The sequence below is a fragment of the Cibotium barometz genome, chromosome 5, assembly GCF_041138505.1.
Source record: "Cibotium barometz isolate CiBa-2024 chromosome 5, ASM4113850v1, whole genome shotgun sequence".
In the NCBI taxonomy this organism is placed as follows: domain Eukaryota; kingdom Viridiplantae; phylum Streptophyta; class Polypodiopsida; order Cyatheales; family Cibotiaceae; genus Cibotium; species Cibotium barometz.
The window spans coordinates 47,891,970-47,964,058 of NC_141050.1; the positions used below are offsets into that span (position 1 = coordinate 47,891,970).

At 39.6% G+C, this 72,089-nt stretch overlaps 1 protein-coding gene across 1 annotated transcript; it reads left to right on the top strand.

Moving 5' to 3' along the window:
* The first annotated feature begins 8,285 nt into the window (after positions 1-8,285).
* Positions 8,286-12,502, top strand: LOC147638570 (uncharacterized). Its single transcript, XM_086798487.1, has 7 exons — positions 8,286-9,001; positions 9,705-10,255; positions 10,349-10,461; positions 10,743-10,830; positions 11,068-11,141; positions 11,238-11,449; positions 11,757-12,502. Exons 2-7 carry the CDS (start codon positions 9,899-9,901, stop codon positions 11,861-11,863), a joined length of 951 nt encoding a protein of 316 aa, XP_086654613.1. The 5' UTR covers positions 8,286-9,001; positions 9,705-9,898; the 3' UTR covers positions 11,864-12,502.
* Positions 12,503-72,089: the final 59,587 nt, after the last annotated feature.

The window sequence follows — 72,089 nt, forward strand, 5'->3', positions numbered from 1 at the left end:
TACGGTCAATCATGCCACCATCCACATGCCAAAAAAATCTCCTAACAATCGGAACATCACGCTTGGGATATGATGATGCTGCACTCCCACACAAATGTTGGCAGCACCACTCGACTACGTGGCCCGCATCTCTGAACCGCTGAGCATCCTGCCACAGCTGATGACGCCTCAGGGCACGTTTCACACACGCGCCCGCACCATCATGCTCTCCCTTCCCATGACCAGTCTCAAAGAATGACCAAATCACTGGGATGCTAGACTGCACATGCCACCTATAAATCCATAAAAGATAGTCTTAGTTATTGTTTTCTTTAAGATGTTCTAGTGAATTTAGTTTAATTGCAAATATAAGAGAACCATAAGTACTACCTGTAGAGCGAATAGAATTGTCGTGACGACTTGAACTGTGCGCCACAACCATCCGACCAAACCTATCGCTGGCCACGTATGATCCCATAATCTCCTAAAAAATCATCATGGAGACGAAAACAGTGTTGCACAAAATTTGCATCATGTGAACGATCATCACTGATATAGAAATGATACTCTCGAATAATGACACGGGTCTCGGGGGTACTCGTCGCTATCCCATCTACATGAGCCTCTGCATGTCGATAGCTAATGTGGACCATAATAGCAACCTAGTGAGGTAAGCAATACAGACGTTTAGGACACAAAAAATCAAATAAGTAATATAGCTCAAACACGAAACAAATATTATGAAATATAACCATTACCTGCTCTGAGAAGTAATACTCAGATTGTATCTCCTGAAAAGGTGTGAAGGTGTAGTTCTCTGCAAAATCAATCACAGAGACGACCACACCAATAGGAAACTCTGCCATGCATGCTCGGAACTGACGATCCTGCCATACGGCACAATGACTGTTCCGTATATAGGGGTAGATCTGCTCCCTAAATGTGGCTATGAAGTGACAACGTGGTGTATGTTTGTCCACAAGCTGCAACTTCCTGGACTGTCCACCACTTTGGAGCTGGTGTGTCACACATACTCATAACGTTGCCATGGCACTATCTCTTGGTCACTTGCATCAAGATCTACCATCTGTAGATGTGTAAGTGAACCACATGATGTGCAATTGCTCTCCACACAAGGCATCCTATGGAACTGGGCATCCTCCGTGCGTGCACACAAAAGAGAGTGGATGAAATCACGAGGACTACGAAGCAACTCTCTATGCCCACTAAGAGAACGGAACACATCATAAAAAAGTTTGAACTCAACATGGTAGCGACAACAACATGTGTCACGCTGATGTGATTACCTCACAAACCAAGGCTTACATCCCTCAAATGACCTTTGCCCAATTTTAAGCTCTGGATACGAAGCCACAAACTGAGAATACAACTCAGTTTGGGTCATTTCAAGAAAGCAAGCACTGTGCTCAATGAACACTCCTCTTGTCACTCTCTTATGCAAAGCTTGAAAACTGGCGAGGCACGACAATTCTCCTCCCAAAAACTTTCTATCAAGGTTCTAGTGGTTTCATCTAGTAGGAAATCATGCCTAGCTACACAACTACTGCACTGACCTCATTGGCATCTAAACTTTGTCGTCTAATAGACCCAACTCTAAGTGCGTGTGGTGCTATGGAAAGGATGCGAGATGTGGCACTAACCTTACCCTTCATTTGGGAGCTACTTATGGCTGCCACAATAGCCCGTCAAGCAGCCAAAGCGTCCAGAGTTCCTCTTCTTGTTAACTATATAGGAATGATGAACACTTTGTAGCACCACCATGCCAGCTCTCCTCTCTTTTCGACCTCCAATGTTGGAAAGCGCCCTGCAGTTGGCCATGTTGGGCAGATCAATCAAAGCATCAAGCACACATGCCTGTGATGAAGGCATGAGATCTTTGAAATAGGAATGGAAGATTGCATGGGCACGACGATGTGCCCTTGACTTTGATAGTTCTTTCCTATCCACACGATGGGCACCCAAAGGAGGGGGGTGGGTTCTTGTCGAATAGAAGGGGACTCAGGAAGGGCAGGCTCATGTGGATTATCTAAACTAAGGGGGGGTAGTGGGGGGGAAGAGAGTGGAGGGAGATGAAGTGGAAGAGGAGGAGCAAGGCTTGGATCATCTCGCCAACGGAAGGTGTTGCTCGTTGACGTGCTCTCCACTCTCTCTTTCTCTCACGAGCTACCCTTCTCCTCTCCTCCTCTTGAACTTGGTGGACGGTGGGAAGTCTAGTCCTATCACGTTTCCGACTCCTACGACTTTGAGAACCCATTCTCAAGGAAGCTAAGAGAGAAAAATTTATAAAGGCTCAATGATGGGATAGTACTAGAGATAAGTGTGGGATAGTACTAGAGATGTGTGATTATATAAGAAAAATAGGTTATCCACTTTAAATCTCATTGGATTTCCTATCTAAGATTGATTGGATAATTAAGATAAACATAAAGATAATTAAAGATAAACTATTATCCACTTAAAAATCAATATTATTAATAATATTTATTAACAAGTCTAAATATTTATCATTACTAGATATATAAATATATCTTTTATTTTATAATTACATAACTGCTTTTTTTTAATAATGTATTTTTTTAAAATTTTATTCAAAGGTTTATTCTATATAAAATATTTTTAAGAAATATTAAACTTAAAATTTTATTTTTTTAAATTGAATAATATGAACTTTAATAATAATATTATTGATCTAATTCTAAAATATAATCCTTTAAAATTAGTGATTTTAAATTCTTTTATTTAATAAGTTATATATATTTTATTATTTAAAATTCTATATTTTATTTCTCTAAATTACTAAATTAACTTTTTCAAAAATATGTTTTTGAAAAAAAAGGGGAGGTGGGAAGGAGGTGCCACGTGTCACATGCGTACATGACACGTGGCATTCTCTTGACATGTGGCACTATTATGGTTGATGTGCGAGGTGGCATGCAAGGGTGGCAAGAAGATGTGGCATTAATGATGACTAGGATGATGAGGTGGGGAGTCAACTAGGTTGACCATGTTGACATGGAGGGTGGAGGTGGCAAGGTGACCATGTTGACATGGAGGGTGGAGGTGGCAAGGTGAGGTGGCAAGCTGCTTATGTGGATCCTCTCGAAGCTCATGTGGACATAAAGTGGCATGCATATATAAGATTTGTGCCTACCCAAGCCTCACACATGGAATGATACCTGAGCTTTGAAGTTTACCAAGCCTAGATTTCCAAACTTAACTAGGATTGGTTTTCGACTTGAAAAGGGGAGAGTGGACACAATATGAGAATTTTCACTTGGGAGGATTGAAAATGGACCTTCCCATACTCAAATTAAGCCAAATTTTTTTTAATAAATTCATTGGAACAAGCGTATTGATCCCTAGAGTTTTTAGATTGAAAGATTCAATATTTAATTTTCTAGAATTAAATTACAATTGATTTAATGGCCTCTGACAGTCATAACAAATTTTCCTAACAAATTTTCCAAAGTAAATCTACAAAAATCCAACCATTAGATTTGTAATTTTACCTTATACCCACATTATACTAATCTTTCCCAATCTAATCATCACTAGATCCATACAATTTGAGCATTTTAAATGGTAGATGTGGTGGGAGGATAAAATAGTACATGTTTTTTAATAATTCTAATATCTTTTAAATAAAAAGAAAATAGTAGAACACATAAAAAATTACTCGATAAATCAAGTTAAGCTCTATGTTATTTGTATTTGTGATATGCAAAGTGGGAACATCATATGAGTAATAATGTAAAAGTTATAGGCAATTTACTCACATTCACTGTACCTGTCTAAACCTTCGACAACAGGGCCTGTATACAAACTTGGTTCCCAAAGAAAAGGGGATTTGCAATTATTGGATATTCGATCAGATTATAGTTTTAGGTGCCCAACTTTGCATATGATGTTTCATTAGAAGACCTTGAAGTGAAACTCCTTGGCTAACTAGGAGAGATTGGCTATTCTTCTTGAAAAAATGCATGTTTTCCGGCTAAAGCCAAGGGCGCCTACTACATGAAACTAGATAACCTCATCTTGCAACCACCCATCATCATTTCCACAAATTTTTTATAATCAATAATTTCCACGATGGATAAAATCCTCACTCATTTTTTCAAATTATAGAAATCATTTTGATTCTAGCCATAAAAATCACTTTTACTATCGTAAAAGTGAAATTATAGAAGTTGGGAATCTATATAAACCCAAGTCCCTCATTCTTCAATTGTGGACATTAATAATGTTCCTAAAATCTTACAAAATTGTAGAATTACAAAATTACACTTTTTCGTATTTTTCTTAAATCACTTTAGTAACATCCTTCTAATCACCTTCCTTGATCACAACCAAAAAAATGGGTAAATCCTCATTTTTCAGCTAGTTTTTCATTTTCTTTGATAGTTCCCATTTTAGGAAGCCTGCACAACATTGCTAGGTTTGATTATTATTTATCTATCTAAATAAAATAATCATTGCATTTATACGTATTTTAATTATCATTATAATATTATAAAAATTAAAAAGAACAATAGATACTAACACATGGCCTCTTCCTCGAGGATGCACATTCAGTTCCCATAAGAATTGTATGGAATGACTTACTGTAAGACTTCCATACTAGGACAACTATTGGATGAAATTATTGTGGTGTTCTTTTGCCATTTCATTATGAAGGAAATACTTAAGACTTACTGCTCCTAAGATGAAATTCTTGGGGTGTTCTTTTGCCATTCCATCATGAAGGATGGAAAAAATAGCATGAAAACTCCAAAAGTCTTGTCAGACACATATAGCATGTGGGCCTTGGTGGTCTAGAAGTTAAGCCTTAGGAGCCATATATTTTTCCACTGCATTTAGGGCCTTGGTTTTCTAGTAGAAGCTAAGCCTTAGGAGGCAGACTTTTTCCACTACATTCAGTACATCAACACAAACAACAAAGCATCCTCAGAGGCAAGTTATGGAGTGGAGAAAAAGAAGAGTGCTCTCACACTTGACATTGAAAAATTGAGGAATGCACAACAACTGCACAACAACTGCCGACAATGTCAAATAAGTGAAGCCATTTAAATAATGCAAAGTCTATACTTTAAGGCTTTAGGGGCATTAAGTGGGATAATAGATTTAATTATGCTAATGATAGCTCTGATGATGATTACACACAGATGATGTGGGTGGAAAAATATTCACCACCAATGCTAAGCAATGCCTTGCCTCAATAGTAACCAAATATATAATCGGGCATATTACTTCCAGTGCAAGCTAGAACATTTGTGTGGGATCCATAAGGGAAGCTCTATAACCCTTGGATCCTCACAAATATTTCATACTACACGGCCAATTGGGAGTACCATCCTTCATGTCAAGAATAGTATTACGAATTTGCTAGGGCTAGGGTATGTACTAGGAGGGAGTTCCTCTATTGAGAAGTTCCCTCACCATAACAAGGAAAAGCTTGTGGGAAGGGAAGAAAGGGTAGTGATGGAGATTCAAACACCACCTAGTCCCCCCATAGGCCCAATACTTAACACAACGCAATTGCAAAGCACAAAAAATCGGGGCCCACCACCAAAGGAGACTACTCAGCAACAATAAGAGGTTTAATATACAAGTCCACAAGAGGAGATAAAGGAAGTCGAGGACGAAGTGCAAAAAGAGTAATATTTGGAAGGCTAGGCATGTATAGAAGAAGGGGATGTGGCTAGCACCTTATCTTCATTTGATCAGCTTAATCTTGGTTAGCTAAGAATGTAATTTAATAATATCTCTATGGATTAGAGCTCAAGAACTGGCAAGATCTGTCATGATGGATGCAACCACACTAATAAGCCCAAAATTTTATGACATTTTGACTTTGTTGCTAAGGATGGTCAGAGGAATGAAGAGATAATGATATCAATGTAAGTTTTTGTACCTAAAATGACCACAAAGGTAACAACCATTCTAGCTATGGATTTGATGATGACACTTTTCAATGCATGGTGAATAATAATCTAAAGATACGTATATGCCAATAAGTTTCTCTATACCTTTTGAAAAGAGAGGTTATGTGAATTTCAATACTAAGTGCTCCCTTGTGCTATATATATAGTGGGCCTTTAAGTGCACTATTAATGTACATATCTATTACTGTACCATATGTGCAACACTACTTTAAGTTTGAAAGTGGGCCACTTGAAGTGCACATCCACTATCAACTCGTGTTGTTTGCAAGCTATAAGTTCTTTTGCAAAGGACCTTGAATTTACAAAACCTAATAGAAAAGGATAAATAAAACTAAGATGCCGATGTTTTCAAACTACAGAAGAAAATGATTTGAAAAGGATTTAATAAAAAAAGGAAGATATCATGGTTGCGTTACATTAAAGCATTCATGCTTTTTTTACTACTTTGATAAATTTTCCCACACAAGACATTCAATTGGTTGAACAATTAAAAGACACTCATCCACCCCATTTTATTCTCCAAATCCTATTCATCTCGAAGTTTGTATCTAATATCAGGAACCTAAACTAATATAAAAAGGATATGGACATTAGTAACAAGCATGTGGGAGAGAGTGAACTCGCATGCCATAGCAATGCATCCACTTTATCTTTTGTGCATCATAAATTATGCCAACTATATACCAAATTTGCATTGTATTAAAGAAAGGATTATTCCAATACATTACAATACAATTTTCAATGATGGTAAGTAGGAGGATGCCTCAAATTTCACGCTTAAGGTCAAAATTATTGTTCATATAGTCCCAATTCTTTAAAAATCTCATTGCTTGGTCTGGTCATGTTGAATCCCTATAGCATCTATTACATTGTTTATGTGGTTAAATAAAGTTAGTATAATAGGGTAACGATTTGAGTCAATGCTTGAGAACTTTATAGCATCTACTTGGTGCAAACACAACATGCTTCCACATGTGGTGTATCCAAAGTGAATGGGATCTTGGCCCATGCATCCTGCATTTGGTGGGGTCCATTTAAGAATACTTTTTTGTCTAGGCATGTTATGTAAATAGGAGGGGAATTCTCAAACCTATCAACAAAGTAACTTTAGATAGCCATGGATAGGAGTGGACAATTCAAAGAAAGATAAGCGCTTGCATGGTTTAAATAACTGAGGGTAAGTTCTTGTTTTGCATTAGTAATTTGTTCTTTCATAAGCTATGGGGCCTCACTTCTAATGGAATCCAATATGACATGTGTAAGGTTTATTTCACATGAGTATATTAATCTCTGCCCCCCCCAAGTATACATACTTTACGTTGAAAAAGGCCCCATGGGCAACACAGTGTGAAAGAAACGTTACATTGTTTGTTTACACACGTGGAGGAGCTGTCAAGTTAGCATCCCAAATCTTGACTTCCGTGTTGCCCTTCATGCCTGAAATTCACAATCTTGCCTTAGACTTCAAAATTTTTCAAAATTGAAGGCCAATAAGGTAACTTGGCCAATCTACTTTGGGTGGCTTCTTTAGAAACCAAATTTTCAAGGTGGGCTTCTATGAAGTTTTGGAGGGCAATGAGGCTTGTTGAAGGGTACCCTTCGTCTTGGTCTCGCACGCCTGCATACCTTTTCTCTTCATAAGCCTATATTTAGCCAGTTTATATTTATTTGTGGTTTCTATTGACACTTTTATTCGTGGTGTATTAATTAATACTCGATATGTGTAGACATTAATTAATATTACCTTAACGATTAAGGTTAAGGGCTCATCCCTTCCACAGTGAACCGCACCCCACCTCCGCCCTTCCTACGCGCCTCAACAGAGGATACAAGCATAATCACTGTAGAAAAACAAGAGACAGAGAATGCTGCATGCTAGATATATAGGCGAGAGAGAGAATTTAGAGAGATGTGTGCAAAAGACACTCTGTAAGAAACGTGGAGGGCACCAGGGGAACGCACAAGATCATGAGGGGAGCGGATGGCGGCTCACCCTCTCGCACGTAGGGTTGGGAGGGAGACACGAAAAAAGGAGAGAGAGAGAGACGCAAGCAAAGAAAACGTCAAATCCTAAAAATAGAAATAAATTCCAAAAAAAGAATTAAACGGCATTGCTACCATGTGTGCCTTCACGAAATCTCTCCACCTACAAAATCAGATCTATCTTAAGGTCAAAAAAACCTTAGCCTTTCCATTTTATTTATATTTCCTTCCATCTTCTTTGTAGATTTTTAAGCTTCCCACCAAACTAATTAATTATTGAAAAACGTTTCGGGTGCATAGATATATATTTAGCCAGAGTGGGTTATAGTTGTTAAGCGCAGGGCAACCTCGGGTGCATATATATATATTTAGCCAGTAGTTGTGAAGTGTGTGAGAGCGCCTTTATAGAGGGCAACCTATGGCGAGGGAAGAGTAGTAGCTCATGCAGGAGCAGAGCGAGTAGTATTGGGCGGCCATTTGGTGACTTGGGTTCTTTTCATTTTCCGGCCAAAAGCCTTCTTTTGCACTTGGGTCCTGAGAAACTGCCCTTGCGCAAAAGAAGGCAACCTGTTAAGCGCCTTTATAGAGGGCAACCTCGGGTGCATAGAGGGCAACCTATGGCGAGGGAAGAGTAGTAGCTCAAGCAGGGGCAGAGCGAGTAGTATTGGGCGGCCATCTGGTGACTTGGGTTCTTTTCATTTTCCGGCCAAAAGCCTTCTTTTGCACTTGGGTCCGTCCATTGTGGTTGCTGAGAAACTGCCCTTGCGCAAAAGAAGGCCGCCCGGGTCCCTTACCTGTGCACGGTCGTCTGTCCCTGTTGTCTCTGTTGCAACAAGAGGGTGTTTTCTGCTCGTATTAGAGTACTTGGGGCTTCCTTGGTTTCTCGGAACCTAGTGGCTTCATGTTTGATGCAAAGGGCAGAGTACGAGAATGTGGATTGCCATCAGCATGCCCTGCACCAAACAAGGCGGCCGTACAATGTTACTCCGACAAAGGCTGCCGTTCAAAGTTTTGTTGGAAGAAGACAAGGGTTTCTGCTTGCAGCTTGCAGCTCTTCATATTCCTAGACTGCCCAGGTAACCCTACACACGCAGCGCGCGCGCGCACACACACACACACACACACACACACAGAGGCTACGCAGAAGCTTTGATATTAAGCTTCATGCCTGCTTCTCCTCTGCATTGCCTTGTATTTCTGCATCAAATTGTGCATGGCTATGTATTCCTACGTAATCGTGCCTATCAAGCTTCATGCCCGTTTCCTTTGAATTAATTTAAATTCACAATTAATCATGCATGCCTGGTAAGTTTTATGTCCACATACATTACCTTGCCTTTCTGCATTAGTCATACTCAAAAGCCTCCTCAGCTTTATTCATCTTTTTCGCTCAAATTATACACAGAATTATGGCTTTTTTTGACCAACTTATACCTTTTAAACGCCATGACTGCTTCTCACTTTTCTGCCTAAGTGACTAACTTTTCTCAGCATTTCTCTTTCTTCTCTCCCAAGTCAACACAGACCTTCTTCAAGGTTCATGTGTGCCTTTCTGCATAGCTTTTTCTTAAATATGGTTCAAAGCTATGCGTTTTAAGCTTCTTGTTTGCTTGTTTCCTTTGTATTTCTCTGCTCAGAAATTAAAGGTCGTCATTTTCCCTAGTCTACATGAAGTTTACAATTTCAATCGTGTGCTCAGATTGCTGAACTTCTTTCTCAATGGGTCATATCTTTTGGACGTGTTCTTGTCCCTAAAATGATGCAGTTTTTACAATGTAGGGACTGCACTTCAACACAAAAGCATATGACGTGTCGAGCCAGTCTCTCACGCTTGTGGTCCTTGTAGACAAAATTGTAGCCTGGGGTGTGGTATCTGGGTGGACAAAGTCATATCATTTGCTCTCCTAAGGACACGGCAGTTAGCCCTATCAGAGCTCAGATAGACCTTGCAGCTTCCCCTTTCTCTTGCAATAATGGCAGCAAAGTGGAGTTTTATACAACAGAGTCAAGATGCAAGCCTTTCACATAAGGATTATGAAGAATTGTATGAACGAGCTAGAGAGGCAACAAGGGAAGCTCAAAGGCAAGGTGATGCTCAGCTGAAGGCTGCCATGGAAGCTGCTACAGCAGTTCCAAATAGTGCCGTTCGTATCTGCCCTCTATCCTTGGCATTCAATAATACAGGGCTAGAGAGGGCATACAGGCAGATTTTGAGCACGAACTCTGACAAGAAAGATGTCATCCCTTTTGTGTTCCAGTTTTTTGTTCATGTTACACTTATATGCCTACTTTTTCAGACACACGAAGGTCAAAGAATTGCAGAAGTCAAGGTTTGCTGCCCATTTAAATCCTGCTTTGTGGAGTGTAATTTTGTCAAAGGGGTTAGCTATGCCATCCCTGTAATGTGTGATTTCTATTTTCAGGAGGATGTTGTATTCCTTCATCTGCCAAATTTCTTGACAAGGCTCCTTTCATACCTGTGGATTGCTTCCATATGTGCTACAATGCTGGTTGTCCACTTCCGATATTCAAGCTGGTAAACTGGCCGTCTTGAATGTTAGATTTTACGTATTCTATAGAGGCCACCTATGATCGAGTGTGGCTTAATTTATGAGGGGGTTCTACATAAAGGTGCATGCCTGTAGGGGGGTACCCATCACCACTGCACCGACCTGCTGATAAGTCTTGGTCGGACAATCTTGCCCAGCCAAGAAGGGTGGGGATCTGTGTGTATCCAGCCTGAAGTTTTGCACGAGACCACTGTATGCCATTTTTTGAGATCACCTGACTAACTAGCTTTGACCCAATGTTGTTTAGGTATCGAGGCAATCGCGGCACAATCCTGTTGGTTGCCTTCTCTTCTATATGGCTTGGAGAAGGGGTTACAGTTCTTGCATCTTTTCCGGTAATTCATCTTTGTCATGTCTCAGGTCGATTACAGAACAGTCCCCCTCACTCTTTAGCAGGTCACATCTTGGCCGCCCCTGCTGGTAAGGATGGCCAGGCAATCTTGCCCGTCCAACTTTTTGGGTGGGGACTGTCCTGTAACTGCCCTGAATGTATTGCAATTATGGATGTGGGAAGTTCCTTAATGCAGTTTTGAATGAATGTGATGGTGGGACCTGCTTGTTCGCTTTGGCAGGAATCAACACTTAACCTGGCTCTCATACTGGCACAGTGCATTTTTACGAGTGTCCATCGTCGGGTTCCTTTTTGGTATATTTTTTGATCACAGCATAATTGTAGCAATCTTCTTCTGGAACCTTCAAGACCTGGTTGTGATACCTTCACCCAACAACTGATGTTTTACAGTTTGCATTTGAAGACAAGGCTGTTGGGGTTTGGACTCCAAATAATTGGGACCCTTGCGAGGGGGGTTGGAGTTGATGAGGCTGTACCAGTTATACTGTATTTCAGCATGTGCCACTCAGTGGGGGTTGCTTTAGCTTACATTCTAGATCTGCAGTCTCGAGTTGGTTTTCTCAGATCATTTCCGCAATTTGTTTTGGACGAGATGTCTCGAGGTTTGTATTAATGTGGTGAAAGTTCTATAAATACTTCAAAGTAATCAAATAAATTTATATGGTACATGCATGTACACATGCACATGCAGGTGTACATGTATGCGTGCACGCACACACGTGTGCACACATGCAAATATGAATATGTCTATGTATTTGGAGGAGTCAATAGCATACTTAGCTGCCGCAGGGAAGCTCGACACTTCTTAAACATGAGTGGAATGATTATATGCTACACCTTTTGAGTGCGAAAAAGACTTACTCTTGACTTCAAGATTTTTAATAAAGGCACGTTTGCTCTGTGCTACAGATTCTCATCTTTGTCACCAACGAATCCCGAGGCGAGCACTCGGTGGTTTTGCTGGAGGGTTTGCAGGGGTTTCAAGCTTGAAATGCACTTACTGTCCCTCTCTTTAGACAGTTTTTTCTTCCAGTGCCAAGGGCTCCTGTGGGGAAGAGTTTCATGCAGAAGTTTGTCTACAGTCGAAAATAGCATAAACGATGTCTCTTCAAAGCACCGATATTTCTCCTGTTGGTGTCCTCCAAACAAAGATAAAGGTCTCAATCCAGCAACAGGGTCTATTCGTGATTTGCTCTAGAGTGCAAGGGACACAGCTTTTATGGTTGATGGGCGGGCAGGCTGCTGTTAACCATATAGCTCTTCATCTTTGTATATTGATCCCTTAAAGAGCTGGGTTGAAAAGTCTGCTTTTTTTACATATGCAGATGTGGGTTACCCGTGAGAAGAAGTGGGGTTTTATACACGGTTGGCGCTGATCTTTCTATAGGTCACATTGTAAGTCGTCACATCCCTTTTTTTTCTGAGTAGGTGGAAGGAACAAGTAAAAGTGTTTCTCCACTTCAATTAGACTGGAATCTACACTACTCACTTTACTCAGGGTTCTCCCTTGGCATTCCATAATGTGTGAACAAAAAGGCGTCCCTTGGCTTTCATTTTTAAATCAGATCGTTTAAAATCTAACCATTGGATACACGAGATAAACTCGTAAAATGTAGATTGAAGTATGGTTTAATTTTTGCACTGTTGAGGTTGTCTTTGAACTCTACAATCTCCACTTCTATTTCTCAAATTAAAATTTAATTTTCACTAGAGTTACCTATTGATGCTCATGTCTGGGACCTGGGTGTTGCAGATACATAATGGTAATATTAGGATGCTCTCTTCCACCTAATCTTCTGAAACATACTTAAAGCAAAGGTACTTTTAAGCGATTCTTTAAGGTGTGCAGGGTCTGAGTTAAATTTTTAACCTTTTTATTGTTTTAGTTACACATCCTGATATCAAACTTATTATAGAGCAAATTGAACCTGATCTTCCTCGGATTCAAAAATAGTAAACAAGAGCTTAGACAACCATCTTCTGCACCATTAGGATCTGTTACAAACTCTTTAGATCTGAAGGCTTCATTGCTTCTTTTCTCTTGGAATCAAAGGATTCTTTCTTGACATTTCATAATGCCTTATAAACATAAGGAATCGCTTTCATTCTATAGCAGGTTGATAAAAATTTAACCTTTGGCTTTCACAAGATGAACTGATAAAATACAGGCTCAGTAAAACTTTTACTCTCAACGTGAAGATTGTGTTAATAAACTCTAGGTAGGCACAAGATAGGAAAGCATACAAGTGCTACAATCTAGTGATAAAACAAGTCTTTATTAGTCGTGATGTGATATTTGATGAGCTAGCTAGTTGGTACAAGGAAAGTAAGAGTGTCATGGTTGATAACCAATGTGGATGTATACTTACCATAGGAGGAATCTACTAGTATGTCCAGGCCACATGAGACATCTAGTAGTGATAATATGAGTCCATGTTCAGGGAGATTGAGACATGATGTGAGCACCGAGAATAGTGCATTAGACAAAGGCAAGAAGGTTGAAAGCATTGGCATTGGAAATGCAGGTTATGAATCAACTAGTTTGGAGAGTTTTGATGATGAGTTGGGAATTGCAAAGATTAGAACTCCAAGAGTGAAACATGACATGTATGTACTGCCACATGCTAGAGCTCATGAAGCTCATATTGGAACCACATCCATTGAGGAGGTTACAAAGGGTGAGATATTTAGTGCAGAGGTTACATATAGAGAATATGCTATGCATTATGCATATATGACATCTATGGTGAAGCATGTGGAGTCTACTTGTTTTGATGTACTTGTTTTGATGCGGCTATTAGCAAAGAAGCATGTGACAAAACTATGGATGAAGAGATGTATGCATTGGTACATAATGACACATAGGATTTTGTTGAGTTACTAAATGATAAAAATGTGATTAGTTGTAAATGGATTTATAAGGTCAAATGTAAGTCGGATGTATTCTCTATTCACATCTATTCTCTTTTACATAAGATCCGTTAAAAATGAGTGCCTAAACGTCTACTTTGCTTTATCTATTCTCTTTTCACATAAGATTTGTAAAAAATCATTGTTTAAGGATATTATGATGGTAAAATTCCCACCATCTGGGTGCCGAAGGTCATGAAAGAAAGAAAAGCCTCACCGTCAACATCTGTGCCAAGAAGAAGTATGCTCGCGTCTCAAATCATGTGGTAGGCCAAAACAACAATAAGCATACCATAAGAACCCTCTCCCAAAAAGAGAGAAGCCATAGAACTTACTTCTACTCTAAGAAACAAAAATATACACTTAGTAATCTCAGCAGAAGTATTAATATGTGAAGAGCTACCATCAGCTTCAATAATTACTCCAGCCATACCAGAATCAATTGGACGCTTAATGGCACAATTCAAACTATTTGCCAACTCCGGCTCGTTTCAAAATTGTCCACGGCCCACAATATCTACGCAATGACTTAGTAGATATATGCACACAAAGCTTCTTAGTTCTCTGAGGAAGAAGCAGAAACACTTTCTCCCCTTTTTTAAAAGAACGCGCTGTCCTCTTAGGATTAGCATACTTAATTGCTCAATCCATAGCCCGACGAATATAATCTCGAGCTCTAGCTAAATTTAACTACATCTGAGATAGAAATTCAACTGCACTGGGTGTCTACTAAGGTAATCCAATTGTATTTGGAATCAATGGATTATACCCAAAATTTAATTCAAATGGAGAAAAGTTTGCGTGCGTCGTGAATTATACGCAAACTCCAATAAAGGCAAATACTTTTCCCAATTGCTCTGTCATTCTCCGACATAAGCTCTCAACGTATCCTCCGAGACTTGGTTGACTCTCTTGCTCCTAACCATTAGTCTATGGATAATCACTGCTACTCATGTAAGTTGCGTACCAAGTTTACTAAAAACATGCTACCAAAAATTACGTGTAAACCATGGATCTCTATTCGAGACAATGGATTCTGGCAAGCCATGTAATCTAAACACATTAGCAATAAATAATTCTGTTACTTTGCGGAGCTTCAACCCTATTCGTAGTAGGAACAAAATGTGCCATCTTAGATAATCTATCCACAATAACAAAGACAGCATTATAACCTTTCATGGTTCTAGGCAAACCCATAATGAGATCCATGGAAATACTCTGTCATTTCCTCTTTGGAATAGACAACAGATGTAACAATCTGGGTGACTTCACACACTCGAATTTAGTAACCTGACACTGTAAACAATGTGTCACATAATGATTAATGTGTTTCTTTAACTGTGGCCGCTACTAGAAAGTATAATGAGCTTAATTCTTTTCTTTATCCCTGGGTGTTTAGCACATGGACTATCATGACATTATCGAGTCACTAATACCCTCAAATTATCTGAGTCCGGAATGCATACCGTGTCGAGAATCATAGATCAATATCTCCTAATGATAAGAAATTTACCTAATGATAAACTAATTTTACACTCATCACATCACTAATCTAAGGTGGATAGAAATGAAGAAAACTCATAATAATGAGTGTGTGCCAATTAAGATGCACTCAAGTATAATTAGACACCAAGATGAATTAGCTTGGATACATAAAGAGACTTGAGATAAGTGCAAATGATATGTTCATTGCTTGAAATGGCCCCCTTTTATATGAGGAGGTACACCCTTGGGCTTGTACATCAATGTGGGATAATTCCCTTTGTTCATGTGGCCTGATGCTAGACTTTGCTCTTGCTTGGCTACTCATTCTCACTCCCTACCTCTGCCTTATACTCAATGGTACCACATTTCTCAATACCCCCCCTGGTGCCATTTTCTTAGGCCAGTGCAAGGTGGTCAGATGCAAGTTTTACAACTTATTTTTACCCCCCCTCATTTCTAACTTAGCTAGGCAACTCAGAGGCTCTTTGGCTTGGTTACTCTTTCGCTGAGAGGTTATTTTTTAGAGATGGTCAGGTTGATTGTCACTCCCCTAGGGTGCTAGATTGGGTATAATTTTTAGGCTTTCACTCTTCCTCTATTTACTCACTCCCTTTTGTGCACTTTGGCAGCACTTTCTCAACACACACCTTGGTACCAAATCTTTGGGCTACTCAAGGTGGTTGGATGTCGGTTACAAAATGCTTTTGAGTTTTTACTTTCTACATTCCCTTGGTGTGCTATGAGAAAACTTGGCCCATGTGCTACGTTAGTACTTCCCCCCCTTAAAGCTACTTTGGCTCTAGGTGAGGGATGAATTTTCAAACGTCATCGGTCCCAGAGGCTGGTTACGAGCACTTTTTGTAGGAAGTAGGATTTTTTACAAAAAAAATTTGTTTAAGAAATGGGTAATGAGATGAGTTTTTGTTGTGAGGATTTTTTTACTTCTTTTTCTTCTTCGTTCTATCTTTTCTTGTAGCCTTCATGTTTGTTGCCACTTATGCTTTGCTTGTGCACACCTACGCTTGCATACTCATTTGGTTGTTGCAGGGTTTTTACATAAATTGTATACTTATTTTTCACACACAAACACTAGCGTGCTCATTTTGGCCACTTTTACAACGGTTATAAATTTATGATGAATACTTTTTATCAATGAAGATTTTATTGGTGTTGCTTGTGCCAACACATATAAATGATGGTGGTGCTTGTGCCAACACATATAATGATGGTGATAGTGTCCATGTTGGTGTTGAAGACCATGATCCATAGGATGTCGGTGATGCCTATGTTTTTGCAGATTTTGATGATGATCCATAAGATAAAGAACATGCTGATGCTTTCCTTGTTGCCAAAGACATGTAAATGGACCCCATCACACTCATGTACATTAGGATTTTATTTCCCATGTGAACCTCCTCTTATGGAAGAGCCTTCACACCACAATTTGCTCTTATGGAAGAGCCTTCACACCGGAAATGTTTTTAGAACAAAAGTTTTTTTTAAAAATAAAAAATAAAATGGCAAACTATTATCCTTTTAGCATGGCATTCGTGTGGAGCTCAGTTTACGCTCGAGACAAGATAAGGTCTGAAAAGAGAAAGAAATGGATGAACACTCTCAGGTACTGACTATTGCGGGGCAACTTCACAGACCAAAAGTATATGGCGGCAACTTCACAGACTAGAAGTAAAGAAGTCCGGCAAGAGGGAGGTAGCCTCTGGTGTGCAGGCACTAGAGGCTGCATGGAGATTTGGCTTCTTTTTGACATTGCAGGCAATCGTTCTCCTTTTTGACGTTGCCAAGCAGCCATGTCTCCTTTTTGACGTTGCAGGCAGCTCACACGGTTTCTTGTGATGGCTAGCAGAATCTTGTAGTTGCTTTGCTCACGCTTGTCTCTACGTCTTGCATTCTCTAGCTGTGATTTGGAGCTGAGCAATAATAGAAAATAAAAATTGCTTCCTTCTTTTGTTTATGTGCCCAACACAAGCAACAAGTTGCTTGTATAGTAGCAAGGCTTATCTTACCTAAAGCTCTATTTCTCTCTATTCCCTTATGAACCTCTCTTTTTCTCTCTCTTACTAATGATAAACCTTAATGAAGCAAGAGGAAGAAAGAAGGAATGTCCTAATTCTATTCTAATCACACACTAATTACTTGCTAATATTGAATCATTCTGAAACTCATCTGATATATTATACGAGACAATGCATCGGTAACAACATTCTCTTTTCCTCGTCTGTACAAACTTTTCATGTGAAACTCTTCCATCGATTTGGCCCATCTTGCTTGATGGTCTCTTAAATCCGAGTAGTTACAAAAATACTTCAGTGTATCATGATCCGTGTATACCTTAAACTCAGCTCCATACAAGTAATTTCTGCACACCTTGAGTGCATGTATAATTACATACAATTTAAGCTCATGTGTGGGCCACTTATGTTGCAAACTATTAAGTTTCTTACTTTCAAAAGCCACTAGTCGGCCTTCTTGGCACAGCCATCTTGCTTGATGGTCTCTTAAATCCGAGTAGTTACAAAAATACTTCAGTGTATCATGATCCGTGTATACCTTAAACTCAGCTCCATACAAGTAATTCCTGCACACCTTGAGTGCATGTATAATTACATACAATTTAAGCTCATGTGTGGGCCACTTATGTTGCAAACTATTAAGTTTCTTACTTTCAAAAGCCACTAGTCGGCCTTCTTGGCTCAGCACAGCTTCTATGGAAATGCTTCTAGCACAAGTCTCAACGATAAAAGGTAATGACAAATCAACGATCTTCAACATAGGTATAGTTGTAACCTTTTGCTTTAACTTATTAACACATGTGCAGTTGTAACCGCCCACTTGCTTTAAATTATCAACATAGGTGAAATCTAGACATAAATAACATTAACTTACAACAAGTCAGTCAATGGCATTGCTATTTTAGAATAAAAAATAATAAACTTTTTATAAAAACTAGATAGTCCTAAGAAAGGTCTGAGCACTAGTAATGTCTTGTTGTGAAACAGGCTAAGCCAAGATTACTGCTACTTTCTTTGGATCCATCATTATGCCTAGCGCCGATATAGTGTATCCCAAATACTCAACTTTCTCTTGACATAGGAAAGTCTTTTGTTTATTGGCATACAACACATTTTCCCAAAGCACGCCAAATACTGTAAACAAATGTGGTTCATACTCCAATAAAGATTCACTATAAACAAAATGTTTTCAATAAAATCCACCATAAATTTACTCACCATGAATGGTCTAAAGACATGATTCATTAACATCATAAATGTGGTTGGTGTATTAGTAAGTACAAATAGCATAACAAGGTACTCGTAATAATGACTAAAACGAGTAAGAAAAGAAGTCTTAGAGACATCTTCACCTTTAATACGAATCTGACGATATCCACTTTTTGAATCTATCTTACTGAAGACCTTAGCTCCACCTAGAGCGTCTATCAAATCATCGCTTCTTGGCATTAGATATCGCTGTGTTACAGTAAGTTTATTAAAGGCTCTGTAATCGATACACATTCGATAAGAGCCATATTTCTTCTTAACTAGCAAAACTGGAGAAGCGAACGGTGAGAAACTGAGGCGAATGAGTTCTTTCGCTAGGTACTCCTCAATCACCTTCAACATGTCGTTCTCCTTGACCAAACTCATCCGGTACGGAGGTCTATTGACCACAGTTGCACTGCGCACAAGCTCTATTCGATGCTCCACATCATTAGGAATTTTTTGGACCCAAAAAGGGCCTCCTAAGGATTCCTAATTTTAAGGGATTAGAGCTTAAAAAGCTGGGCTTAAGGGAGACAAAGGCTATGATGACCCCTATTTTTTGCCTTGCCACATCAGCCATACCCCCTAGTTTCACTTTTTAAAGGGAATATTCTCATACTCTCTCTCTTACTTTTTGACTTTTCTCATACTTTCTCTCTTACTTTTTGAATTTTTTATCTTCACTCTGTAGTACAAATTGATTTTTTCTTGTCAGTTTGAAATCTCCTTTCTCATTAACTCCCACCATATCTCCCTTCCACACATCAGCAAAACATTCTTGTATTTAGGTGGGCCCCAAAAAGTGAAAATTTTTTATTTTTTATTTTTTTACATTTTTAGGTGAAAAAAACACCACCCAACCAATATGTATGATGAAAATAAATTTTTCCCTCCAAAAAGCTTGTAATTCAAGGGTCACGTCAAAAGCCTGTCACATAGGAGCCAGTACATCCATAACTAACTGTCAGTACCCACAACCCCATAAACATAATCAGGAACCACTACATCCATGAGATCCCGAAATTGTGCGGATCCCAAAAATTATTATTTTTTAATTTTTCTCATAAATGTAATTTATTGATGAAAAACTCCATGTTAGTATATTTGTATATCAAAAATATCATTTTTTACTTAGAAAAATGGATTTGTGTTAAACCTGCAACAACAGCAAAGTTTTAATAGTCTCTCTCAGTCACTCCCTCTCTCTCTCTCTCTCTCTCTCTCTCTATGAGGATCTCTCTGCTTTAGCTTCTTCCTCTGCTTAGCTATGGAGCGTTTGCAAGCTGTGTGTGTATCTCCTTTATGAAGCTAGAAAACGGAAGGTTGATTTACACATTCGTATTCCTTACGTAAGAGGCACGCAAGGCTGCAAAAGTCATGCTCGGCTTGAATGGTTGCAGACCAATGCTTCCATAGGCATGGTGCTTGGCGTGCACGAATGAGGAGACAAGGGAGGCGTTGGGTTGTGCATGCACCAGCATAAATCTAGATGTAATAAGACTAAGAAAATAAGTTTAGTTAGGTTTTTTTTTTCCCTTAAAAAAACTATTAATAGTTTCTTCTCTCACTTCATTTTCATTTCACCTTTTTAGAGAGCTTGAGCTCAAGATCTACGTGGACTCAAGATCTACGTGGACACCCACGTAAGGACACCAGCACATCACCACGTTAGCATAGTCGTATATGGATATGGCACGCACTAAGAACACCGCACGTGTTACCATGCCTTCACAAAACACAGTGCAAGGCACCCAACGACCACATACTGACACCACGGAAGAGAGTGACCCCTTGGATTCTAGGACACGCTCAATGGGATCACCAGAGTCCAACCCTCCTCCCACAGCAACACTAGCACACACACATGCATGCCCTTCTAGTGGGAGCAAGCGTGTGAAGAAGACCTCATAATGTAGCCACCCCAGAGATCAAGAGAGAGAGAGGCCGATGATGAGCAGTTCGTCTGGGTTGGTGAAAACATTCCTACATTGCGCAGCACCATAGGTGGCAAGACCCTACTACCAAGATAGGGTCCCCTACCTACCCGGGAGGAACTTGATACTACACAGGTACCACAACAACAGGAGGAGGAGGATTCAGACTATGAGAGAGACCAAGAGGAGGTTCCTGCAAAGCGTAGAAAGGTCAAGCTCTTCAAGCCAAGGAAGTCCCAACCTCACCAATGCACTAACACAACACAGAGAGCTCTAAGAGGAGAAGGATGATGCACCAAGGGAATAGGGCTCTACAAGAAATCAAGTTTTATCAGAGGAACACTGAGTTGCTGATAAGAAGAGCCCTTTCGCTCGCACAGTGAAGGAGATTCTCCAACGATATAGAACAGAGTTCCGTGTGTAGGGGATTGCCCTTGAAGCATTGCAAGAAGCCTTTGAGGCTTAAGTGTGAATGGGTAACGTTCGTGGGTGACAGTTAATAGGCCAAAGACCCAATGATGTGTAGCAAGGGGGGTACCAGGATGCAGCTACCATTTGCATAGAGATGAAATTGTCAGTTGCACAGTCATCAAACATGAAGAGTGTGGGCTAATAAATTTCATACAAGAAATTGAATAATTGTATCCAACCATGTTTCAAATTCTTGTCTTCTAGCTTTCCCAAGTGTTGTGCCATTATGACCTTGTTTGAATAGGTTAGCACGGGAGAGCCATTTTGGGAGAGTTTGTAAAGCTCATCCTCCAAATTGGTCAAATACTCTTCCAATATTGGGGTGGAAGAAATATAGTTTTGAGTTCAGACACAAAAGTATCCCATATGTGGTAAATTGTGCATGTAGATGGATGTGTATGAAGACCCATTCAAAAATAGCCTTCTTTGTCATATTTCAACCAAATAAAGAGCAATCTTATGGCATTGAAGAGCCCTTCTCAAGAGACAAGAATAAGGAGTTGGGTTTAAGGTCTTTAAGGTCTAAACTTAATAGCTGTTGGGTATTGCTTTTGGCCGGATTTGATTCAGAAGAGAAGAGATTGATAAACTGTTGGGGATTTGTTTAAAAGATTCAAGATGCAAGAGAACTAATGATTAGAAACTTGATCCTTTAAAAAGATTGAGAGAGGCGGAGTGATTGAAAAAAAAAACAGGGTCATTGTAATCACCATTGGAACACCACTAGTCGTAAGCAAAAGAGGCAGAAAAAAGAGGTGGTAGAGCCACTTGGAAAATACAGAGACACATACAATGTACACGTGTATCATATGTTGGATAAATACAGCTGGACTACACCTTCCTAGTCCAATTGAGTTGTGGCATACATCTCACACCTACTTAGTGTGTTCACATTATTATAAACCAGTTGTACATAGTACACTACTAGTACACTAGTCCAATTGAGTTGTGGCATACATCTCACACCTACTTAGTGTGTTCACATTATAAACCAGTTGTACATAGTACACCAGTACTTATGTTGGATTTCACTTATTGTTTGTAGACCTCTTTTAAGAGCAACAAGTAGAAGAAGATTTGAGCCTTCCATCTCTATGTGTTTCTTGTCCATTGTTGTGAGTGTGTGTGTGCTTGGAGCTTGGTTCAGGCTAAGGAGTTGAAATGTAAAAACAAAGGAAGCTATAAAGGAAAAGGAAGTGATACACACGAAGACTCGCATCATCATATCTTCCCCTTCTTATTTTTTTATGATACCCCTTGGGTAGGTCTAGGAGCTCCATTGAGGAGATATCTTCTAGGTGCAGAACTTTGTATTGAAGTTTGTGGCCAAATTTATGTTTCAGGCCCATTTCTACTGGCTACATGTAGCTTGGAGATCATCTACACGCAGTAGTAGAGGTGCATGCATATACATTTTGTAGAATTATTTCCTTTAGCAAGTAGTTAAGAGATGTTGTAGACCTTGCATGTATGGGAAGGAGAAATTAGGGTGCCATAGTTTCATCTTTGGAGAGGGCTGGCAATGAAAATGTTCCAATAGGGTTGTCAAGTGCTATTCTTGGGCAATAATATGAGAATGGGATGGTACCTTACCATCACCAAGGTTGACAGCTTTGAGGATCTACAACTTTAGCCAATGAAAAAGTTACAACAAATTGATGTATAAATTATGTGACTGTAGAAAATAGGGAGGCTGCTCTTTAGGTTGCTCTTTAGGGTGTTCTTTTTTTTAAAAGAAAACTTCTTTTTCCTATTATATTTGTAACTTGAGTAGCCTTTTCTGTCTCATCAGCTCTTAGTGCTTTGCAGAAGTGTGTAAGCACGCTAATGTGCTACACTTTTTATGGTTGTTAGCATGTACCAAATAGCATATCTTGCTAGCATATGAAAAAGAATATATGAGGTCTGTACATTTGCTTTGATATTACAAATGGTAATCATGAATTTGACACAAGTTAAGGGTGATGTACATCACACATGATATTACAAATGGTAATCATGCTCCTTAGATGGAATAGTTGGCATCTTTTTGGCAGGTGTTTCAGAACAGTTATGGAGTCATGAAGACACTGGGGGCCACAAGCAAGAAGAGGGAAGTGGGGGAAACAATGGTGGGTGGCCAAGCCCAAGCAAGATTACTGTGCACATTCTGAGGTGGAGGATACTGCCTCAGAGTACTCAACACTAGAGAGATAAACAGGTGCAAGGGCTTGACCAAAGAGGTTCTCACTCCAAGCCTCAAAGAACTAACTCTGGCTCTCCACCATGGCAAAAAAGGGTGAAGTTTATTGACAGCAAGAGATCTTCATTGGAGTCAGGCCAACATCCACAGTCATTCACGAGGTCTCCTTCAGAGAGGGAAGGAGCTGTTTGGGAGGCTTTCATAAGATCTCTCTCTCTCTCTCTCTCACTCACTCTCTCCATCCCCATATCTATCTATGTATGGTCCCCTCTTCATTCTCTCCCTCTCTCTTTGTCTATTTTGTTAATTTATCATGTTGCATTTATGCAAGCTATTGGAAAGCTCCCAAGGTGGGTTATCCAAGCCAGAGAAAATTTTGTCATACCATGGCATAGTTCAATAGAGAATATAGCCTTGCCATGGAAGGTTATGGTCTTAAACTGTTGAGGTGGGATAAATTGACCGACTCCCAGTGGTTTAGGGTTTTGAGACATACCAAGGATCCCAATCAATATCACATCAAATGTAGCAATGTCTATAGTGATGCCTATGTGAAGCTAGTGTTGTTCATCTCACAAAGTCTACTAGAAGTCCCCCCCACAAACATGGAGATCAATGTAGCATTTGCAAAGGGATATGTGAAGGATTTTAGCCTTGTAGCTATTGAGAGTGGCTCAACCATGTCTTTCACAACTAGGCACAATTTGCTATGTAGTATTTGCAAGACCTACAAGATAAGGGGTACTATGACAACCATGTTAAGAAATTGAGGACTTGCCCCAGCACCAAAAGAGGAGTTTTTTGAGGACTTGGGTGATGAGGAGCCTGTACCATCTGATGGCATGGCTACTATGACACGAAGTTGGGGTTTGGACTTCGGTCACTTCTTAGAATCAAAACACACTTGTATGAAACCTCACAGCCTCCTTACCTCCCTTTCTCTCCCTAGGTTAAGATAAAGATATACACATCAAAGGTGAGATCATAATTCATGGAAGGAAAGCTGAAAGGCTCCGGAGAAGCAAGAATTTCTGCCAGTCTTGCAGCTCCAAACAAGAGGGCAATTCTTTGTTGGAAGAAAGTTTTTTGAGGACTGGGTGATGAGGAGCCTGTACCATCTGATGGCATGGCTACTGTGACACGAAGTTGGGGTTTGGACTTCGGTCACTTCTTAGAATCAAAACACACTTGTATGAAACCTCACAGCCTCCTCACCTCCCTTTCTCTCCCTAGGTTAAGATAAAGATATACACATCAAAGGTGAGATCATAATTCATGGAAGGAAAGATGAAAGGCTCCGGAGAAGCAAGAATTTCTACCAGTCTTGCAGCTCCGAACAAGAGGACAATTCTTTGTTGGAAGAAAATCTTCCGACTCAGGATTATGTGAACGGAAACATACGGGGAATATTGGTAAGGTTCATCCGTTCGAATTGGGCGATTTGGTCGGAACATATTAAAGCAAATGAATACAGCAATCACTTACAATAGGATAAGACACATGGGATTGGCCTTTTGATAAGAGATTAAGAGGAATTAATCATTATTAAGAAGAAAGAATGGCCAAAAGTCTATAAAAACAGAGATACACAGAGAATTACAGTTTTAAATCCATATAGACTGTATAAAAGAGGATTACATACCTGCGTAGAGCTTGAAGAGAGCTTCGCGCCCATATAAAAACTTTCAAAAACGGGCAACCGAGCGAAAAGTTATGAGCATTTTACTACAAGACTATAAAACTGCCAAAATTCGCCTAAAAGTTAGCAACTTTGGGAGAAATTTCGATCATCAATGAAGTAAGGGATTAAGAAATTAGTTACATGAGTGGAAAGAGCATATAAAGAGCTTCCTAGCCATATGATCAATTTGAGAAGCCAATACCCAAGTGATGAGTAATTACCAGTTGAAATTTGGGTATTGGACCACAAAAACTGCACTTCTCTCTCTTTGCATGAAACCTCAATTTTCACATAGCCTCTTGCCTCTCATCTCCTTCATGATTCAAGCTAGAGGGTAAGGGTTAACATTGCTCAGCAGACAATTGTAAAGATTTATCTATGGTCTCCAAAGTCTTTCCACATGCTCATTATACTGCTAAAACCATTGGAACCTCCAAAGGAGGGCGGCAATAAGGCAAGGGCTACCTTGAGAAGTCACAGGCCCGCCAAGATAATAACTCCTTATCCCACTTATCATGAATCATCAAAGAGGTCCAAAATTGGGCTGAGCATGAGGAGCTAATGCTAAATGAGACATTCACATGTAAAGAGAGTGTTTGAATAAGGGTTTGAAGATAAGAGAATGGCAATGACACAAAATGCTCAATTGAGGAGGCTCATTCATTGATTTGAAAGGGAGAGCAGGGCTCCTTTTATAGGTGGAGAATCACCCTCTCTTCCATTGTTACAAATTACAACATAAAAATCTTCAACCCTTCAATGACATAAGGGTAGATGTCACCATCAATTGTCCTCTTAGGCTAAGTCTTCTATTGATTATTAAATTGAAGACTTTTTGACTTTGAAAGTGTGATGAGATAATAGCCAAGTCTAAGTGGCATGTAGGTGGAGATCCCACTTACACATGGCGGAATTCTCCTCTTCCATGTAGGCATTCTAGAAGAATCTTTCCCAATTATGCACCTATACACACTCCTCCACATGCCTTCCACACTCCCCAACTTGTAGCCTTATGGTGAATACCATATTAATAATACAATTAAAATCCATGCGAGCATGAAGGCCCACTTTTATTTTCCACATCACTAGCCTATCTACCATACCAAAGTATTTATCAAGCATACTTGTGGCATTTACAATGTGTGCATCCTAAATCAAGTGAAACCATTTTATTTGAAGATAGAATATTGTTATCAGGGTAGCCGCCAAGCTGCCGCATCACCACGCCGTTATTCCATTGTGGGCGCCGCAATCTTCTTGGACAAGCTTCCACCTTATTACCATTGAGAAACCATCAAAATATGCACAAAATTGAAAATGAAAGATATCAATTTTTCATGTCACATCTTTCCCCCCCCAGATCCTCCATGCTTGTCTTGGTGGCCATGGTGCTCGAGGGTAAAATATCTTTAGCCGGTACTCATTGGCACATCCGGGAACCTCCTGGCCACTTGCATCCTCTAGAAGATAGGTGTTATTTTTGAACTTTTGCTTTATCCTGAAGGGGCCTTCCCAGCGTCGAGAAGAAACTTCTTATCTAGCCGTTTCTCCACACGGCCATCATACCTCATGACTAAGCTTCCTTGCTTGCGTTCTGGCTTCTTCTTCTTCCTCGTGAGAGTGTCATGCCTTGCCTTGCGTCGTTGTTGTGCAGCCTCCAAATTTTGAAGTGCCTGAAGTGACCTCTCATCCAAGATCTCCAGTTGTGCTAGGCGTTGGGCATGTGTTTCTTCTTCATTATTCAAGCGTGCAAAAGATGTGCGAAGGCTTGTGATTTCCAATTCTATTGGCAAAACAACCTCCATTCCATAAACTAACTGAAAAGGTGTGAAACCAAGAGAGAGTTTGTGAGTTGTCCTATAGGCCCATAGGACCTATAGGCCTCCATTCCATAAACTAACTGAAAAGGTGTGAAACCAAGAGAGAGTTTGTGAGTTGTCCTATAGGCCCATAGGACCTCTGGCAAATGCACATCCCACTTTCTCTTCATAGTATCCCACTTTCTCTTCATAGTATCCACTAGCTTAGACAAAGATCCACAAAGCAGTCCATTAGTTTTTTCTACTAAACCATTACATTGGGGATAATAGGGAGTTGACATAGCATGCTTTATTTTTAATTTCTGCACCAAAGCTTCAATCAAAGTCATTCTTGAAAGACCTCCCCCCATCCGTAAGGATTTCTAATGGACACCCAAATCGAGCACATATGTATTCCCTGAGAAAGGATGCCACAACTACTGCCTTATTATTGACCATGGCCTTTGCTTCTGCCCACCTTGTTGCATAATCTGTGGCCACCAATATGTAATACTTCCCATGTGAGGAACGAGGAAGTGGGCCCACAAAATCTGATCCCCACCTTTCAAATGGACCATATGCTGGGATAGGGTTTAAGGGTCCGGGAACCAATTGTTTATGCCCATATGCCTGGCATACTTCACAGCTTCTGCACCACTCATAGACATCTTTGCTGAGTCGAGGCCAATAATACCGTGTGTTAAGGATCCTTCGAGTTGTGCTGGCTGAGGCAAAGTGACCTGAACATTCATGACATAATCCCATAATCCTTTTAGATTCTTACAGGCTCACTACCCTCCTAAGAATCTTATCCTTACCTTGCTTGTAAAGAACATCCCCTAGAATTGTGTAAGGTTGAGCTTTCCTGGTAAGCCTTTGCTTCTGTTGAGGATTCAATCCAGGAGGGAAGTATCCCGTATCTAAATAGTGTTGAACATCTTGGAGCTCAGGCCAACCTGTATCCATTAATGCAAGAATAGCTACTTTGAAAGAAGCCAAAGTTTTAGTAGCCAATTCATCAGCCTTTTGATTATCCTTCCTGTTAACATGCACAAATTTACAAAACTCAAAAGCTTCTTTTAACTCCATTGCCCTTTTATACAATTCTTGGAGATTAGGACTCCTTGCCTTATATTCTCCTTTCATTTGTCGGATGACCAATTGTGAATCCCCTTTAACCTGTACCTCTTTAATTTCATCTTTTATGCAATCTTTTAATCCCCAAATTAATGCATTGTACTCAGCCACATTATTTAATATAGCCTTTGGAAATTCCCTACCCTTGGCCCATACCTCTTTTCCTTCTGGATCAAATAAAACTATCCCCCCAGCCCCACATTGCCTAGAAGGGCTAAAGGCTCCATCAAAATGGATAGTGAAAGCAGTTGGTGGTGTCTCCAAATCTTCATATACTTCTTCCTTTGCTCCTGTTCCTTCTTCCTCTTCCTTCCTAGTAAGCAAATTTGCAAGAGAGGTCCTAGTGGTGTTTTCTGTAAATAAAAGTGAAACAGAATTCTTGAAGCTCACAAATCCACTTTGCAAACTTCCCTCCTGCAGGATTGGGTTTGCGGACCAAGAATTGTAAAGAAGGTTGAGATGTGAGGAAGAAAAAAGGGCGAGGTAACAAGTATGACCTGAACTTCTTTACTACAAAAACAAGAGACAAACCATCTTTCTCCATTTCACCATTCCTCTCCTCGGCATCAGTGAGTTGTCGGCTTGCATAATACACTAGTTGCATACGCCCTTGCTCTCCCTTTTGCAAGAGTATAGCACCCACTGAATGTGATGAGACACTTGGGTTCGCATAAAAGTCCTCCCCCCACCTAGGAGGCTGCACAATTGGACTTTTACTCATGCATTCCTTGAGCAAACAAAAAGATTGAATTTGATCGAGCCCCCATTGGAAAGAAACATTCTTCTTTGTCAACAGATTTATAGGATACATCTTCTCAGAGAACATGTCAACAAAGTGTTGGTAATACTTTGTTTTATCCAAAATCCTCCTTACCTCCCGTACATTGGTAGGTGGTGGGAGGGCCACAATTGCTTGCACCTTCTCAGGATCCATCTCTATGCCTTCTGAGATAACATGTCCCAAGAGAACCACCTTCCTTCGTGCCAAGCGGCATTTTCTAGGATTAAGACACCCTTTTGCATCATCAATACTTTGCAAGGCCAACCTCAACTTTTCCAAGTGATCCATGTGGCTTGAATAAATGCAAAAATCATCCAGAAAGACCCTTATAAACTTTCCCAAGTAAGGTGCAAATACCTGACTCATGAAGCGTTGAGTTATTGGTGCATTAGTCAAGCCAAATGGCATCACCCTATAGGCATATACTCCCCAAGGGGTGATAAATGAGGTTTTCCTTTGATCTTCTTCACAAATCCGGATTTGAAAGTATCCAGAGTATCCATCACACACTGAATACAACTCATGACCTGCAACTTGATCCAAAATCTCATCCTAAAAGGGTAGAGGATAATAATCCCTCTTTGTGCATGCATTCAGAGGGTGAAAGTCCACACACACACGCCATTTTCCACCCTTTTTGGGAGTGACTACAACAAGGAAAATCCACTCTGAATTCTCTACTGTTGGAAAAATAAATCCAGCTTCAAGCAAATTAGTTACCTCCTTCTTAAGCACCTCTGCTCTTGCACTACTCCCAAACGCCTTGGCCGCTATACCACTGGCTTACTTTGGGGCTTGAGATCAATCTTGTGCTCTACTAGGGTAACTTGGCATATTTGTGAGTAGCTGTTTGCAAAAAGGTTAGGAAATCCATCCAACATTTTTAAGTAATTCTCCCTTTCAGTACCTGCTATGGACTCATAAAGAAGAAGTTCATTTTGTTGGTGAAGACTAGTGAGGTCCACATCTCCTTTCTTGCACATGGTTGAAGAAGCTTCCCCTTCCAAGGCTCCATTATCTTTCAGCATCCCCTCAATCCCTTCCCCAGGGAAAGACCAAATGCAACTCCCTCCACCTCCCCTTCTGAGATGGAATCCTCGGAGCTACCACTTGTCTCCTCTTCATCGGATGACTCTGACTCTGAACTTTCGGAAGTTGAAGGTTCACCTCTTACCACTTTCTTTGCGAGATGACTCTTGATGTTGTAGTGGACCTTCTTATCCTCACCTCTTGTAGAATAAGATCACCTGTCTCCCACTTTTGAATTGCCTTCACTTGGCGAAGCCATGGCCTACCAATATCAATGGTGGGTAAGCCCTAGCATCAGGCTTTGTAGGAATGACCTGGAAAGTTGTAGGCACATAAATACCACATACATCCACTCCCAAATTCCTGACAATTCCTAAGGTTTTCACCCTAGTATTATCAGCAAGTTTGATGCGATAGGGAGAGTTAGAAGAAGACAACTTTAAATCGACATCTTTCATTGTTTTTTCACTCATGACATTGATTGACGCACCTCCATCAATGTATGCATTAGAAATTGTTGGCCCCTAAATGATGACATCAATCACAGGCACATCATCTCCTACATCAATATCCACCTTTTGAACCATAGGAGTCCCATTATCCCTCTTCTTCTTTTTCTCCTCTTCTTCAGATTTATCTTCTTATTCTTCTTCTTCCTGATTCCTAGTTTTACTACCCCTTTTTGCCATTAATGGCATCAATGTTTCCTCTTCTTCTTCTGAGCATGTTTCCTCTAAAAGTGCTTAACTTTTATCCTCTCTTTTTCTCAATTTTGGACACTCAGTGCGATAGTGCCCCTTCTCTTGACATTCATAGCATGTGACACTACTTCTATCCCTAGGTTTATCCTCAGCTCGTGGAACCCTAGGTGGCCTTGCATTGACTAAGTGTAACTTCAAATCAGCAAATTCTACCATAAGTTGTGCAATGTTATGATCCAAGGATGGAGCTTGTACCTGAGATGTTGAGGCTATCTCTACTCGTGGTGGTGGGGTTGGCACACTCGGAGAAGATTGGAATGTGGACTCAATATGAAGAGTGGCCTCCTTCTTCAAAGCAATACGAAGAGCCTCTTTAAAATTAGTGGGATCTTTGCTAAGAACTTTTCCATGCAAGCGGGGATCCAAAGCCTTGATAAACTTGCTCATCTTAAGGTGCTCCATTGCTAAAGAACTCTTTGAATCTTCCATAGAAGGTGAAGAAGAAGAAGCAACAACATGTAAAGCAGCTTGTTGATATTTGATGAATAAGGCTTCATACCTCACTGAAAGGCAGAAACTGACTCTCCTTCCTTTTGGAAAATTTGATCCAATTGCAATAGTAAAGCATTTGGTGACTCCACTATCCCAAATCTCTCCTTCATTGCTTTGGTCAACCTTTCCCAATCATTCTTGGACTCCTCTGGCAAAGCCTCATGCCAAGTTAAGGCCACACTCTCCAAGAAATATGGAAGTATTTCTACCCTCTCCTTCATAGACTAACCTGTCAAGCGACATGCTCGGTTAAAATCTCAGAGATAACTCCCCGGGTCTTCTCCTTCCGATCCTTGGAACACCGGAATGTTAAACATCTTGCACCAAAAGATGAGTAGCAACAAGGGAAATTTACTTTTTTCAAAATAACTTTTCTTTAATCATGCGGGACCTTGAGGTTAAAATAGAATAATTCTAAGTAAAACCTGCCCGCTGTCTCCACCAAAAGATGTGACACGAAGTTGGGGTTTGGACTTCGGTCACTTCTTAGAATCAAAACACACTTGTATGAAACCTCACAGCCTCCTCACCTCCCTTTCTCTCCCTAGGTTAAGATAAAGATATACACATCAAAGGTGAGATCATAATTCATGGAAGGAAAGATGAAAGGCTCCGGAGAAGTAAGAATTTCTGCCAGTCTTGCAGCTCCAAACAAGAGGGCAATTCTTTGTTGGAAGAAAATCTTCTGACTCAGGATTATGTGAACGGAAACATACGGGGAATATTGGTAAGGTTCATCCGTTCGAATTGGGCGATTTGGTCGGAACATATTAAAGAAAATGAATATAGCAATCACTTACAAGAGGATAAGATATATGGGATTGGCCTTTTGATAAGAGATTAAGAGGAATTAATTATATAAGAAGAAAGAATGGCCAAAAGTCTATAAAAACAGAGATACACAGAGAATTGCAGTTTATAATCCATATAGACTATGCAAAAGAGGATTACATACGTGCATAGAGCTTCAAGAGAGCTTCACGCCTATATAAAAACTTTAGAAAACGGGCAATCGAGCGAAAAGTTATGAGCATTTTACTATAAGACTATAAAACTACCAAAATTCGCCTAAAAGTTAGCAACTTTGGGAGAAATTCTGATCATCAATGAAGTAAGGGATTAAGAAATTAGTTACATGAGTGGAAAGAGCATATTAAAAGCTTCCTAGCCATATGATCAATTTTAGAAACCAATACCCGAGTGATGAGTAATTACCGCAGTTGTTGAAATTTGGGTATTGGACCACAAAAACTGCACTTCTCTCTCTTTGCATGGAACCTCAATTTTCACATAGCCTCTTGCCTCTCATCTCCTTCATGATTCAAGCTAGAGGGTAAGGGTTAACATTGCTCAGCAGACAATCGTAAAGATTTACCTATGGTCTCCAAAGTCTTTCCACATGCTCATTACCACTAAAACCATTGGTACCTCCAAAGGAGGGCGGCAATAAGGCAAGGGCTACCTTGAGAAGTCACATGACTGCCAAGATAATAACTCCTTATATCCCACTTATCATAAATCATCAAAGAGGTCCAAAATTGGGCTAAGCATGAGGAGCTAATGATAAATGAGACATTCACATGTAAAGAGAGTGTTTGAATAAGGGTTTGAAGATAAGAGAATGGCAATGACACAAAATGCTCAATTGAGGAGGCTCATTCATTGATTTGAAAGGGAGATCAGGGCTCCTTTTATAGGTGGAGAATCACCCTCTCTTCCATTGTTACAAATTACAACATAAAAATCTTCAACCCTTCAGTGACATAAGGGTAGATGTCACCATCAATTGTCCTCTTAGGCTAAGTCTTCTATTGATTATTAAATTGAAGACTTTTTGACTTTGAAAGTGTGATGAGATAATAGCCAAGTCTAAGTGGCATGTAGGTGGAGATCCCACTTACACATGTCGGAATTCTCCTCTTCCATCATGTAGGCATTCTAGAAGAATCTTTCCCAATTATGCACCTACACACACTCCTCCACATGCCTTCCACACTCCCCAACTTGTAGCCTTATGGTGAATACCATATTAATAATACAATTAAAATCCATGTGAGCATGAAGGCCCACTTTTATTTTCCACATCACTAGCCTATCTACCATACCAAAGTATTTATCAAGCATACTTGTGGCATTTACAATGTGTGCACCCTAAATCAAGTGAAACCATTAAATTTGAAGATAGAATGTTGTTATCAGGGTAGCCGCCAAGCCGCCATATCACCACACCGTTATTCCATTGTGGGCGCCGCAATCTTCTTGGACAAGCTTCCACCTTATTACCATTGGAAAAACCATCAAAATATGCACAAAATTGAAAATGAAAGATATCAATTTTTCATGTCACACTACCACCATAGCAAAGACTACGAAAGCCACACCCCTCTTTCATCAAACCTCGTGAGCTATTCAAGAAGAAGGGAGTAGGCCTTGGTTACTTTACAATGTCCCATCATTTTTAGACCCTGATGACTTGGAGAGAATGAAAGAAATTGTCCTTTATGTGAGGGGGATCTTGAGCAAGGCCCACCAAGAGGACCTAAGAAGTGCACAATAGGAGTTAGAGGCTGCAAAGATAGTAAAGACAGTGGTGGTGAGAGGGTAAGCCCAGCTATATCACCAATGTTACCATGCTTCAAGGTACTGCTAGTTAGCATAATAGAAGCACCTTATGTTTGGTATATGCACAAATAATGTTGTTGTCTCCTTTTGTTTTGGAGATTGAAGTGTGGAGGTGAAGGAAAGTGAAGTTTAAGCACGTGACCATAAGTTGCAACTAGTGTCACAGATGCAGAGTAAGATCCAATCATCAGAACTAGGCATTGTCACCTCCTTGTATCATTTAGCTATGGGCATAGTTACATCATTTGTAGGAGAAGGCATAGTGTAGAAAGAATCCATGGTGGCAGCCTGCCACAACAACAGAAGGGTTATGATGCAACGAATGCATTGGTTGTGGCTTGTCACTTAAGGTTGCTCAGGTTTTGTTGCCATGGTCATGTTGCCTTGTAGATGCATGCAACACTTTCTATGCTTTGCAACTACGCACTCGCTAGGGGGAACTGGATGCAGGGCTACAAGATGTGTGCAAAAGATATCGTCTAACTGGTTGTTTAAGGTTGCCGGAACCAATCTCACCAAACTATGGTTAGATGTTTGCTAATTGTATGTTTCCTAACTAGCACTTTGATATGCTAACTAGTGCTCCCATATGTTATCTAGCACTCTCTGTGTTTTGAATATTAACACTCTCTAGTATGCTAACTAGCTAACGAGTATGAAGAGACTAGCACCCCTGTAAGCATATAGCTGCATTATGTAGACTAGCATTGTAGTTTCTTTCTTTTATTCTAATAAAAGAAAGAAACTAGTATGTTAACTAGTACTATAGTATGCTAGACCTCCTACCACTATAGTATGTTAACTAGAGTTTTTTTTTTCTATGCTTACTAGCTCTCTATTATGTTAACTAGTATGTTAACTAGTACTATAGTATGCTAGACCTCCTACCACTATAGTATGTTAACTAGTACTATAGTATGCTAGACCTCCTACCACTATAGTATAATAAAACATCTAGTATGTTAACTAGTACTGTAGTATGCTAGACCTCCTACCACTATAGTATGTTAACTAGAGTTTTTTTTTTCTATGCTTACTAGCTCTCTATTATGTTAACTAGCTATCGAGTTTGGTAATTAGCACCCCAATATCCATAGCTACATTATGCAGACTAAATTTGTGGTTCTCTGCTAGCTAGAAGTTTGGTATATGCGAACTAGTCTTGTAGTATCCTAGCTAGAACTCTTACCAATATAGTATGCTAACTAGCTTTATTGTTTTATTTCTTCTATGCTAACGACCTACTGAGAATGCTAACTAGCACCCCATTATGCATAGCTGAATTATGCTAACTAGCATTATAGTTTATTATTTTAATGCTAACAAGACGTCTAGTATGCTAACTATCACTATAGTATGCTAGCTAGAACTTTTACCAATAAAGTATGCTAGCTAGCTTTATTGTTTTATTTCTTCTATGCTAACTAGCTCTAGATTATGCTAACTACCTATGGAGTATGCTAATAAGCACCCGTTATGCATAGCTAAATTATGCTAACTAGCACCGTAGTTTCTTTTTTTTATTGCTAACTAGACGTCTGGTATGCTAGCTAGAACTTTTACCAATATAGTATGCTAACTAGCTTTATTGTTTTATGCTAACTAGCATTAGACTATGCTAACTACCTACTGAGTATGCTAACTAGTACCCCATATGTTAAATAACATTCTAGTATGCCAACGATTCTAACTACTACTCTTGTATGCTAGCTTGTGTAGTTGTTATTGTAGTTTGCTAGCTAACGCTCTATTATGCTAACTAATGTTACATAATACTTGAGTATGCTAACAATGCTAACTACTAATCTTGTATACTAGCTTTGCTAATTGTTATTATAGTATGCTAGCTAGCACTTTGTAATGCTACCTAATTTACATAATACTCTAGTATGCTAACAATGCTTACTACCTCATCTATGCTAACTTTGTTAATTGTTACTGTAGTATGCTAACTAGCACTATATTTACAATTTTTTTTTTTGCAAGTGCTTGAGGCTATATCTCCATGGATCACTATGTCAAAATAGAGTAATGTTGCATACTCATTGTTGTTGCAAGCTGAGAAGCATGGCAAGGGAGGGAGTGCTAAAGGAAAATTTCCCAATGAAGGACAAACTGGGGAGGAAAAGGATACAAAGGGCATGGTGGAGAGAGAGAAAGCAAAGGGAATGCTAGATGCTGAAGGGGGGGATGTTTTGAATGAAGATGGGGCTTATGATGATGAAGCGAGAGGTAGAGATGACGATACTAAAGTGGGAGGTGCTAACTCTGTCTTGGTAAACTACTACAAAACAAGGATACCTCTGGTGCAGCTAAACAAGGTCAACCTGCCCTTGACAAGTCTCTGGATGCTGAAGAAAAAATAACGGGGATGGGTGAGGATGAATTTGAAGATCAAATTGATGTGTTTGACCTTAACGCCCTAGTTTTACTACTACGGTAAAAGAAATGGGTGTGAAGGGAGTGAAGGGACTCCTCCCTGGGAGTGGGGATGAACTTCAACTGAGAATTTCAATGATAATATCCCTCTGGCAGGGCTTATGAAAAGGATCATATTGAAGAGAAAATCTTGTGAAGTTGGATCTCCTATTTTTGAAGCTAACAAGCAATCTCGTGAAGAAGATATGGAGGTGCCAAAGGGCATTGCTAAGTAGGGCCAAGCACGTGTAGAGAAAGTCATTCGCTCTCATGCATGCAAAAAGTTATGCTGAACCCTGATTTTAGCAGTGACTTATTGTGCCCTCTTTTGTTGAACCTTGTCTCCTAGAGCCTGCCTCTAATTATGTAAGATTCCTCCCCAGCCTCTCAAGATGTCCAGCATCTTTCCGTGTAATCAAAACTCTCTTCAGAAATATAAAAGATCTTATTTCTAACTGTTTTAGCCTAGAGAGAGAAAATTATTTTGGAGAGAGAATATTCAGATTATGAATATTTTTGGATAGAAAAATAACTCATCTTATTAAAATAAGTTCCCCTGAAACAGAAATTCAAAAAGAATTTTCCAATGTGCAATTGGAATTAATTGGAAATAGGTATAAAGGACCTTAGCCTAAGGGTCTAGATTTTCAGAAATTTATGGACTATGGTCCAATTAAGGTTCCTATGGGCTAATAGGATCAATCCATGTGTGGGGAGGAGATAAATCCAATTTTGTAAAAGATGATACCCAAAAATGAGTAAATGCTCACATAAGATGAAGAGTTGACTATGTACAAGGTTTATTAGTAAGAAACGATGAGTAATATCAAAAATATGAGATATTTTGGGTATCCAAAAATGAGTAACTGCTCACATAAGATGAAGAGTTGAAAATGTACAAGGTTTATTAGTAAAAAACTATGAGTATTACTAAAAAAATGAGATATTTTGGGTATAATGATTCCATTTTGACACATATGTAAGGAGGTGCATATTTCACATGCTTGAATGAGTTTTAAACTCATAAATAATGTGATATTTTATCTCTCCTCTCTCCTAATTCAAGTCTAGTTCCAAAAAGTAAGCTTAAATGACCTAAAAATGGTCAAAAAATTGACCAAACTGAATTGGAAAATTCTAGAATCAGTTTGTTTGGTCAGGAGCTCACTTTTTCCTATAAATAGAAGCCTTCCCCTTTGTTGAAACTCAATAGTGTTTTATGCACTGTTACTCTACTCCACCCAAGCCAAGAACTGTGAATTCATTAATAATTCACTAGTTTTTGACATTTTCCTCTTCCAAAGATTGGTGGCCACTCTTGTCCAAACAAGAGTTGAACCCTCAAACCATCAAGCCAAAGGAAAGCTATCAAGTCATTAGTAAGTTGGTGATTCTTCTTTCTTTCAATTATTTTATGGATTTTTATGGTTTTAAAATGGTTTTTATGCTTTATGTCTTCTCTATAATGTTAGGCCTCATTACAAAAGGCATTCCCCTCTCTTCTCTAGCAAAACCAACCTTTCTCTATCCTAGGTGAATGGTTAATTGATTAATGTCAAATTTTTATAATGTTGTTTCAAGTAAATAGATAAATATTTACTTTAGGATAAATTCAATACTTTGGTGTACTTTTAATTAGTTCTAAAGACTTAGGAACTTGCAAAATGGTCAGCCATACAAAGGAGGTTATGGCGAATTTTTTTTGAAATTAGTGAAATATAATTCATCCTTTATTTATTCTAAAAGAGTACTCCTTATGGTTTTTATATTCTAAAAATCATTTTGATTTTAATGCATAGAAGTATGCATAGAGGATAAATTTTTTTATATGAAAAGTGTTGCTTTTATCATTTTTCGTGCATAGAATTATGCATAAAGGATAATTTTTTTTATCAAAAGTGTTACTTTTATCATTTTTAATTTTCATGCATAGAAATATGCATAAAGGATATTTTTTTTATCAAAAGTGTTACTTTTATCATTTTTAATTTTCATGCATAGAAATATGCATAAAGGATATTTTTTTTATATCAAAAGTGTTACTTTTATCATTTTTAATTTTCATGCATAGAAATATGCATAAAGGATAAATTTTTTTATCAAAAGTGTTACTTTTATCATTTTTAATTTTCATGCATAGAAATATGCATAAAGGATAATTTTTTTATATCAAAAGTGTTACTTTTATCATTTTTAATTTTCATGCATAGAAATATGCATAAAGGATAATTTTTTATTATCAAAAGTGTTACTTTTATCATTTTTAATTTTCATGCATAGAAATATGCATAAAGGATAATTTTTTTAATATCAAAAGTGTTACTTTTATCATTTTTAATTTTCATGCATAGAAGTATGCATAAAAGATAAATTTTTATTATAAAAGTGTTACTTTTATCATATTTGATTTTAATGCATAGAAGTATGCATAAAAGATAAATTTTTATTAAAAAAGTGTTATTTTTATCATAATTGATCTTAATGCATAGAAGCATGTAAAAAAGATAAATTTTTATTATAAAAGTGTTACTTTTATCATAATTGATTTTAATGCATAGAAATATGCATAAAAGATAATTTTTTTATAAAAGTGTTACTTTTATCATATTTGATTTTAATGCATAGAAGTATGCATAAAAGATAAATTTTTATTATAAAAGTGTTACTTTTATCATAATTGATTTTAATGCATAGAAGTATGCATAAAGATAAATTTTAATCGGAGATCGACGTAAATGAATATTTCTCAAGAAATCCATGTTTTTAAAATCTGTAAACAAATATTCGTTGAAAGAAATTTTAGAAAAAAAAAGAGAAATTGAGATAGTACCTTCGAGAAAGATAATTTTAGGAAGAACCTTTCCAGGCCTAAACTCTGACTCAGACTATTGACCAAGACCTAATTCCTTCGTCAGTTTCAATCAATGACGATGTACCAGTTCAGGAAAAATGTACTCAAATCACCCACCGAATCTGAAACTAAGTTAAGACTTGTGATTTTGATCTAAGGATCAAGTTAACAGAATTCGAGGAATTCTGTTTAGAATTGAGAACTGGATCTAGAAGTAATGAGATACGGATTTAAGATATACTCATGGTATTCAAACAAAATCAAAACTATAAACTTGCATAGAAACCCTGCCTTCTTAAAAGACTGTCTTACGCCAGAATGCTGGAGGGAGCATTTGGCATATATGTTTATCTAAGGGAAGTTCGGTTGCAACAGCTGGTGGGGAGTGTTCGAGGGACAACTCACGCGGCAAAGCTTGCCGAGGTCTTGACCAGCCTCGGTATGGTTAAAATGGTGCGCTTCTGGTACGATGGACGAGGGCCGACGAAGCGGTCCTTGAGTGAAGTGCCAGGACACCTAAGGAGGATCCTGGAGGGTTCTGACTAGGCGATGCACGGGCTCGCGGTGCCGAGGACATCCATGCGTATGTCGAGGAAGATATTATATGATGGACCTATGTTTTTTGTAATCTATCACTGGATCTCGTTGTTGACTCGCTGGTCTCAACAGAGAGTCCAGAGTGATACTGTTTTGTTGAGAAACAAAGACTCAATGGAAATTTTGAAGTATGACATGTATAACCCGTAAATTGTTTATCAAGGATTGTTTTTATTAAAGTTTTAATAAAGAGGAGTGTGTGCATTTTCTAAAGCTAAAGTTAAGAAAGGCATTTCAATTATGGGTGGGTGAGTACTTGTTTGGTTCCACTGATTCCAGTGGTAGGGTGGTGGCTAACCAATGGGCCGGATGGGGTTAGGCTGGAATCAATGGAGTTTTAATAATCAAACTGAAAAATCTTAGAATTACGCTAAGATTCGAATAGTTAGACAATTCCCTGATAAATTTTTCAAATAAGTGGATCAACGGCTGTGCCTGACCTTGATCAGGAAAAAAACGTTGAATTTACTAAAATGATCAAATTATATCAGTGATAGTTTCCTTCTATCTGATTTACGCAGTTGAAGGATAGCGTAGAATTGTTCATGTTAGAAAAATTCGTTTAAAAAAATAAATCATAAAGGTGGAATCGTCCCCGCTTTCCGAGCATGGGAATTTTTTCCGGTTTCGGTTTTTGGAGTGACCACCAGCCTAGTCTCGTGCCCGGACATCCGAGGGCGAGGCCCCGAGTGAGAAACCTTGCGCGCATGAGGGGGCTGCTTCCGCTGTTCAGCTACCGAGAGTCTGGCGCCGCGCGGAGGGGGTAGAGGGATCTCACAGTTGGTATAAGAGCCAAGTTGAAAGCTAATAAGGATAAATAAATTCTTTTCTGAAATTGATAATAAGAACTCAGAAAGAGCATTTTCATAATGTAATTTCGTTCTATAAGCTTCTTTAATGAAGAAATTGTAATCAAAGAAATCGTTTTTATAGATGGAAGTTCCCTAATTATTTGGTAAGATATGATTGTGTTTGCCTTCGAGCATCTCGTCTCTTCCGCTTCAACTCGAATAAGCCAAACAAGACTCGCACGCCATTTCGAGGATTTATATTTTCCTAACCCAGCGCGGAGAGATTTTAGCATAAGTGGTTTGCAAGGCAATATGTCCACGCCTCTTGCGACCGCCGTGCAATGCTGTGGGAGAACCTCTCATTGGCTATGATCTTGTTAAAGCTGAAAATGGTGCGTGGCGTCATTTTATATCATTCGACGCCTCGGAATTTCAGGCTTGCATGCCAAGTCTACAGACTCCTTAGTTGTTTTATTCCTAAATGGAAGATAATAGCTCCCTTGTCAATAAGTGGACGTTTGTATCAGGGCATGGCTATGGCCCAATACCGTCGTCATACGCGTCTCCCGAGGAGATTTTGGATTTTGGAGCCAAGCTGCTCTATGTACTTATTGCAACTTTTATATAAATAAAGAAATGTTTTTCGGAGAAAAATTTCTTGTTGTATAAATGATTGTTTACGGCGGCGGACGAGCTACTGATAAAGAAAAATCTGTTATCAGACATATGTCATAGATCTCCAATAAGATCTTGTCTTGTTTAAGAAATTGTTTTCCGAACTCTTAAGTCTTAGGATCTCGTGAATAATATCAAAATAAAAATTTAATAATATATAAGTTTTGGCAGAATCATGAGACGAGGAAACCGTGGTCGTCAGCCAGACCCTGTCTCTGAAGATGACGAGCTTGACCTTGATGTTTGCAAGGCTCTTCATAGGACTCAGCCAGGACCCTTCAAAGGAGAAGGGGAGAACCTGGGCGAGGCTGTGGAGAAATGGGTGGAAGCCATGGAAGAGTATTTTGACGTCACAGGATACAATCAACGGAGCAAAATGGCTCTTACCCGGCTGAAAATAGTGGAAACAGCCAGGGTAGCATGGAGGAACCACTGTGACACCAACCGTCTGGACAGAAATACTCAATCCTGGAATGATCTAAAAACCTATCCACGAAAAAGATTTTGCTCTCCTGGATTTTTGGAAACCAAAATGAACGAATTCTTAGAACTAAAGCAGGAGAGCAAAACCATCGAGGAATATCACCAGGCCTTTGCCCTTCTACTCAAATATTCACCACCTCTTGATGAAGAGCAACTCATGGCCAGGTTCATTCGAGGAATGAACGAACCCCTAGATACACTGGTCAAAAATGCCAAACCAATGTCCATGGCTGAAGCAGTAAGAATGGCAAAAGATTTTGCTAAAGCCTTTGTAGTAAAGGTCCCACCAAAACCTGCACTGTCTAACTTTAAAAGATTCCAAGCCCAGGGAAGTACTTCAAACTTTTTACCCCCAAAGAGGCAGCAAGGCCCGAATCAGAATTAGGATGCAGGGAGATTCAGAAGTGAAGGAAGACCCTTCCCCCAGAGTACTTTCTCAGGAACCCCACCGCTTTTAAAAAATCAGAAGGATGAGCTCAGAACTGAAAACCGATGTTTTGGATGCCAGGGTTTTGGTCACCAGTTAAAAGACTGCCGACTCCTGCCATGTCAAGGAGACAGGGAAGTCAAGGACCCCGAATTCAGAGACCAACCCCTTCATTCCAGTCTAATCAGGGTCCGTCTCGCTCAAGCCATGGAAACCCTAGAAGAACTCCAGCTCAGCCATCTGCCTCTATCCAGAGTAATCTCAGAACTCCTTCCCAGAATTGGAACAACAAAAGAGAAATAATTCTACCTCAGACTGCAGCAGCTAGAGCAGTCACAATCTCAGATGTAGTAGAACAAGAAAAAGGGCAGATCTATGCTGCAATTGAAAATCAAGGGCCTAACCAGCAGTTCTCCGTCATCCTTACTCCAGCAGAGTATCAGGGTAAGCCTTTTAAGCTTTTGATTGATTCAGGCAGTTCTCATTCATTCATTTTCCCTGGATGCTTGCGTAAGCTAGTCTTAGAACAGAAATCAGGGAAACCTATGTAAGTTGAATTGGCCAGTGGGAAGACTCTTTTCACTCACCATGAGACAGATCTTATCCAGTTCAATCTAGATGGTAATGTAACCGACTGTCAGTTCAAAGTCTTACCTCTAGGAGTTTTTTATGGAATCCTTGGAATGGATTGGCTCCACAAAAATCAAGCTGACATACACTGTCACAATGGAACCATTTCCTTCCATGACCTTCACAGGAACAAAGTCCATGGAACTGGAGTTTTTGGATCCCCAGACCTTTAGTTAGTAAAAGCTTACAGGTTACTAAAAGGACTTAGAAAGAAGCAGCAAATTTATGTTGTCAAAATGAACCCAGTAGACTCAAAGCTTAAAGCTAAAGAACCAGAATGGTTAAGTGAATTTGATGATCTATTCCCAGCAGAACTAACTGAAATGCCTCCAATTCGAGAAATAGATCATGTGATTGAATTGACCCCCGGAGCTCAACCAGTAGCCCTATGCTCTTACAAAATGCCAGTTCCTGAAGCCATCGAACTCAAGGAACAACTTAGGCAGCTGTTAGAACAAGGGTTTGTAAGACCCAGTGTTTCACCTTGGGGTGCGCCAGTTCTCTTTCAGAAAAAGAAAGATGGAACGCTTAGACCCTGTGTGGACTACAGAGGTCTAAATCAGCTGAACAGTTAAGAATAAGTATCCTATCCCAAGGATTGATGAGCTTTTGGACAGGCTAAATGGAGCCCAGATCTTCACAAAAATAGATCTCAAATCTAGGTATTACCAGATCAGGATCAATGATCCAGATATACCAAAAACAGCCATCAATACTCGCTATGGGCATTATGAATTTACTGTCATGCCGTTTGGATTAACTAATGCCCCAGCTACATTCAATCGCCTAATGCAGGACATCCTCAGAGAATACTTGGATGACTTTGTTCTAGTTTTCTTTGATGACATTCTGATTTACTCAAGGAATGCAGCCGACCATGAGACTCATGTCCGAAAAGTTCTTGAGATTCTAAGGAAGCATCAACTCTTTGCCAAAAAGAGCAAATGCACTTTCTCTACGTCGACCACGTTGAATACTTGGGCTTTCTGGTATCCAAAGATGGAATTTCTCTAGATTCTACAAAAATCTAAGCTGTCATAGATTGGCCCGAACCAAAGACAGTGAAAGAAGTCAGAGGATTCTTGGGATTGACTGGTTGGTATAGAATTTTTATACCAAAGTATGTTCTCACAGCTTCCCCCCTAACTAACCTTCTAAAAAAGAATATCCCATTTCAATGTGGTTTGCCAAGTGCCAAAGTGCTTTTGATAAGCTGAAGACCGCCTTGGTAACCAGTCCCATTCTGAAGCTGCCAGATTTCTCTCTACCCTTTGAGGTAGTAACTGATGCAAGTGGTTTTGCCCTGGGAGGTGCACTCATGCAGGAAGGTCATGCAGTGGCCTATGAATCCCGAAAGCTCAAAACGCATGAGAGGAATTATGTTGTCCACGACCTAGAATTGCTTTCAGTAGTCTATGCCTTAAAGTTGTGGAGACATTACCTACTACTGGGAAAAAGATTCACTTTGATAACAGATCATCAGAGCTTAAAGTGGATCTTTACTCAGAAGGACCTCAACACACGCCAAAGAAGGTGGATGTAGACCTTGCAGGAATTTGATTTTGAAATCAAGTACCGCCCAGGTAAAGAAAATGTAGTAGCAGATGCCCTCAGCAAAAAAGCCTCCTTGCTTGCAATTACTGTAATATCAAATCCCTTGTTTATTGAAGCAAGAGAGAAGATCATGCAGGATAGATTCTTTGGCCCTATTGCTACCCTACTTATGCAGGAAAGCAAAACTCCGCAGGAGTTGAACAGAGTTCAAGGGTACAGCCTGGATGATGGCATTATGTATTATAATCATAGGTTATGCATTCCCAATGATGAGGGAACCAAGGACCAAATTCTGACTGAAGCCCATGACAGCCTTATTGCAGGACATCCAGGTTTCATTAAGACCTACATGTCCATAAAGAAAAGCTTCTTTTGGCCTGGTTTGAAAAAGGATGTGCTGAATCATGTACGTCAATGTCTGACATGCTAGAAAGTCAAAGCTGAGAGAGTAAAAATGCCTGGTAAGTTACATCCATTGGACATCCCCCAGATGAAGTGGGAATGTATCAGATAAGAAGAGGACAGATAGAGAATTTGAAGAAGCAGATATGGTCTTCATTCGAGTACGGCCCAAAAGAAGTTCCTTATCTCTTGGGAAGTACAAGAAGTTATCACCCAGATATTGTGGGCCATTTTGATTACAAAGAAAGTAGGTGACTTAGCCTACAAGCTTCTTCTGCCTCCTCATCTCAAAGTTCATAATGTATTTCATGTAAACCTTCTAAAGAAATATGTGCCAAGCCCAAATCATATGCTTGATGATGAAATCCTAACCTCTTCAACCCAAGGACAGATGGAACTCCAACCTGAAGAAATTCTCGATGTTCGAGAAAAGATTCACAGGAACAGAATTCTCAGAGAATTATTAGTAAAATGGAAGTTCTATCCTTTTGAAGTTGCCACCTGGGAGATTGAAGCCAATCTGTTTTGCGGGATTACCCCAGTTTGCGAGATGAGGACATCTCGCGTTTTTCAAGTGGGAGAGAATGTAAGATTCCTCCCCAGACTCTCAAGATGTCCAGCATCTTTCCGTGTAATCAAATCCCTCTTCAGAAATATAAAAGATCTTATTTCTAACTGTTTTAGCCTAGAGAGAGAAAATTATTCTGGAGAGAGAATATTCAGATTATGAATATTTTTGGATAGAAAAATAACTCATCTTATTAAAATAAGTTCCCCTGAAACATAAATTCAAAAAGAATTTTCCAATGTGCAATTGGAATTAATTGGAAATAGGTATAAAGGACCTTAGCCTAAGGGTCTAGATTTTCAGAAATTTATGGACTATGGTCCAATTAAGGTTCCTATGGGCCAATAGGATCAATCCATGTGTGGGGAGGAGATAAATCCAATTTTGTAAAAGATGATACCCAAAAATGAGTAAATGCTCACATAAGATGAAGAGTTGACTATGTACAAGGTTTATTAGTAAGAAACGATGAGTAATATAAAAAATATGAGATATTTTGGGTATCCAAAAATGAGTAAATGCTTACATAAGATGAAGAGTTGAAAATGTACAAGGTTTATTAGTAAAAAACTATGAGTATTACTAAAAAAATGAGATATTTTGGGTATAATGATTCCATTTTGATACATATGTAAGGAAGGGGAGTCCATTAAAGGAGGTGCATATTTCACATGCTTGAATGAGTTTTAAACTCATAAATAATGTGATATTTTATCTCTCCTCTCTCCTAATTCAAGTCTAGTTCCAAAAAGGTTAGCTTAAATGACCTAAAAATGGTCAAAAAATTGACCAAACTGAATTGGAAAATTCTAGAATCAGTTTGTTTGGTTAGGAGCTCACTTTTTCCTATAAATAGAAGCCTTCCCCTTTGTTGAAACTCAATAGTGTTTTATGCACTGTTACTCTACTCCACCCAAGCCAAGAACTGTGAATTCATTAATAATTCACTAGTTTTTGACATTTTCCTCTTCCAAAGATTGGTGGCCACTCTTGTCCAAACAAGAGTTGAACCCTCAAACCATCAAGCCAAAGGAAAGCTATCAAGTCATTAGTAAGTTGGTGATTCTTCTTTCTTTCAATTATTTTATGGATTTTTATGGTTTTAAAATGGTTTTTATGCTTTATGTCTTCTCTATAATGTTAGGCCTCATTACAAAAGGCATTCCCCTCTCTTCTCTAGCAAAACCAACCTTTCTCTATCCTAGGTGAATGGTTAATTGATTAATGTCAAATTTTTTTAATGTTGTTTCAAGTAAATAGATAAATATTTACTTTAGGATAAATTCAATACTTTGGTGTACTTTTAATTAGTTCTAAAGACTTAGGAACTTGAAAAATGGTCAGCCATACAAAGGAGGTTATGGCGAATTTTTTTTGAAATTAGTGAAATATAATTCATCCTTTATTTATTCTAAAAGAGTAATCCTTATGGTTTTTATATTCTAAAAATCATTTTGATTTTAATGCATAGAAGTATGCATAGAGGATAAATTTTTTTATATCAAAAGTGTTGCTTTTATCATTTTTCGTGCATAGAATTATGCATAAAGGATAATTTTTTTAATCAAAAGTGTTACTTTTATCATTTTTAATTTTCATGCATAGAAATATGCATAAAGGATAATTTTTTTATATCAAAAGTGTTACTTTTATCATTTTTAATTTTCATGCATAGAAATATGCATAAAGGATAATTTTTTATTATTAAAAGTGTTACTTTTATCATTTTTAATTTTCATGCATAGAAATATGCATAAAGGATAATTTTTTAAATATCAAAAGTGTTACTTTTATCATTTTTAATTTTCATGCATAGAAGTATGCATAAAAGATAAATTTTTATTATAAAAGTGTTACTTTTATCATATTTGATTTTAATGCATAGAAGTATGCATAAAAGATAAATTTTTATTAAAAAAGTGTTATTTTTATCATAATTGATCTTAATGCATAGAAGCATGCAAAAAAGATAAATTTTTATTATAAAAGTGTTACTTTTATCATAATTGATTTTAATGCATAGAAATATGCATAAAAGATAATTTTTTATAAAAGTGTTACTTTTATCATATTTGATTTTAATGCATAGAAGTATGCATGAAAGATAAATTTTTATTATAAAAGTGTTACTTTTATCATAATTGATTTTAATGCATAGAAGTATGCATAAAGATAAATTTTAATCGGAGATCGACGTAAATGAATATTCCTCGAGAAATCCATGTTTTTGAAATCTGTAAACAAATATTCGTTGAAAGAAATTTTAGAAAAGAAAAGAGAAATTGAGATAGTACCTTCGAGAAAGATAATTTTAGGAAGAACCTTTCCGAACCAGACCTAAACTCTGACTCAGAATATTGACCAAGACCTAATTCCTTCATCAGTTTCAATCAATGACGATGTACCAGTTCAGGAAAAATGTACCCAAATCACCCACCGAATCTGAAACTAAGTTAAGACGTGATTTTGATCTAAGGATCAAGTTAACAGAATTCGAGGAATTCTGTTTAGAATTGAGAATTGGATCTAGAAGTAATGAGATATGGATTTAGGATATACTCATGGTATTCAAACAAAATCAAAACTATAAACTTGCATAGAAACCTTGCCTTCTTAAAAGACTGTCTTACGCCAGAATGCTGGAGGGAGCATTTGGCATATATGTTTATCTAAGGGAAGTTCGGTTGCAACAGCTGGCGGGGAGTGTTCGAGGGACAGCTCACGCGGCAAGGCTTGCCGAGGTCTTGACCAGCCTCGGTATGGTTAAAATGGTGTGCTTCCGGTACGATGGACGAGGGCCGACGAAGCGGTCCCTGAGTGAAGTGCCAGGACACCTAAGGAGGATCCTGGAGGGTTCGGACCCGGCGATGCACGGGCTCGCGGTGCCGAGGACATCCATGCGTATGTCGAGGAAGATATTATATGATGGACCTATGTTTTTTGTAATCTATCACTGGATCTCGTTGTTGACTCGCTGGTCTCAACGGAGAGTCCAGAGTGATACTGTTTTGTTGAGAAACAAAGACTCAATGGAAATTTTGAAGTATGACATGTATAACCCGTAAATTGTTTATCAAGGATTGTTTTTATTAAAGTTTGAATAAAGAGGAGTGTGTGCGTATCTGTTTTCTAAAGCTAAAGTTAAGAAAGGCATTTCAATTATGGGTGGGTGAGTACTTGTTTGGTTCCACTGATTCCAGTGGTAGGGTGGTGGCTAACCCACGGGCCGGATGGGGTTAGGCTGGAATCAATGGAGTTTTAATAATCAAACTAAAAAATCTTAGAATTACACTAAGATTCGAATAGTTAGACAATTCCCTGATAAATTTTTCAAATAAGTGGATCAACGGCTGTGCCTGACCTTGATCAGGAAAAAAGCGTTGAATTTACTAAAATGATCAAATTATATCAGTGATAGTTTCCTTCTATCTGATTTATTCAGTTGAAGGATAGCGTAGAATTGTTCACGTTAGAAAAATTCGTTTAAAAAAAAAATCATAAAGGTGGAATCGTCCCCGCTTTCCGGGCATGGGAATTTTTCCCAGTTTCGGTTTTTGGAGTAACCACCAGCCTAGTCTCGTGCCCGGACATTCGAGGGCGAGGCCCCGAGTGAGAATCCTTGTGCCGCGCATGAGGGGGCTACTTCCGCTGTTCAGCTACCGGGAGTCTGGCGCCGCGCGGAGGGGACAGAGGAATCTCACAAATTATGTCTTGTTTTGTTGAACCTTTCTATTATGCCTTGATTCAATGAACTCGTCTCTTGTGGCCTTTTTGGCTAAATGTGCCTTGTACTACACAGTGGTGTTATGTATTCAATACTTATATTGGAATTTTTTTATCACCCATTATTTGGCCTTTCTATTGGTCTTATCAGTCAAAGCTTGTTTATCAAAGCATTCAAATGCTCTTGTTTTTTGCTTACGCGCTTCTTGATTTGTTAAAATAGTGACTTTTTTGTATAGGAACAAACAATGTACTAGACCTGCCTTATGTAAACCAGATGATTAGATGCCATAAATGGCGAATCTGGAAGGCTAGGTAGATTTAAAGAGAATGATGTGAAATCAAAAAGTGGCTTGACCATTTGATTACACCTCTACGCAAAATTGACACTTATTTGCAAAAGACGTGCACCTCTCTAGGGAGGTTATCATCCTTGGTTGGCACCCTCTACCTAAGCCAATATGGGTGCCTAAGTGTTTACAAGATGAAAGATTAGCTTTAATCCTTGACCTTAATGGGCTCATGGTCAAGGTTGTAGAGAGTCAATTTGGTGAACAACCACCTCCATACAGTGAGGACTTGGTAAAGCATCCCATACATTACATGTTTTGCAGAAAAGATTCTCATCGCTTGGTGCATTAGCTTCTTTCATGTGTATATATGGAGCACAAGCAGATTGTCCAAGGTCAATGGGATACTCAAAATGGTGTTTGGAGCACAGAAATCTTTATTAGCAGGTGTTTTATCCACAAGAGTGTTGTATAAGCACACTATTTGGTAGGTTCAAAGTAAACCTATGTTCTTCAAAGGGCTGAGCAGATTTTGGTGCCTAAACCCTAGATTTGGGCATAGAAACACTCTTATAGTGGATGATAGCAGATACAAGGTGTTTCAAAACCTAGAAGGTACTTGGTTGAGTGCTCCAAAGTTGGAGCACCAAACTCCTCAGCGAGCTTCTTGGAAGAAACTCTAGTGCCATGTCTATTCTTGTGGCTGCAAGGCATATATCATTAGGATAAACGAAAGAAAATTCTAGGACGAATTGGAGTGGAGAGCAGCTAACCATCGATGGAAAATAAAAGTCAATGCAGACACATAAAACACGAAAAGGGAAAGAAAAGATTGGGAGTCCCAGCATAGGCAAATGCAAGAAGCAGAGTTACAAGAGAGTGAGAGTGATGAGAAAAACATAGAGGAAAGGAAATCTTCTGTTAAATATAAGCATCGTGTGAAAAAATCCAGGCCACCAATGTAGGACCCTTGTAAATAAATAGCTTTTTGTAATGGGACAACTTCTTGTAATTTAAAACCTTGTTTAAATTAGGCCCAATTTTGGTATGTAGGTAGCATATATGGTTAAAAGTATTTTTTTGTTTATAAGTCTTTAACTATCATACACTGCTACTAGCATACTATTAACATATTGCTAACTAGCATACTACTAAAATGAAACTAACATTATGTTAGCATATTGCTAAAATGAAGTTAGCAATATATGGTTAAAAGTATTTTTTTGTTATAAGTCTTTAACTATCATACACTACTACTAGCATACTATTAACATATTGCTAACTAGCATACTACTATAATGAAACTAACATTCTATTAACATATTTCTAACTAGCATACTATTAGCATTCTACTAACTAGCATATTGTTAACATACTAGTCACTAGCAAACTCTTAACATACTACTAACTAGCTAACTGACAAACAAGGCATCAACAGAAGTAGTTTGAGCACTAACAAGTTACATATCCAATCCCAAAGGGAACACTATTATAAATTGCTTCATAACTTTTTGGTGATTGTGTACATTTGCCTTCTTTTTGGCATGTGCTCCATGGGTATCTTGATACAACGTACAAGATTTGGAAGTATGTGGACAAGGGGCTACTTGTTATCTAGTTTGAAGGAGTAGGAATCCACTTGCCACTTCACCTCCCTATTCCCATCTCTCAATTTAATCTCCCAAAACACACAGGCACATTCTCTTTATTTTTAAGGAATGCTATGTTGCTCCCTTTGTTGGCAAGTCTCGGCAAAAACTAACCACATCTGCTACACACTTTAAGATGGGACCATTAGACTTTAATTTCTCATGTTGTCAATGTTCTTTTTACAGCTTCTCCTACACTATCATGCTATCCCTTGCCATGCCATGTTCCAAAGTAGAACTAGCTCATCTCCATCCTTGTTAGTCCAGCATATCTTGTAACAAAATAGAAATGCGTGGCAGCCTTAAACTGTGATGCTAGTGACCATTTGACCAAACCTTGTGTCTTTTTGAAGCAAGACCCTATTTTCATAGCCAATCACAATGCAACATAAAGCAATGTTAGACAAATAATGTGTCATGCACCTTGTCATTTGATATGAAGAATTGGATTATTTTGATTACTTCCCCTCTCCTTCCCCTACTACCTGGCGATAGTATGTTATGTCATTTGATATGAAGAATTGGATTATTTTGATTACTTCCCCTCTCCTTCCCCTACTACCTGGCGATAGTATGTTATGTGTACAAAAATTGTTACCTGACTCGAGTGTCAGTACATGGACTAGATCTCATTTTTCTCCTTAAATGCATAATTATCTGTAAAATATACAACTAAAACAACATCATCATGGAATTTAAGTATACAATCCCTGAATTGTTGTGCTTATCATTGGGCCACGTAGTTACATATGATGAAGACCTTGAGCTTGGTCTTCAAGAGTTAAAGAAACTTCTAGCATTGCATGCCTTTATTCAAAAGATCTTTTCTCTTTTTCTTTTTGTTTCCATGCTTATCTGTTGCGTCCACATATTCAAATACCTTTATAGTAATAGCATTACCTCTCTTCTCTATATCTAAGAAGCAAGTTTCCAACTTATTTAGACCACAATTGGTGCACTCTTCCATTAGACACATTCTATTAATAAAAAGTTGCATCAATATCCTTTGGGTAGAGAATTTACTTCCATAGATGTGTGACACCTTTGAAAGTGTGAAGTGAAGCCGACCAACCGATTCTAGTGCCATCACATGTGGCACTAACGCCACATGTGCAATTGTATCCTGCTTTCATGGAGCCCATAGGTATGAGGTCGCATGTGGTTCAATGTGTCCTTTAGAAAGGACATTTTCACATGGTATTTGCCACGAAGCATGTGTATCTGTTCTTCAACCCGCTGTAAAAAACTAGCTTCATTCTCACAAATGATATCAACCCAATGTTGTTGCCTAGATGTCTTTCATTGAGTCGATGGAAGAACTCAACCTGCAAAATCTCATAATTACTAAATTAATATTGGGTCTAGACAATTAAATTGTGAGCATACATAGTACTTAGCATCATTTAGTTATTAGACTAGCTAGTTGTGACACCATGCTTGTTATTTGACCATGCTAGTTAGCATCATGTAGTTATTTGACCATCTATGCTTGTTATTTGATCATCCTAGTTAGCATCATGTAGTTATTACACCATGCTAGGTCAAACCATGCTTGTTATCAGATCATGCTAGTTAGCATCATCTAATTATAAGTCCATGCTACTTAATAACATCTACTTGGAAGCATCAAATATTTTCCTATTATAAGACCATGCTAGTTAGCATAATGTAGGTCAAACCATGCTTGTTATCTACATCTACTTGGAAGCATAATCTAGTTATTAGATCATGCTAGCTAGAATTATCTAGTTATTTGACCATGCTACTTAGCAACATCTACTTGGAAGCATCCAATACTAGTTAACAGACTATGCTAGTTAGCATAATCTAGATCAAACCATGCTTGTTATTAGACCTTGCTAGTTGGAATCATCTAGTTATCAAACCATGCTACTTAGCAACATCTACTTGGAAGCATCAAATGCTAGTTTTATCAGACTGTGCTTGTTATTAGACCATGCTAGTTAGCATAACTATGTTTGTTATTAGACCATGCTGTTAGCATGGTCTACTTATTGAACCATGCTAGTTATTAGATCATGCTATTTATTAGCAACAGGTACTTGGAAGCATCACATGCAAGTTATCAAACCGTGCTTGTTATTAGACCATGCTAGATAGCATAATCTAGTTATTAGCACATGCTAGTAGTTAATAGACCATGCTTGTTAATAAACAATGCAAGTTAGCATTATCTAGCTATTGAAGCATGTTGGTTCTCACATGTGATGCTATATAGCACAATGTGTTGTGCTATTTATCATAGGAAGCTATAATTATAAGATGAATGACTAACTAGCAAAAGGTGTTACTCCTGCTAATTATAGCAGGAGTTCAAATTAGTAGTAAAATATAAATTAGCATAGAGTGAAAATTAGTAGTAAAATATAAATTAATAATGATATTAGTAGAGAGAATGACAATTTCACTTGAGTGAGACTGATCACCTGAGGCTCATCAAGTAGTAGCATGGGGTGTCTTATGTAAGCTTTCCTCTTCATTGTCTTCTAACAAAAATCCTTATTATTAGGGGATACACGCGTCTCGTGTTTCCAAAATGTGTATACCAATTATTTTATTTCATTTGGGATTGGGCTACGTCGTTTTACTTTCGACATGCAGCCAATGAGAATAGTTTATTAGCATTAGGCTCCACCCGTGATTTTGCCTTGTACAAGTAGCCAATAGGGGGACTTAAAGGACCCTTGAGATTTTTACACAATAGACATGTTTTTCTTTGAATTCAACATCATGGACAATGTTTTATTCTTCAAGAACAACTCCTCTTTACAACCTGGCTTCTTGGCAAAAAGCCAATGTGTTGCGAACATTGGAAACAATTGCGGTTTGAACAACAGCCACCTCCAGTGTGGATTGCTTGCAGGACAGGGTGTTGAATAACTAGATTCTAGCTTTCATGTCTCAATCTATAATAATGGCTCCAGTCCTCTGCTTGAAAAATTTCACAACCTTAGACGATATTTTGTGCTTTTCTTGTTCATCAAGAGCATGTACTCCATTGTCACCCTTCATATGTTTCTTCTCCCCACGTTGTTTCCTTTTCCTTTTTCTCTCATACTGCCTAATGTTGGTAAAAACATATGGTTCTTGTGAGTTGGAATCCATCATCCGTAATGGATCCCTTTTCCAATCCTCTGTTGCTAACTACAAGCGTAAATACATTATTATGATAATTAGTTAGGGAAATACCAAGATATCAAGCATGTCTTCATACAGGTAGTGGTTATAGTTCTTTACATCCATTGGACACATTCTTTGCATTGCAATGACACTTGCTTGAGGGAGAGAGTGGGAGAATAGGGAGAGGATGAGGGAAGAAGGGAAGGAGGGAGTCTCAAAGACTTCAGAGATGCTGAGAGAAAGGGAGGGCGGAACAGGGGGCGAGGTGGGGTGGGGTGGGGTGGGGGGAGAGGGTTGAGAGGGGGTTGTAGAGACCTGTGTGTGTGTGCACGCATGTGAGAGAGAGGGAGAGAGAGTGTGAGAGGGAGAGTGATGGAGCTGAGGGACGTGTCCATGTTATGGCGTAATTGAATGCCAATATTTTAAAGGCACTATTTTTAAACTTTGGAAAGGGAGGGAATGATATTTGCAAATACATTTGAATTTCAAAAAGGAGAATGTGGGACATCTTAAAATACAGCTAACAAGCATTGCTAGTTAGCAATGTCCCGGATCACATTTTTAGTGCACATTAACGTGCTTACACCTAGATGCATTTCTTCTTTTATAATGTCTTGGTGGACACTTTCTTTTGCATTGGTGTCTTCGTGAACTCTTTCTTTTGTGGTGATGCCTTCTTTAAAGCTTCTTTCTTCTTTGCCTATAACATGGTGAATGGCTAAGTGGTTGACCTCAATTTTACCCTTCATGAAAGTTTCTCACTGTAGACAGTCAAGTTGGGTCATAATCAGAAGCTCTAATACCAATATAATATGCAACTAGTATGATTGTGTAATGCACAACAAGACTTTATTTATACCTTTATCTTAGTGAGCATGAAGAAATCCACGTTAATCTTCCATTCATAGGAGATAGAGCTGAAGAGTGAGAGAAAATAGAGATGACACGAGATTAGGTCCCAATCCACCCCTCCCACAAGTAGGAGTATTTGATTTATTACTTTTGAGAACTTCTTTATAATGCAAAAAATGTACTGAAGATAATGGGGATTGCCAAATGCAAGGATGATGTAGTACCAAACACCTACTAAACCATCAAACAGCTTGAAGTCAACTATGAAGTCACTAGGGAGAGCCTTATGCACACGTGAATCTATTGAGGGAGATGCACCACTAAAGGTTGAATGTTGTGAAGATAGCTTTGGGTTACCTTGGGACTTCAGCTGTGCTTGGTTGAGATAGATGTATGTACAATACCAAGGCCTTAAGCACACATGCTTCTACAATTTATGACTATCGAATTCTATGAAGAATGAGATGATTTTAGGCTTGGGTTGAGGGACTTTTTATATATGACTACATGCTGTTGGTCCATATGGAATGTTGTTAGTAGTAGCAAAATGAAAAAGCTCACAAATACTGAATAAAAACATTAAATGCTTTTATATCTCATAATCACTTCACACGTGTTGTTCATGCATTTCTTGGCTACTAGCCAACTATCTAAACTTAGCCGTGTTATCTAGGCCCTGTAAGGACGCCGACTAGATCCTAGGCCCCTTGTATGCCATATTTGTGTGGCCCATGGTGGCCCACAAGGACAAGATCATAGGCTAGCCCCAAGGGCTGGCCTAAATTCTTTAATTCCTTTGCTAAACATGCTCCTAAATATAGGGTAACCTATATGCATGGCTATTTTATCCAAGTGGATTAAGTGAGAGACACTGACACCTAAGGCTACATAGCTCGTGAGACTGACATGTCCCCAGACTGCAGCTTAGAATGGGGTTACAAAATATGATAAATATTCCTAAAAAGGATGTTAATTTGTTAAAAGTATGGCACTGATGATGAGCTAGTGTGTCACATTACACCTTAGTGCATTGAGTGTATGTGACATTTCCTCATGCTTATATTGGTAGTAGTTGCATGGCCCCACCAATATCTATGGGTGCTCCTAGAAAAAATTCTCATTGAGCTAGATGGATTCATGAATCTTTGAACTTCATGTAGAATTGTATGAGCCTTTGACTGGGACCATGCTTCAAACTATGGAGGAGATTCTATAAGTGTTCCAATTTTAACTGCTTGTTATTATTTCTCTCTGACCATTTTTGTGTGGATAAAATGCACTAGAAAATTGAAATTTTAGTCCCAAAGTTATCAAATAATTCCCTCAAAAAATGGGAAGTAAACTTGGGATCTCTATCTGAAGTAATTGTGCATGGTAAACGAGAAATGGGATACCAAAGTCAAATAACAAGAAATATCTTCTACTGCTTGCTTGCATTGAATGAGCATGTAAAACTTACTAAACCGATCAACTATGGTCAAACACTCTATATTCATGGTTCTAATAGCTACTAAAAGAGGGCCTAGCTACAAAGTATATACTGATATCCTAAAAAAGTCCCTTGAGAATAGGACATGTATCCCAGATAATGGACCTTATGCACTCTTTTTATCGTTACTACATGCACACTGTGTATTCATGGCTCCAATAGCTACTAGAAGAGGGCCTAGCTCTACAAAGTCCATATTGATATCCTAAAAAGGTCCCTTGAGAATAGGACACATATCCTAGATATAATGGACCTTTATGCACTCTTTTTATTGTTAATGTAGAGCTCATTGTCCTACAAAAGTTTCATGACCCTCTCCATATCCCATTCATGTTTCTCGTTGTAGTAGCAAAAAAGATTGGTATATCATCCAAGAAGATGAACAAACACTTTTCAATTAGTTCTATGAATACTTGATACATCATTTCATTGAGCGTCATTGGTGCTTAGTGGGACAAAAAGGCATCACCACAAATTAATAATGGCCATGCCTGTGGTCTAAAAATCCATCTTTGGAATTTCGACCATATAAATATGAACGTGGTGTGATAGCTCTTGAGGTGTATTTTGAAAAATAATTTACACCAACAAGATGCTCTAGAATGTACTCACTTCTGCACATTGGGTAGTAGATTCAAAGAGCATAATAGCTTAATGATATTTATATTTAAGGGTGGAGGGGATGGGGTAGCTTTGAAAACTATAGAGGACAATTATTTGGTGGGTTTTTTATCCTGCCACTTGGTGCAATCCTTCTTACCATGGCCTACTTGATGGCAAAAGAAACAATGGTTCTCTACCTGGAACATCTTTTGCTCATCTAGTTGGAGATAACCTCTAGTGATTCCCTCGTTAGCCTTCGACTCAAGTGTCTTGGCCTTTGTGGTTTTTTTTCCACCTACATTTCTCAATGAATTATTGTCCTTACTATCTTTGCTATTATGAGTACCCTTATCTAACTGGGATGAAGATTGCTGTTGATGTTGGGTTTAAGACTTGACTACACCTGCTTGGACTTGCCTCCATTTAGCATCATTTCATGATTATGAGTCTTGATTATGGCTAGCGCTAGAGCCCAATCATATATGACTAAGGCTTAATTTTTTTTAAAGGAAATTGTATGTTTGTATCAATCCTATTTTAGAGCTTCTCATCTTCTAACTTCCTCAATTGTTGTGCCATGGTTATGACCTTGTTTGAATAGGTCAGCACTGGAGACCCATTCTGGGAGATTTTGTAAAAATCATCCTCCAAATTGGTTGAATATTGGGGTGGAAAAAATCCATCTTTGAGGCCGGACATAAAAGTATCCCATACCTAGTCGTGCTTGTGTTTGGATCTATATGGAGGTTGGACCAATGCTGCCACACCAAGTAATGACTTTCCCTAGTGCTAGATAGACTTTATCTTGAGAATCTACAACTTTAGCCAATGAAAAATATGTAACAAATGGATGCATAAATTTTGTGACTACAAAATGATCACACTTACCATCATACTTATAGAAATTTGATTGAGCTCGAATGACGGTGGTGGTGGATGGATTAGATGCCAACTTGGGAAGTGTTGTCATCATGGCATGCAATGTTTCTAGCAGCAACTTCTCATAATGTTGGAGTTGTATCCTTTCCAATCGAGCTTATGTTGATACTAAGACATTGAGTATGATGAGACTTTTGTGCCTACTTCACGTATGACAACCATCCGCAGACTTGTTGCATTGGCTGCACATAAAGGTTGGAATGTACATCCGTTGGATGTCAAAACAACTTTTTTGAATGGTGGGTTGCAAGAAAAGGTTTATGTATCTCAGCCTCTTGGCTTTGTTTGCAAGAAAAGGTTTATGTATCTCAGCCTCTTGGCTTTGTTTAGAAAAATGTAGAGCATAAGGTATGCAGATTGCGTAAAGCACTCTACATAAGGTATGCATATTGCGTAAATCACTCTATGGCTTGAAATAGGCTCCACGTGCTTGGTATCAGAAGATTCGAACACACTCTTGTGTGTTAGCCACATCAGCCCTAGGGCTAGGGCTATGAGACCTTGTACTCCACACGTTCGTGATCATTATCATGGAGTACTTCTAGCTATTGAATCTCGTCTCTCTCACTCTCTGAGCTCTCGTGTGACTCTGTGTGTGTGTGTGTGTGTGAGAGAGAGTGTGCAGAGCATCTTCTCCCTCATCCAATAGTTCTTGGCTTAAATATTTTAGATGTAGGCTCATTTGTCACTACTTGTGCCTCCCCTTTGCTTTTAGGGGTTTCTGATGTAGATGATGTTGTGGATAGGGGTGCGTAATCATGTAATTTCTTGAATTGGACCCTTGTCACGATGTTCAATGATATTTCTTTTGGGTCATTATTTATAGAAGATAAATTTAGAAACAACACACTCACTATTCCCAACCCCACTCTAGCGATGATGTGCTCATTGAGGAATTTTGAGTTGCTGGCTTGAGAGGGTAGTCACTAATTAAGTGATCAATGCCAGTTTTGTACACCATCTATCCAGAGGTGGTGGGCTAGTAGTAGATACTTCTGGTTTTCTCTCATTGGGTAGCCACTCTTTCCTCCACTCCTATAAGGGCCTTGGCAACTAAAGCATCTTCTTCTAGTTTTTCTCTCATTGGTCAGTCAGCCACTCTTTTGAGGGCCTTGACATCTAAACGAGGCTAGTGGAGCTTGCCTTTGTGCATTGGTATCCCTTGCTTTATAACTCTTGATGCTATTTTCAATTAGGGTGGATTTTGCATGTCAAGCATTAAATGTCCAGATTGAGACATATGAAGGTCACCCCCTTGGTGGGCCAACTACTAAGTCTCGGTCGTATTTTCTATAAAAGTCTTGCACATGAAGAGGTTCATCAATAATTGGATCACTCTCTTTACCAACCTTTTGCAGGAGTAACTCCTCATGGGGTTGGTTGAGGAGGTAACACTGGAGGTGGGATCTCCATGTCCCCATAAATATTCCTAGCCATAATCTAGTTTTTACTTATGTAACACTGGAGGTGGGATCTCCATGTCCCTATAAGGATTCCTACCAGCCTTGGAGGAGTAATTCTTCGTGGGGTTGGTCGAGGAGGTAACACTGGAGGTGGGATCTCCATGTTCCCATAAGGATTCCTAGCCATAATCTAGTGTTTACTTATGTAAGCTATGTCTGCACTCCACCGAGAGGTGGTGCAAGAAAAGCTAATGGTTGTGGGGTGTCAACAATGATGTCACTCTAGACATCCTCGTTATTCTTTGGGTGTGGTAGCAGTTAGTTGGTTCATGATTTCCATATCTTCTAGTATATCCACACCATCGGTTTGCTCTTGCTCTATGAGGAATGGGCATTCATGTGTTGTGTGGTTTCTTCTGTAAATAATACAACACATCAATTCTCATCTAGGACCTAGATGAGAATGGCTCAATTCTCTCATTCTAGCTTTGAATACTCCTTTGAGTCCTTTGATCACAACATCATTTGCAAACCTTAGCCTCATGCATGAGGCTATTGCATAAAACTTATATGTTAGCCATGTGTATAAGCCGTATATATAAGACTAGTGCATAAACCTCATGCCAAGGTGCTGCTTAGGCATGCTAGTAGATTCCAATGCATGTTGGGTGTTCCATAGGCATGCCGGTAGCTTCCAATGCATGCTAGGTGCCAACTAGGCATGCCGGTAGCTAACAACACGCACCGGGAGCTCCCAATGCATGCTGGGTGTGCTATCTATGTTGATAGCTCTACTCGCATGCACCGGGAGCACCCAATGCATGCCGGGTGTTACCTAGGCATGCTAGTAGCTTCCAATGCACGTTGGGTGCTACATAGGCAGCCAGTAGCTTCCAATGCATGCTAGGTGCTACCTAGGCATGCCGGTAGCTACCAACATGCATCCGGAGCTACCGGCATGCACTAGCAACACTCGACATGCATTGGGAGCTCTCGATGCATGTTGGTAATAACTACCGACATGCCTAGGTAGCACCCGATGCATGTTGGTAGCTACCTAGGCATGTCGGTAGCTTTCAATGCATGCGGGTAACTACCGACATGTTGGTAGTTTCCTAAGTATGCCAATAGCTTCCAATGCATGCCGATAACTATCGACATGCCGGTAGTTACCTAAGCATGCCAGTAGCTTTTAATATCGGGTGCTACCTAGGCATGTCGGTAGCTTCCAATGCATGCCGGGTGCTACCTAGGCATGTTGGTAGCTACCAACATGAACTAGGTAGTCCCAATGTATGCCGGGTGCTACCTAAGTATGTTGGTAGCTACCCATATGCACCAAGAGCACCTAATGCATGCCGAGTATCACTTAGGCATGCTGGTAGCTTCCAATGCATGGCGGTAACTACTGACATACACAGGGAGCTCCCAATGCATACTAGGTGCTATCTAAGCATGCCGATAGCTATTGGCATGCACCGAGAGTACCCAATGCATGTTGGGTGCTACCTAGGCATGATGATAGCTTCCGATGCATGTCAAGTGCTACCTAGGTATGCTAGTAGCTACCCAAGTATATCAATAGAAGCTACCGTCATACATCGAGAGCACCTAGGCATGCCAGTAGCATCAATGCATGCCTAGGTGCTACCTAGGCATGCCGGTAGTAGCTACCAAAATGTACCGAGACTCCCAATGCATGCCGGGTGCTACCTAAGTATGTCAGTAGCTACCCGCATGCACTTAGAGCACCCAATGCATGCCGGTAGCTTCCAATGCATGCCTGTAAACTGCTGCCATGCATTAGAAGTTCCCAATGCATGATACTAGGTGTTACCTAAGGATGCCGGTAGCTACTAGCATGCATCGAGAGTACTCAATGCATGTGGGGTGCTACCTAGGCATGCCAGTAGCTTCCATTGCATGCCAGGTTCTACCTAGGCATGTTGGTAGCTACCTACGTATGTCGGTAGATATTGGCATACATCGGGAGTGTCCAATGCATGCCGGCGGTTGCGACCTAGGCATGCCAATAACTACCGGCATGTAGTGGGAGCTCCCAGTGCATGCTGGTAACTACCGTCATGCACTTCTCCTCTTCTCTTCTTCCAGTTCTTCTCTTCTCCTCTTCCTTTCTTATATAATAAAATGGAGTTTAGTTATTTTTTTTTTGTGTGAAGAGAACTAATAAAGTGTTGATTACTTATTGATTTATTTTGGTTTGATTTTGTAGGCTCTTCTTCTACATCTTCAAGTCAACACAAACAAACCTCTTGAAGTAAGAGCTCACTTAAGAGCTCAACACTTACATCTCTCTTGAAGTGTTTCATTCTTATGATGCACCCCCGGTTTCTTGGGAGTTTTTTTAAATTACTTAATTTGTAGCTTCATGCATAAAGCTTCATGAAGCCTGTTTGTATAGAGATTCATGAGCTTCATGAACTCTATACAAACAGGCTTCATGAAGCTCTATGCAAATAGGATTCATGAAGCTCTATTCGTGATGCTGGGGGGACAGACAACTTTTTTTAAAAGCTAGGACAAACTAGGGAGCTTTGTGAGAACTTTCTAGTTTGCCCCAAATTCTTTTTTTGCAGGTTTATTTTTGTTGTTGAGCAGTGTTATTAGCAGCATTTTTTCATTTCTCAGTAGCCTTATTTCGCTTCTTCTTAGCAGCGCTATTAGCAGCATTTCTTCGATGAGAAACGAAATTTTGTTGCTATTTTCACTGCGATCCTCTTGCAACAAAAATAGCAGCATTTCTAGTAAAATAGGCCTGTGTTGCATGACGAATGAAGATCAATACAAGGATGCAACAAAAAAGACACTTAGGGCTCTTGAAAAGAGTTCCAAGTTGTAGATGAATGTGGGAGAGGGCTTGACAATAATCCCACATGGGAACTTTTGGGAGTTCTAGAATTTTTGTATAAAAGGTGGCCCATTTGAGAGCTAGGAGCACTCTTTGGTCATTTGGTTGAGAGGCTCATAGAGAGAGCTTGCTCCATAGCTCCTTCTCAAGTGCTCTCCCAAGGCTCTCCATCTCCATTCATGCTTCAATCTTGTACTCTCTATTCTTTGGGATAGAACCTTAATCTTTATCACCTTCTACACACATATCAAAAAAAAAGAAAAAAAAGAAAAAAAAATGAGTTCCAATCACCTTTGCTCATATTCAGGAGTAGGTTTGCCACTTAGGAATAACTTACATACTTGTAGGACATTGAGACTGAGGTCATAACCGGTGGTGTACTAAGCACACTTGCATTTGCATAGCACTATCTACCACTTAAGTCTCACTTTGCCTAGACTTTACTCACCTATTTTAGTACTCATTAAAACTTTAATCAGCCTTGCACTTGTATGCTCACGTGTGAAATTATCATTGCTGTTTTTTTTCTTTTCTTTTCTTTTCTTCAATAAAAGACTTTACTTGTATCCATTGTTTTTTTGTTGCAGCTCTTGCTACTACCGCGCTCGAGGACATGCGCAAAATAGGAAGGGGGGAGTGTTGCATGACGAATGAAGATCAATACAAGGATGCAACAAAAAAGACACTTAGGGCTCTTGAAAAGAGTTCCAAGTTGTAGATGAATGTGGGAGAGGGCTTGACAATAATCCCACATGGGAACTTTTGGGAGTTCTAGAATTTTTGTATAAAAGGTGGCCCATTTGAGAGCTAGGAGCACTCTTTGGTCATTTGGTTGAGAGGCTCATAGAGAGAGCTTGCTCCATAGCTCCTTCTCAAGTGCTCTCCCAAGGCTCTCCATCTCCATTCATGCTTCAATCTTGTACTTGTTGAAAATACAAGTGAATAGGGTGTGTGTGGGAACAAGCTCTTGGATAGAGGCTGTAAAAGAGGAGATGTAATTGTGAAAGAACCTGTGAAAAGGTTAGAAGAATCTACTGGAGAGAATAATGGGTAGCATGAGGGAATTTAGGAGTGTGGAGTTATTCTAGGAGATAATCAGGGAAAAGAGAAGAGGTGGAGAGAATCAGGCAAAAGGTGGAGATATTCTGGGAGTGAATCATGGAGAAATCAATGGGATTTGATGCTTGATGTAAACTCTATAAATTGAGGCATAGCCCTAATGAGAATTTGCTGGTTTTTGAGTATCCATGCCTACATTAATCTATTTGCTAATTATTCACTAATTACGTCTTAATCATTTCTTAATCACTTTGTTAATCATGTTGATTCTAGTGTATGATCCACCATAGCTCATCATTATGCTCAAATTTCAACATGGTATCAAAGCCATGCCTAGAATCAACCAGATTTATGAGCCCATTAGTTAATTAATGAGGATTAGTAAGATAATTAGCAAAAAAATCAATTTTTAGTGAGTTTTTTATCTTCCCCTTCACCCCCAGCCAGTGGAGGAGCTCCCTCTCCTTGCACACATAAAATTAGGGCAAACCCTTCTAGGACATGATAGCCATCTTAGTGCTCTTCAAGCTCATCAAAAAAGAAGTGCAAACCGTCAACGGAGCTGGGAGAAATCGCTGTTTTAGCAGGCTACGTTTTTCTGCAGCAAATCACTAATTCCCACTTCATCAAATCAAATTGCTCTAATTCCTCTTAGCCCCGGGGGTTTTCAAGCATGCTCTACAAGCTGGTGAAGACAGAATTCAATTTCATCAAGTCTACAGTGAGATCCAAGCTCTTCATCAAATCTGCAGGTGACTTTAGTAAAACAGAGATTAAGCTTTCAATATTTGGTCAAATCTTGTGTTTCTTGGCTTAATCCTCTACTAGACTCATTGCTATTGATGCCTTTGAAAGCATTTGAGCTCATTTGAAGTGGAAGGCACCAGATCTGGGCTCCCCGCATACTCTGTTTTCTGCACACAAACCAGAGCATTAATTTGCTAATCAGTGATTAATCAGTGCTAATCACTGTACTTTGGTGCAATTGAGGGTTCAAATTAACCATTAGGTATCTGATACAGATCCCTATAACTTCATGTTGCAAATTGGAGTTGGTTTGATACTCCAACCATCCCGTACAAATTGGTTACCCTTAATTTAGTGTAATTTCTGGAAAATTGTGCTGATAAAAATTATGAAAATCACCATTTTGCATTTAACCCTTGGTTAATGCCTGTAAATCTCACTCAAATTCAAGATTATTCACAGCCAGAGTTGCATTTGGAATGTGCATGAGAATGAATGCTATACGCATTATGTATTGGGCACATTTTATCAGTGTAAAAATGGGAACAGACACTGCCCTTGTCCAGATTAAGGCAAGAGGTAAGACCTCCCGCATAAATTTGGGTTTGCATTGCATAATGATAAAAGATGAACATCAAAAGCCCAAAGGAACTGTCAGCAAAACATTGAAACATGTTGCTCACATGGAGCAAAATGACCTGACGAACGAGCTCATGGCCCCAGCCATGAAAGAAGAAGAATATCTCTTTCCAAGAAGAGGATCCACACCGAGAAGAAGACCTGAAGGAAGACATGGACACGAGAAGAGAAGCTGCCACAAGAAGAGAAGCTGCCCCAAGAAGATTGAAAGAAGAGACGGATGCGTGGAGAGAAGCTGCCACGGCAAGAAGACTCAAGACAAGAGAAGATGTGAGGCTCCAAAGAGTGAGGAGCCATGTGAAAATCTCTGAGAGAGAAAGAGAGAGAGACCCCACAACCCAATGTAACCTGCCCCAATAAAGTAAAACCACCTCTGAGCCACCGATGATGTAGGCCACGTGGTAGATGTATGTGTGAGCACTTTAGTCAAGGTCGCGGTCACTTATAGTAGCCTTGGACACATAGAGAGAGAGTGTGTCAAGGACTATGGAGTTTAGGGACTTGTGGCACTGGTCAAGTAAGAAAGAAACTTGATACAGGGTCCAGGTGTGCTGAGATAACTTGAGGGGAGGAGTAGACACTGGTCGTGGACTATCAAGCAATGGGAGGCAAACTTGGTATAGGGTCTAGGTGTACTAGGAGTATTCACTTGAGGGGAGGTGTTGAAAATACAAGTGAATAGGGTGTGTGTGGGAACAAGCTCTTGGATAGAGGCTGTAAAAGAGGAGATGTAATTGTGAAAGAACCTGTGAAAAGGTTAGAAGAATCTACTGGAGAGAATAATGGGTAGCATGAGGGAATTTAGGAGTGTGGAGTTATTCTGGGAGATAATCAGGGAAAAGAGAAGAGGTGGAGAGAATCAGGCAAAAGGTGGAGATATTCTGGGAGTGAATCATGGAGAAATCAATGGGATTTGATGCTTGATGTAAACTCTATAAATTGAGGCATAGCCCTAATGAGAATTTGCTGGTTTTTGAGTATCCATGCCTACATTAATCTATTTGCTAATTATTCACTAATTACGTCTTAATCATTTCTTAATCACTTTGTTAATCATGTTGATTCTAGTGTATGATCCACCATAGCTCATCATTATGCTCAAATTTCAACAGTACTCTCTATTCTTTACATTTTCAATGATATGAGGTTTTGGTCTACATACTTGCTAATCTAGATTTCTTAATGATGTTTTGATTTGTGAGTTGTAGAGTGCTTGTAATGAAGCTTGTGCTTGAAATAATGTGTAGTTGAGGCTTGTGTGATAGCTCTTTGCATATTAGGTTCCTTGCATAAGTTGCATTTGTGTGCTTAAGTGTAGCCTAACCTTGATGCTTTGATTATGTAAGATTGATTGCTTGAGTGTTGAGAAGGATTGAGTAGGACTAGAAGTCATTAGTGTGTGGTTAACTCTTCTTCTCCCATTCGGGATAGCCTCTATGCGCTAACCGGGTTGCATTCACGGATTGACAAGTGTGTGGGTTGGAGTGTAGCCTCCGCTATGCTATGATGTCCCCAACATCCTGACATCTCCGTACCCTTCTAGTTATGAAAGCGTTGCTATTTTTGCTGCTAGACTCTCATTCTATTGTAGGGTTGCAACGCACCATAGATGGCAAGAAGTGAGAGATCATGTATGACTCTAGACGTATCCATAGTTTATCAATAAGATCTTTAGAAGCCCTTGTTACTGTAATCGGTAATTTGTCTTGAATGATGAAGCAAGAGCACCTTGAAAGCACAAGCCTATATAGCAAGAGCAGTAGTTTGCACCAACAAAAGTAGAGATCTTTCAAACCATAGAGATATAGCAAGAGGATTCACACCTATACTTCCAACCAAATCCTATCAACAATCTCCCTAGGATCCAATGTATGAGCAACCTAAGTACATCAATCAAACAATAGAATCGACTATTAATCCAAGTGAAGCTTAGGCAATAGAGACAAGAACAAAAAAGATAGAAAGAAGTATACTTGGATACAATCTCTAGCCTCATCCTCGAGTAGATACGCTCAACCTACGATGTTAAGATATCGAGCTCGTCTAGTGAGGCGGTGGACACTAATGACCCGCCTGGGGGATAGGCCCCACACTTACACCACTGGCATGGTTGGTGAGATCTTGGGTGATATGCGGCTAGTGGGATGACAGGCTGTGTGACAGCCATTCTAGAGACTGGCATAGTTATAGCGCCAGCTCATTTAGTCGGGTTCACACTATAGAGAACCCGTGTATGTATTTGGTTGAGTACCTTTCATATTGTGTGTACTCTTATTCTTGTATATGGTGTGTTGAGTGTTGAGTAGAGAAGAAGAAGATTTCAGCCTCTCACCTTGTGTGTTCTCTATTAGGGTTTTGTGAGTGTGTGTGTGTGCTTGCAAGAGCTCAAGCTCTCTTCCCCCCTGCATCTTTTCATGGTATCAGAGCCTGGTTCGTGCTAAGGGCTGAGCTGCAAGCAAGAGAACCACATGAAGCGGTACGAGGATAAGAGCTGCAACTACTCTTTCCTATTTGTGTTGGTGACTACACCCTTGTCGGGAGCTCTACGGGAGGCACCGGCAACGATCTCTGATTGAGGAGCTTTCTACACGGGAATAAAGCTATAGGGCAACTATACTGTCCTATCGGACAAAAATTTTCTGGGCCGAAAACGCGTTTCGGGCGTGTCTGGACCTCTGTTTTTCAGAAAGCAGGCGATTTCGAGCATTGCGGGTAAGTCATTGATTCTCTGCAGAACTCTGTTTTAAGAACTGCAGGAAGACAGATTGACTGTGTAGACACTGTGGGTGCTGCAAAGAGGTCTACAGTTGCCATTGGGTGTATGTATGCACATTGAAGTCACTGGTTGTGACATTTGAGAGTACTACAGTACCGCTGTGCAGAAAATACAGCAGTTTGTGCAGAAAAACTAGAGTACAGTTTCTGGTAAAATTGTGTGTTTGGCAAGATATCAAATGATGGGATAACTTAGATTGTGGCTGAGAAGCTTGATAAGAATAACTTCCATGCTTGGAGGTTCAGGTTGACGAATTTCCTGATGGGAAAAGGCTATTGGGACTACATAGAAGGTGAGCATGAAGAGGCACCGGAGATACCGGATATAAATCCAACTGCTGCTGCAGATGTGAAAGAGTTTAAAGATTGGAACCAAGGAGCCAGGAAGGTTATGTATTGGCTATCCCCATTAGTATACAGGACACCATGATTGGGCACATTCAGGATGCCAAGTCCCCCAAGGAGGCGTGGGACACCTTGGTAAAGCTTTATGAAACAAATACCAAGGCACGCAAGATACAGTTGAAGAATGAACTTCATACTGTGGAGAAAAAGAGCATGTCTGTGAATGACTATGCGCTGAAGATAAAGGGTATTATGGAATCCCTTGCATCTATTGTTGGTGTGTCATCAGTAGATGATGATGACAAGGTGGAAGTCTGTCTACGTGGTCTCGGGCCATAATACAAGGCGTTCAAGACGTCTATTCAGACTCGGGAAAACATTCCCAACTTTACAGATTTGGTGTCTATGCTGATTATCGAAGAGAAGAGCTTGGGTGAAGACCAACAGTCTTCACAAAGCAAAAACAATTTAGAGCAACAGGCCTTCTACACGAGTTCAGGAAGAGGACGAGGTAGAGGAGGCCGTGGACGCGGTCAAGGAGGTGGCCAAACAGGTAATCAAAATTATGGCCAGCAGCAGCAACAACAACAACAGTCCCAGAATCAACAACAACAACAACACGCAGGTGGAAGAGGCAAATTCAGAGGCAAGGGGAGTCAAAGAGGCCGTGGAAATTGGCAAAGGCAATATAATGATGCACGTGAATGCTATTATTGTGGTAAGCCTGGACATGTGCAGGCAAAATGTTATAAGAAGCAGGCTGACATGCAAAATGGAAAAGTGCAGCAAAACAACTATGCATCCTCCTCAAGCAGAAATAATGAGGATAATGAAAGGTTGTTTGTTATGCAGCATGTTGTGAATGCCATGTCTGAAAATGTTGACGCAGCACAAAAAGATGATGTATGGTATGTGGATTCAGGTGCTTCGAACCACATGACGAGTCATGGGGAGTGGTTCAAGGAGATGAAAAACCTGGAAAGACCAGGTTTTGTGGAAACAGGTGATGACACTGCTCATCCAATTGCCCATGTTGGAGATGTGCCATTGTCTATCCAGGATGGCAAAGTGAAGTACCTTGCAGATGTACTTCATGTACCGAACATAACAAAGAATCTGGTTTCAATTGGCCAGATGATTGAGCAGGGTTTGCAGGTTCGGTTTAACCCTGATGGTTGTTATGTTGAAGACTTTAAAGACAAGTGCAGGTTGGTTGCAAAAGGCAACAGAGTGGGCAGAATGTTTACGTTGAATGTAGACATGCCTGAGATGAGTGCTGCGATGTTTGCAAATGGTTCAAGAATTGTTGCAGACACAGACATTTGGCATAAAAGGATTGGACATGTGAATGTGCAGAGATTGAAGTCTATGCAGACTAAAGGAATTGTGACAGGGCTACCAAAATTTAAAGTGGAAGGTATGCAGAAAATATGTGAAGCATGCCAATTTGGGAAGCAAACAAAGCATGTGTTTCCACGTAACAGATATGTGAGCAGAAATGCACTAGATGTTGTGCATTCAGATGTATGGGGTCCTACAAAGACCATATCTATGGGAGGCTGCAGGTATTATGTGACTTTCATTGATGACCACACAAGGAAAGTGTGGGTATATTTCATGAAGGAGAAGAGTGAGGTGTTCACTCACTTTCAGAATTTCAGAGTTTTGGTTGAAAAGCAAACAGGGAAATATGTAAAGTGCCTAAGGTCAGATGGAGGGGGAGAGTACTTCTCCAATGAGTTCTCTGAATTTTTGAAGAAGAATGGTATTCGGAGACAGTTTACATGCAGATACACTCCGCAGCAAAATGGAGTTGTTGAGCGGAAAAACATGCACATTGTTGAGATTGCGCGAGCATTGATGGAAGAGAAGAATATGCCGCATAGCTATTGGGCTGAGGCTGTTTCTACAGCAGTATACATCATGAACAGAACTCCAACTGCAGCCATACATGATGTAACTCCAGAGGAGAGGTTTACTGGCAGAAAACCAGATTTGTCTCATCTGAAAGTCTTTGGATGCATTGCATATGTGCATGTGCCAGATGAGCTGAGAACTAAGCTGGATCCAAAAACTGAAAAATGGGTGTTTATTGGATACTCCCTTGAGCAAAAGGGATATAGGTGTTATAACCCTGCTACATGTGAGTTGAGGGTAAGCAGGGATGTTGTCTTTGATGAGATGAGCAGCTAGTATGCTGCTGAAAAAGAAGCTGTTGGGGCTGATGTGAGTGGAAGTGTGGTTGCACAGAATGCAGGTCAGCAATCACAGTCTTTGAGTGGACCAGGAGAGTCCTCATCTAGTGGGTCCATTGATAGACCATGGAGTGGCAGGCTGCGTCATAATACGAGTCCTGCAAATGTGATTAGTACATCACGTAAAGGAAAAGAGAAAGTGGTTGAGCCCCTTGGTATGCCTGACATTTCTGCAGGGCATTCTCATGTTGATGGAGAGTCTAGTGGCTCAGATATGAGCCTTGATGAGGAGCTTGGGATCCCAGCTATGAGAACACCTGGTGTAAAGAAGGCTATGGAAGCCATGAATGAAAAGTTGCGAAGATCAGGGAGAGTGAAGAACCCTGTGTAGAGATTTACATATGATGGTTATGTGGCACATCACTATGCATATATGGCAAAGGTTGTGCAGGTTGTAGAGCCCACATGCATTGATGAGGCTGTTGGAAATGTGTGTTGGGAGAAAGCTATGGATGAGGAGATGGATGCACTATATGGAAATGAAACTTGGGATTTAGTGCAATTGCCTGAAGGCAAGAAAGCCATTGGATGCAAGTGGGTGTACAAAGTTAAACATAACAGTGATGGAAGCATAAACAGGTACAAGGCTAGATTGGTAGCCAAAGGATATGCGCAGACATATGGGATTGATTATGAGGAAACTTTCAGCCCAGTTGCCAAGATGGCAACGGTGAGAGTTGTGATAGCAGTGGCTGCGTCAGCAATGGTCTTTACATCAGATGGATGTAAAGGATGCATTCTTGCATGGGGATTTGCAAGAAGAGGTGTATATGTTGTAGCCACCTGGTTATGAGGATGTGGGTCACCCCGAGCATGTTTGCAGGTTGAAGAAAGCCTTGTATGGCTTAAAGCAAGCACCAAGAGCATGGTCTGACAAGATTTCTGAATATCTTGTCACTATTGTCTTATATATTTGGTTGAGTACCTTTCATATTGTGTGTACTCTTATTCTTGTATATGGTGTGTTGAGTGTTGAGTAGAGAAGAAGAAGATTTCAGCCTCTCACCTTGTGTGTTCTCTATTAGGGTTTTGTGAGTGTGTGTGTGTGCTTGCAAGAGCTCAAGCTCTCTTCCCCCCTGCATCTTTTTATACGATACCGAAGACGGGGAGAAAAAACCAAAGTCCACCCATTGTTATCCATGGTAGCAGTTGCCAGTCCCATAGAGGAGGCAATGTGCTCATCTTTCAAGACATTCCATGTGGGCACTCCACCCTGCAATGAACTGGGGCCACCCGTTGGAAGATCCAATGATGCACAGGTCCACACTCCAAGAGACTTTTTGCCCATTCCTAATCTTACCAACATGTCCCAAGCTCTAAACAAAGTTTTTTATCTCATTGAAATCGTCTCCATACTTGGTATCAAGTATCTCTCTACTTAAAATAACATAATCATGGCACCAAACCTTTACCATATCCCTCAGTGGACTCAGTATAGAGAACCTGTCAAAGGCTCCAAGTGGACTCAGTATAGAGAACCTATCAAAGGCTCCAAGTGGAAAATACACCCTCTCAATGGTATCACTCTTTGTGACACCCCAACACGACTGAGGTGGTATGGAGACATCAAAATCCACACCTACAAAAATGGAAAAAAGAATGAAATATCTCTCTCCTTCTCCCACCCTCTTCCCTCCCCCCCTCTCTCTCTTCCCTCCCTTTCACTCTCCCACCCTCTCTGTCCTTGTCTCTCTTTGCTAACTCTCTCTATCCTCCCCTTATCACTCTCTCTATCCTTCTCTTTTCTCACTCTCTATATCTTCCCTATCTCACTCTCTCTATTCTTCTCTTTTGTAACTCTCTCTATCCTTCGCTCTCTGTGGTAGCTCTCAATATCCTCCCCCTCTTTCTTTCACTATCTTTCTTTTTCGTAACTCTCTTTATCCTTCACTCTCTTTGGTAGCTCTCTCTATCCTCCCCCCTCTCTCTCTCACCTACATTTCCCTCTCCCTCCCTTTCACTCTCCCACCTACATTTCCCTCTCCCTCCCTCCCTTTCACTCTCCCTCCCTCCCTCTCTCTCCTCTCCCACCCTCTTCCCCCCCCCTCTCTCTCTCTCTCTCTCTCTCTCTCCCCTTGTCCCACCACCACCTAGACCAGCCCAGCCAGCCCACAACTATCTATGGTTCCTACACCTATATACTTTTTTGGGTACTCTATTCTTTAACTCCTCTCATAGAGGCTCCTCCATATCTTTGGTAATATACTTTTAACTTCACCAAGTGCTGATAGTGTTTCCAATATTCATGTTCCACACATAAAAACCTCCAAAATCAATAGGCTCATCCACTAGCATCTTCATCCAAAGGTTGCGGGCCTCTGTCATGATTCTACAATGTTTTGTCGCATCTCCGCCTGTTTTCTTGCATAAATCTTTGCAAACCCTATCCAGGGTTTCCTTCAGAGTATAATTGGGGCCATTGAAAGAAGCCATTAGAGATCAACAAAGGTTAGTTGATGATGGTGAGGGTGTAAGGAAGAAAACCATAGTGAGGGAGAGAATA

What these genes read in the sequence shown, in the direction of transcription:
- LOC147638570 (XM_086798487.1), top strand. Translation starts at nt 9,899, where the DNA reads ATGGCAGCAAAGTGGAGTTTTATACAACAGAGTCAAGATGCAAGCCTT. An exon ending in AAAGAATTGCAGAAGTCAAG is followed by an intron (nt 10,256 to 10,348) that starts GTTTGCTGCCCA and finishes TTCTATTTTCAG; the next exon opens with GAGGATGTTGTATTCCTTCA. An exon ending in CAGTTCTTGCATCTTTTCCG is followed by an intron (nt 10,831 to 11,067) that starts GTAATTCATCTT and finishes TCGCTTTGGCAG; the next exon opens with GAATCAACACTTAACCTGGC.